General features: G+C 42.3%; 4 protein-coding genes across 6 annotated transcripts; 3 read left to right on the top strand and 1 right to left on the bottom strand.

Annotated features, from left to right (window-relative positions):
- Positions 1-22,479: 22,479 nt before the first annotated feature.
- On the bottom strand, positions 22,480-27,723 carry B3GALT6 (beta-1,3-galactosyltransferase 6). Its single transcript, XM_068414673.1, has one exon. It carries the CDS (start codon positions 27,447-27,449, stop codon positions 26,403-26,405), a length of 1,047 nt encoding a protein of 348 aa, XP_068270774.1. The 5' UTR covers positions 27,450-27,723; the 3' UTR covers positions 22,480-26,402.
- Positions 27,724-27,891: 168 nt separating this feature from the next.
- Positions 27,892-41,822, top strand: SDF4 (stromal cell derived factor 4). Of its 2 annotated transcripts, none has more exons than XM_068414939.1 (7): positions 27,892-28,245; positions 29,205-29,570; positions 33,387-33,523; positions 34,016-34,129; positions 37,420-37,578; positions 38,695-38,870; positions 40,457-41,822. In XM_068414939.1, the coding sequence occupies exons 2-7, from the start codon at positions 29,263-29,265 to the stop codon at positions 40,631-40,633; spliced, it is 1,071 nt and encodes a 356-aa protein (XP_068271040.1). In that variant the 5' UTR covers positions 27,892-28,245; positions 29,205-29,262; the 3' UTR covers positions 40,634-41,822. The 2 variants fall into 2 exon arrangements, with proteins under 2 accessions (XP_068271040.1, XP_068271039.1); XM_068414938.1 differs by lacking the exon at positions 27,892-28,245 and adding an exon at positions 28,461-28,623.
- A 72-nt stretch (positions 41,823-41,894) lies between these two features.
- Positions 41,895-50,437, top strand: TNFRSF4 (TNF receptor superfamily member 4). 2 transcript variants are annotated; one of them, XM_068414942.1, is made up of 8 exons: positions 42,678-42,800; positions 44,377-44,437; positions 45,236-45,358; positions 45,694-45,795; positions 46,228-46,294; positions 46,822-47,051; positions 47,370-47,495; positions 48,390-50,437. In XM_068414942.1, the coding sequence occupies exons 1-8, from the start codon at positions 42,756-42,758 to the stop codon at positions 48,458-48,460; spliced, it is 825 nt and encodes a 274-aa protein (XP_068271043.1). In that variant the 5' UTR covers positions 42,678-42,755; the 3' UTR covers positions 48,461-50,437. The 2 variants fall into 2 exon arrangements, with proteins under 2 accessions (XP_068271042.1, XP_068271043.1); XM_068414941.1 differs by lacking the exon at positions 44,377-44,437 and having other exon boundaries at positions 41,895-42,800.
- An 8,181-nt stretch (positions 50,438-58,618) lies between these two features.
- Positions 58,619-64,099, top strand: TNFRSF18 (TNF receptor superfamily member 18). The gene is made up of 6 exons (XM_068415098.1): positions 58,619-58,793; positions 61,001-61,135; positions 61,856-61,943; positions 62,445-62,533; positions 63,526-63,666; positions 63,948-64,099. The coding sequence occupies exons 1-6, from the start codon at positions 58,619-58,621 to the stop codon at positions 64,097-64,099; spliced, it is 780 nt and encodes a 259-aa protein (XP_068271199.1).
- The last annotated feature ends 5,978 nt before the right edge of the window (positions 64,100-70,077 follow it).

Raw genomic sequence — 70,077 nt, 5'->3', positions numbered from 1 at the left:
ACCATCCAGCAGACAGGATTAGTTGCCAGGGCAAGTGCTGGCATTACCACAGACAACTGCTCTGCAGGTCTCACCAGCCGGGGAGCTGGACCTTCCAAAGCTAGTATTGCCTCCTGCAAATTTAACCACTGGCACAAAGAAATACGCTGGCAGTAACAGAAACGAGAGGCTGCGCAGCTGTCCCTTCAGGAGAGAGGCCCTGCTGCTGTTCTGTGTGAAGTATTTCCCTTGCCCACACAAATACACTAATGACATTACCACCAGGTATTAGCAGTGCCTTAAAACGGTTGGGAAGAGACTAGGGATTGGAAAGCCCAGGCTGGGGTGTTTCTCCAGAGACCACACACGTGCTGTATTTATGAACCAAAGAAACAAAAACTAAGTTGTCTCCCTTTTATAAAAAAAAAACACCTGAATAACAGAACTGTGTGGTCTGGCAGTGCCTCCCTGTCCTTTGCTTAACTTACTGGAGAAACAAACACAACCTTCTGTAATTTTTATCACTTTGCTCACATTTCTCTCCTGTTTAAGAAATCCTTGGAGGAAGCCTTCAAAAGCAGCACTGCCTTGTGAGTAGTGATTGCAATAGTCCAGGTTCAGCTAGGACTGATAAAGGACAGTACGTGGTTTCAATGCTTCACACGTGGCACTTGGCTTCTGAAGAACTTAGGTTAGCTTCGTGTGGTTTATCCTGCCCTGGTGACGTGTTGAAATAGATAACCCCTCACAGTTGCTTCTTACCTAACTTGCTATGAGCCTGAGAAACCCTTTTGAATAGGACTTGTGTGTTTCTACAGGCCAGACAGTCTGAAGGAATTCTTCTGAGAGTGACTTGAATTCCTCCAACATGTCTTTCACCTCCCTAGGGCATTAACTTGCAGGGTGCTTGATTGCTGCATTAACTAACTTCCTTTTGGCAATCTTTAACAGGAAATATCATATGGTTCTACAAGGTCAACAGGCAGAGGAGTTAGGGTATTCACCAGCCTTTATCAAAGTTTTGTGGTACAAATCAGCCCTAAGCAGGGCAATGAAAAATTGGCTTTTCTACCTCATTCCTACAGCCTTGACATTTCAGTGGTTTGGGGAGTCTGAAGCTGAGGAAAGAAAGGTTCAGGACTTCATGATGGTTTTGGTTCTGGTTCTCTGTGGGTCAGCCTCTGGGGTATCTACTCTAGCTTTTCATCTGGGGAAAACAGGTGTCCATACCTGCTCCTTTTCATTTTTAATCTTGCATTAGGATCCTCAGATGAGGCCGTTAGGATAGACAGGTACTTCCTTGAAAATCTCCTAGTACTAAGAGAGAAACCGAGAGGTGAGTGACAATTGCAGGTTTTGTCCTCGCTCAATTATGTATCGATCTCTTAACTAGTCCCATTCAGAATACGTTAAGAAAACAGAGCCTGCCCGCCCAGCCTTTTGGCATGATCATGCCTGACTAGTGGTAAGCCCCATAATATTGGGTGCCTGCCAAGCAGAGCACTAGCAAGCCACAGCTGGCAGCCTTGCTAAGGGTTCTTTAAACAGCTTGTGCTCTGTTGTTGCACGTGCTTTTCTTCTCGGTTTGTTTCAGCAGACAGGGTGCATCCTTGCGAATCAGGTGGGTGATCTACCCGGCTTTGCCCTGGGGAGGAAAGCCAAACTTCAGGTCATCTCAAAGTGCCTGGTATACCTCCTGCCACATTGTCCTTTCTCAGTGCACGGGGAGTACTAAAGCAGCTTCCCCAGCTCCCAGCACAGCACTGGGTACTGGGAGGATTCATCCAGGCTCTGTCAGAGCTCCCGAGGGACAATCATTAATATATATATATATATATATATACACATATTTTTTTTAATTGGCCTTGGTCAGATTTTGCAAGGGTAGTTTTAATGAGCCCTGCTCAGCTATTAAGCACCTGTCCAAAGCCTGTCTGGCTGTGGGAACCCGAGTTAAATAATTTGGGAGGGTTTGTGCAGTGCCAGCCAACTCCCTGCTCATGAAATGAGCTGCTTAGGCCAGCACTGGCGCTTCTATAAAGGAAAGCTGGTCCCTTTGAGGTCCAGGACTATCTGCTTTTATCACTCTGCAAACTCTTGGGTCTAACTCCCTGGCATTTACTTACAGCTGTTGGATACTTCCCCAAACAAATGATTTGAGCTCAAGAGAAGGGCAGTTCTTTTCTCAGACCATTTGCAGCTACACAGGAAGACTGCAATGTGTTTGGAGCTTGGGGTTTGGAGAAGCTCCCCAAAATCTGGAGGCTTTTCTGACCTGAGCTGTATCTGTCTGCAAAAGCAAGCCAGAAAGCTTGTGGCAGCTAGAAGGCTTCCCGCAACATATCCAGTATTTCTCCTTTCATTCCATCTGTAAAATACCTTAGGAAGAACATTTCCAGAGCTCAGGCCTCCGGTATGAAGGTCTTAAGAAAAATTAGAACAAAAAACTGTGTCTGAAAGTACGTCACTTCAGAGAGGTTCTAAAAATGTCCAAAGATAAAAGACTACTAGAGAAAAAAAATCTCTGAAATTCATTGTCACTCCCAGAAAGTGTCCCAGTGAGGCTCATCTTATTCCTTCTTGCTCTGTTTTAAATCTTTCATGTCTGGTTGGCTTCTGACGGTTATGCTGAGAACAACTCTTCTGAATTTATCAGGCTGAAGTCAGCATAAACAAAAGTGAAATTAAATCCATCACATGCAAATCCCAGTCCAGTGCAAAGCTAAGATGTACTCCAAAAGACCTCTGTCGTGCAGGCATGTGTAAATTAGTAAAGTGAATCCACACAAAAATCTGTGTGCAAATTCAGACCAATAGTACCTGTGTGTGCAAAGCTGAGATGAAAAGTTTGCCTGGGATGTCAGATACCTTTGGGGTGACATGAGAAAACAGAGAGAGAGTTGATTCCTTGGAGACTGCCTGGGGCCAGCCGCGATTCCCAGTGAAATAAGATTAAGAGTGCACAGAGATACTGTCATGTTTGGCCTGTGGCTTGTGATTCCACTAGTGCTGAAGTCAAACTGCCAGAAATCTGATAGTCTGGAATGTGCACTAAAATAAATATTTCCTCACAGGTATTTCTTTTGTCTGGGGGTTACTAGTCAGGTTGACAGGCCTACAAACCAGCTCCCTGCTTCGGGTTTATCCAGGTTCTGACTGCCAGTCTTCCACAATGGATTTTGTGGTCTCTCATTCCTTGCCTAGTGAGAAAGGATGAGTGATGGAACTTGTGCTGGTCATGGCACATTGTAGACTGTTGTCTCCAACAGACAGGACTGCTGTAGAATCACAGGATGATACAGGTTGGAAGGAACTCCAGAGTTTGTCGGTCCAGCCCGCACATAAAGCAGGGCCGACTTCTCCTATACAGAACTCAGCTCAACATGAGTCTGGTCTTCTGTCCTGTCCTCTTTTTGCAGCAAGCAGTAAAAGTGAGAGCTAAGTAGCTTTTCACATTTTTGATTTGAAAACAATTTCTTACAGCTTGTAGTTCCTTTTTGGTGGGAAGAATATAGCACTGTGACCTGTGGCAGGGGCTAGTCTTCCTTTGCAAGCTGATGCACCAGCAATATGGCTTTTAAAGCTGTGAGTGTCTTTTCTGTAGAAATGGTTTCATATCATGGACAAGAAGGGAGATGCAGCAGATGAACTGATCCCAGTCATTAAGAAGGAGGTAAAGATTTGGGCTGTTATTTTTCCAGCTCTAATATTAACCACAGACTGGCTCCATTTCTTCTTGGTGCTTTGTGTAGCTGTGCCAGACTTCTCACTGATCCTGAGACCCTGAGACCTGTACAGGCTCCTTTCCTCCTGAGATTTCTGTGAGGTCTTAGTACAAGCTGATGTCTTGAAAAGAGCAGAGAAGGTCTTCATCAGATTTTGAGATGCTTGCAGCTAAATTCCAGACAAACAGATAATTTCTTCTTCATAAACACCAGTGGGATGCTTTTATTTGGTGTTTGTTTTTTTTTTCCCCAGTCATGAAAGAAAAATGAGTGATGCATGTTATTCCTAGCTCACAGTCCCATCTATAAAAGTGTCTTCAGGGAAGCAGCTGAGCCTTTGTGAATGGTATCTGGATCTAATTTATACAGGACTAAGAAAGGCTAATCATGAGGAAAGAAAAGATGTGTCTGTAGCAGCTCTTTATAAATCGTATAGCTCTATTAGTGACAGTCCTTTGCTAGCCTACAGGTGCTTTCAGCTTTGCAAACAGACCAGATGGAACATGACCAAATTTTGAACAAACTTGTGGTTTTATACAAGTTTTCTTTGGCAGACCTTTTGCAGAAAGTAAATAGTTGATATTCACGTTAGATTGTTACCGCTCCTTGAAACAGGCAGGTTAGGAAGCAATGCTTGTTAAGTTTTGAGATATGAATGCAACCAACTTCCGCCAGTCCATCATCTGAACCATGTGAAGTATGTGAATCTTCAGTGGAACAGCAGATAACTCCTCCTCCTGGTTCCAGATCTGGTTTGCATTAAGAGCCTTTACCGCAGGCTTGTATTTCATTTGGGAGGTGAATTTAGAGATGGGGCTGGTGGTGCGGCCTTTGGTGACAGTTCGAGATGTATAAACACATTCTCTGAGGATACATCTCAGATTGCCAACGTGAGATAAGAACAGACAAACTTGCTGCAGCACAGGCTGGCTGATTTTGAAGGCAGGGATGCAGCACCAACCACAGCAGTAAGGCAAAGAGTATAAAAATGAAATAATCCTTCCATCTTTGTAGAAGCTTGCTGGAGGAGGCACTGTGCTTGAGGGCTTAGCGTTCTGGTCTAGGAGCATAACAGACACGGCTTCCATCCTTCCACTGTCTTAAGTGGTCAAGTCACATAATTTCCTTGCACTTGGTTTTCTGAATTCTGAGACATGAATAACCCTCACTTCATGATGTGCTTTGACATCCTGGGGAAAAAAAGGTACCGTAGAAGTAGCTGCAGTTCTTATAAAGTAAAGATGAAGTATATAGCTAACCAACTGCTAGAAGGGATAACTCTTCCTACTGTTCTTCTGGTAGTAATTTCCAGCTTTCATGAGCTCAATCTGATTTGGATTTAGGGCTAACGCAGCTGAGGCAGGAGTCAAACCAGGTCAGAGCCAAAACTACAAGCCAGCAAATACTGTTTGGGAGCTTGTGTGCTGAAGTGAGCTTGTGCCTTTGCCCATGAGGCTGCACGCTGCCTGTGTGGTTCTGTGGTGGCCTGAGTTATGACTTCAGAAAGGACAGAGAATAAGTAGCTGAGAATGAATAGTGTTATTTTTCCACAGCTCATTAAGTCTCTAATAAGTGACTTGCTGTGTTGCTTTTGGGAGTGTGTTCTGCGGTCGCTGAGGAGAAGATGGCTAATGTGTTTATTTGTATGTTGCAGTTTGGAAAATTCCTGAAGCTGTATTTCTTTCTGTCTCAGTCGGGGCCTCAGTCGGAGCTGACGCTGTAGAGGTTGCCAAAGCTGGTGAAAGGGAAGGCAGGCAGCAGGGGGGAAAGGGCTTTCCCCTCTCTGTTATCACGGGTACAATCCCTGCCTCACCTTGCACGCTATTCGTTATGCTTCACACACCAGAGGCTTCATCCTTGTCTTCTGACGGGAGATATGTAGGAAACAGCCTGGCTGGGTTGAAGCCTCCAGAAACACACACAAAACGAGGCAGTGTCTGCTTCTGTGACACTTTCCTCTTCCAAAATATTCTGCAGTTGTTAATTGTTACCCCATTACAGAGAAGCTGGTCGCCCCATTTTGCAGAGACTGGAGCTAAGCTATTGAGTGGGTCAAATGACGGCTGCCAGTAGAGCTGCTGTCTTCTCATCCTTAGCCTTTCTGTATCCCGTGTTGGAGCAGATGCACAAGCCAACTTCTTGGCAACGTGAGGCAATGTATGAAATCAGCCTTTTACTGTCAAATTCGCCAATATTTCATAACATAATGAAGTTAATTGACACAGTAGACCTGCAATTTCACACATAACAACTCACATGTTACTAAGCAAACAACAGTAATTCAGGAGCTGCAGCTCTTACAAAATGAGATCATGTCCATTCCATTTCTAATACAGAATTTCTGTTCTGTGTTGGCCTCACACATAGGTGAAAACAGTCTACGTGTTTTACGCCATTTTAGTAAAGAGCTGGGAATAACCAGTGCTGAGTTTGCAAGTGAAATGTTTCTAAGAACAGACAAAGACAAGGGCTTTAGTCCTAAAACTTAAACCAAAAACCTGTGCAGCAAACTTAGAATTGTCCACAATAAACTAAGATTGTGCACAATGTGTGGAGAGAGTCCAGTAAAGGGCCACAAAGATGATAAAGGGAGTGAAGCATCTCTCTTATGAGGAAAGGTTGAGAGAGCTGAGAATGTTTAGCCTGGAGAAGAGAAAGCTGGGTCTTATTAATGTATGTAAATACCTGAAGGGAGACTGCAAAGAGGACCAAGCCAGGCTTTCTTCAGTGATGCCTAGTGACAGGACCAGAGGCAATGGGCACAAACTGAAATGCAGGAGGATCTGTCTGAACATCAGGAAACACTTTTTTACTGTGAGGGTGGCTATTACATGTTGGACAGGGAGGTTGTGGAGTCTCCATCCTTGCAGATATTCAGAAACTGTCTGGACACAGTCTCGGGCAGCCGGCTCCAGGTAGCCCTGCTTGAGCAGGAGGGTTGTACCAGATGACCTCCAGAACTCCCTTCCAACCTCAGCCATTCTCTGATTCTGTGATCTGTTTGTGGAGCAGACCAGCCTAGGTCCTGGAGAACATCCACCATCAGCCACTGCAGCACAGAAGAGGAATGGTATCTCATTCCACAGAAATGCAACCATCAACTAGCTGACCATAGCCTGAACATCCAGGTAAACCAGTTACGTGCTAACAACACAGCTACCTGAGTTCACATACCCGAGCTAACAAATTGTCATAGTAGACTTCATGTAGACGTAGAGAGAGTAGACAGAGTATGACCTCTGAGGCCACATCCTAGAAAAACTTTCTCTGTTCATCTGTGACGTGGCACCTTTCTTCTGTCTTATTATTCAGGGCATGGTCCAAATCTCTTTCTGACAGGACAATGGAAATTGGGTGATAAAACAAAAAACTGCAAGTTTGTCTGGAGAATGAAGTTTTCCAGCACATGAGGGAATGTGATGGTGTTTACCATCAAGAGACGATTGGAGGCCAGTTGGACACAGAGTTCGGTGTCAAAAGATGATGGAGAACTGAGCACCATTTATGGAGGCTTTGAAAGGAATAAACAGGAAAGCAAACGTCAGAGAGGGAAGGAATTTGTCTCCAAAACGGACAGCCTCCAAAGCCATCTGCTCGCAGTCTAACCATGATAATGATTTATTGTCTCCTTTGGGCTGACTTGAACCTCCCTTGGCTGCCAAATGCAGAGTATAGGCCTGCCTTGCCCCAGGGAACATGCAGTACAAAATACAGACTCAGAGGGGAGATGACAACCAGGGAACAAGCATAGGAAAGGAGCTGATTTTGCCAGGTACAGAGCTTTGTCTGCCCTGGGAGGAATCTTCCCCACTTCAATCCAAAGTGGCTTGTAAACTTGGTGGCCTTCAGCAAGTTATGAGCAAATTGCTCTCAAAACGGAGTGTGTGATCATGCAAAAGGCTGCATCCCTCCATCACTGGGAACTTAAAACCACATTTAGACAGAAGTATAGAACCGTATTGTATAAAGAGAGGTTAAATAGAGTATGACTGTTCTGCTTGGAAAAAAAGATCAATGAAAGGAGACAACAAAAGTCTATAAAATCACATAAAGCAGAGAAGAGCAATAAGGTAGACACAATTTCTTGGAGTCTGTGGCAAAGGAGTACACAGACCCAGTACCAGACTATTTCCCTGCATTGTCATGTGTTGACAAGACTTCAGAAATGCAGCCAACACCCTCAGAGAACAGAGTGGGAGAAGCACGTAAGCCTGGCTTTGCCCAAAGTGAGTCAAGATGATATTCATTCCAGGAAATTTGTTTTCATTCACTGGAGAATTTAATTAGCCATGGAAGGAACTCTAATTACGCTTAAGAAAAAAGTCTTGGGATACATGTGACTGAGAGCCAGTCATTTTTTATTGTTTCGAAAGTAAACACTGGAGGCCTAGGCAATTTTTAGGTCATCTGAGTTACAGCAAAAAATAACAAAGCTGGATAAAGTTGATTCAAACTTTTAAAAAAGGCAACAAAGTATTTCCCATGAGCACGGTGCCTGCATCTCCTGGCAAGTACACACTTGCTAGCCAGGCTGCAACTTCACCGTGTTTGAAAGAAACTGTGATCGGATTGTACGCCAGTGATTTCTGTGGGACAACCCCTCAGGAGGGTGGGTCAAACTTGAATCTCTCTTTATCTGAAAGCAGGTATTCCTTGGCTAGCAAATGGGCAAGACACAGAAAACAGGCAGGCAGTGGGGATTTGAGGATGCTGGAGAGAGCGCGCAGGTTGCTACACATTAAAACGTTTATTTCAAGTCTTTATAATAAGATTAGAATTAATTTACTTTAAATAGAAAAATCAAAGTCTAGGTTCCTCATTTCTTTTCCTGGCCTTACAATGGACTTGCCTCGTTGCGTACTATAACCCCTCAGAAATTAAGACTTGAGACCCCCCAAAGAATGACATTGCATTAACAATATATCACAACACTCAAGGTAATACCAGATGGCTCAACAACCCTGCCCAGGGCAAGTCGGTTTGCTTTCCAATGCCTCAGTGGTTTCTTCTATAACTGGGGCAGAAGGAATCCTGACTTGCCTTACAGATGTGCACGTGAGGCTTAATGACACTTGTTTAATGTTATCAAAGCGTTTTGAGATCTTTGATAGGATAAGCAGCTTCCCAAATGCCAAGCAGTGCTTAGTTAGACCTAACTCCAGATGAGTTAGGTCTAACTCAGTCCCTGCGAGAGCACACAAATGGGATTTCCCTCGATAATATTGTTGAATTTTGGCTAGGAGGAGAGATCTTTGGTTCTTGGCTACAGAATTGTGTAAGACAAACATCCTGAGGCTGGTGACCATCTGGAAGACTCTGATTAGTGGTAACATCTGCCTTTGGTCTCTGGACACCAGATGGCATAAAACAACTTAGTACATTGTCCAGGAAGGATTCTGGGGTTTTGGCTAACCCAGATGACCTGTTCTTCTGCTAGTAGTTAAAGCAACGTTTTTAAGTATATTGCTGTGTGGTATATGCTAGAGGTCTTGCGAATGGCTGTGATATCATCCAAGGTGAATAGACTTACTACCTGAGAGATGGAAATGAACCTAAGGGAAACATCACATAATCTAGAGGATAGTCCAGCACCCTCAGTTATTCTCTATAATGTCTGTATCATCATCTTTGCACTCAGAGTAGTATGGTACAGTGCAAAGAGAAGGTACACAGGACAATGGATAGCAGAGAAACATGTTTATGGCACGTGCAAACGCTGCAGGAGACAAGCATCTATTCAAACATCTTTTTCCCTTCAGTTTTCTGAGTTTCCAGTTGGAGTGATGAATGCAAGAGAACATTTGAGAAGCTCTGATGAGTTAAGAGCAAAGAACATTGCTTAACAAATTTGGTGGCTTTTTTGAACAGATAAAAAAATAGATGGGAGTGGCTGGGGAAAGTCAAGGTTCAGGCAGAAAGCAAAGGTGCTGAGGAGTCATGCAAGGAGATAAATTATGTAGAACTCAGGTGTTAGTTTTTGTATCCTGGCTACATTATGGTTTATTTTACATTCTATATTCCCTTTGGATGAACCTTTTTTTTTTTTTTTTTAATCCAAATGGCTGAATGCCTGTAGGAGGTAAAGCAATTTCTCTCTTAGGCTTGGATTTACCAGGCAATGTGTTATTTAAAGCCTCCTAAATGACTGGTTTTAGAATGCAGGTAGTTTTATATTGTACTGTGGTATGTCGGTAGTGCTGAAATTGTTTTTGAGAGACCTATTACCAACAGCCAGAGAGCAGAGTTTGGCTTCTGCGACTGAACCCCAGAGCAGCTCAGGTAGGTGCGCACGGGGCAGCGTGTTCTTCATACACGGTGACTGTGCTGGCTCCTGCCCTGCCTGTCTGGTACCTCTTAAGAGCATTTCAAAATCAAATCCAACCTTTCCTGTTTATGGATTCTCACACTGAACAGATGCCTCTTTTGGGGGGGGGTAGATTTCTTCCGAGCTTGATGTGACTTGTTATGAATTTCTGGGCTGTTGTTTTTGAAGTGGCCTGAAGGTTTACTCATTTGTTTGAAATCTGCGCAGGCTGAAGAGCTCAATTGCTGCTGAAGAAAGGAAAGCTTTGCTGACTTCTTCAGATTCTCCATTAAAGCCCTGCTTAGCAGGGACGCTTAAATCTTAGCTGCAGTTTAGGGACACGGTGTGCTGAGATCACTTCTTGGCATGCTGACCAAAACCATTGTATTGTTTGATTAGTTTTCCTTTTCTATATCTGTGTGTTACTTTTATCTTACCTTAGCTTGCAGATTTTGGGTGGGAAGAGACTATTTTTTTTCCTCTGGATCTGTTCAGCACCTAACACACCAGTGGCCATAGTAATAACAGACAGTACTAAAAGAAAGGCAGAGTGAACAAGTGAAAGGAATTCTATTAAAATTGTGAGGTGAAATGTAGCTATTTACAGTCTATCTTCATACAGCCCTTTCTTCTGCATCAGCTCTGAGACCAATCCTAAGCTGTGTTCATCAGGTGCCACCTTCCATGAATGGGCTTTGGATCAATTAATGAATGGTCGGTTTCATTAATTATTGATTCCATTGGATCAGGCCTTTCAGAAGCAGGTGGCAAGAAATGCAAAGAGAAATCCTTCGTGTCTATTCAGAGCAGGAATGTGGGGTGGCAGCTATGCATTAGCTGCGTAGTTAGCAGTTCTCAGAGCAGGCCAACATGGCTGGAGTTTTTCCAGGCCCAGAAAAATGATGCTTTATAGCAGATTGGATGGGAGCTGACCACCCACTCTCGCTATGCTTTATTTACACAGGAACAGTAATCCGGATTGCCTCAGCAAGGATATGTGGAGAGATACATACATTGGCCTCTGTCTGTGCTTAGTTAACCTCTTCATGGCCATCGCTGGGACTAGTCCTGCAGTTTAGCATTGGAAACCCAGGGAAATAACTCTGCTACAGCAACGCTGAGAGCGGGGAGAAATGCAGCAGATCTGGAGGTTTCATTCTATGGGATGTGGGCAGCCAGACCTGGGGATACGGGGACATTCTGCACAGCCTGGTTTTAGGCCATTCAGTATGGCAGAAGTGTCACTATCTCAGAACACTATTCAAAATTTTCCTTCAATATGAGGCCTGTAAGATTTCAGTACCACTGGACTTGGGCTCTGAACCAGATTTGAATACAACCCCAAACCCTGAAACCAACCTCAGAACCTGTATGGCTCTCAGTCAAGAGGACCATGTTTTTTGGCCAATTTCTGCTTAGTACAGTGACCTACATTGAGTTCTCAACAACTTGGTGTGACTTCTGAAATAACACCACTGACTTTGCAAGGTTGACTCCAGGTATACATGGCAGAGACTGAAATCAGAATCTGATTTAGCTCCTCCTTGGTGTTTAATCACAATCCTTCCTTTTTGAAAAGCCCTTCTGCCATACCTAGTGGGGGCTCATTAAGGGATGTCTTTGCAAACAGAATTTTTGTACCGTGGCCAGATTTAAAGCTCTGTATTTTTTATTTCCTTGCATCTGCTTATGAGCTGGAACTGAGAGTAAACCTGTTCCCAATTAAAAACACACTAGTGCCCTCGTACGTGAGAAGTGTGCACTACTGGCTGCACAGGGGAACCTCCTGCAAGATTTTATGGGGTCCTCTTTCTCAGCATGGTTGTTCAGGCTTCTTGTTCAGTGCTCAAATTCCTGTCCCTTAGATTCCTCTCTCTCTTATATTTGGAAATGAGAAGTTTATTTCTGTGCTCACTGCAGAGATGAATTCTAGCAAAAAGGAGCTGAATGCTTTATGGTTTAACTTTGGGAAACTCCCCATCCACAGCCATGGGCTTCCACTGCTTTGCTGTGGTTGGGCAGATGGTATCTTGTCCCCTCTTTGATTATAATTCTTGCAACTGCAACAACATAGAAAAAGTGGTTGTTCTTGAGCTGTGTGTTTTGTTGTGGTTTGGTTTTTTTTTTTTGCGGGCTCATAAAAAACAGCTTGCACACGTCAGTGTTATTCCATCCTTCCTCTGCAAGCCTGTGTCCCTGTGCAGAGCAGGCTGCTACAGAGCTGGGGACTCAAAACCACAGATGAGAGTAGGAAATGAATGTATAAATCAGAGTATTACCATGGCGCCCGCTCGCAGTGCCATACCAGACAGAGGACACTGCCTGTCATTGTCTCACCCATAAGCCCCACTGGAAGGGGTTTGGTTTACTGCTGGAAGGTTCTCCAGCTTGGCCTCAGAATCCACCTCTGCAGAAGGTTTGGCTGAGTGGCATTGTAGAATCTGAGAGGGAAAAAGTGTACTAGGTTTGATGACTGCAAGATGATACTCTTCCATGCTCTCTGTTGTTTTATGGCTCTTGTAAGTAAGTACACAGGAGAAAAAAAAATCAATTGGTTTCATTTAATATAGTGGAGTTTCTCAAAAAATCAGTCAGACTGCAAAGTGGATCAATCACTTCTGTTTCTTGGCAGAGAAAATACTAAATCACATACTGATCTATTCCCTCAGCACCCAAACCCCTTTTGTTAACAAATTATTTCTTATCAAAGATAAGCACACACATGCTTGCAAAATCAATTTTTGTCCAGCATCTGTAGTGACAAAATTTCTCTTCTTTTACTCCTGATTACAAAATTTCATGCATCTTCAGTAGGCTTTGGCTCAGTTAAGAAAGCCCCATGTGTGAGCTGGAGTGGAGTGAGCATGACATGAGTTTAATTAAATGGCTTTGATTAAACACAATCTAGTGGACCACAAAGCCTCTTCTACCAGTAAGTTGTGAGTTCAGATCCATGCTGGGCCAGTACAGGAGTACTGGACAGCCATTGGGAAAGGAGTGAGTAGGTTGAGTCCAGCCAGCAAAGAGCAAATATTTTTTGCTTGCTGGTGGCCTTGGCAAAGCTGCCCTGTTTTGACCAGGCTCTAAGCAGCGGATTATGTCAGCATTCTTGCAAGGGGCCCCTTTCAGCCCTACATGGAGAACAGGGCACATAGAAAGAGCTCTGTTAAAGGGTGCCATGTCTCAGCACGTTGCTGGGGAAAAGGAACAGAGGAGAGAAAGCAAAGGGCATCTGCTCCCTTGCTCACCTGAGCCAGCGGGACACAAGCCTCTCAGTCCCCTGAGAAGGAGAGCGATGGGTCAGTGTACCAGCGGTGGTCAGCAAGGGCTAAGCCATGTTATTGTGATGTGGGGGGTCACGGTGCCTGGGGGGGGCTCAGTCCTGCAGGGAGCTGGGCGAGACCCTAAGCACCACCATGTCCACTGAAGCCTTTAGGCCTTGGAGGGTGCTCAGCCCGTTGCAGGATTAGGCCTAGCACGCACCATCAAGACTGACCTAGGGTGCAGTTCCCTGCTCGGTGATGAATGTCCCAGCCCTCTGTGGGTTGGGCTCAGATTGAACATTGCTGTAACGTTGTCTTTGTTGGTTTAATTTTCTAATAACATATTTCACCGAGCAATGCAGCCAGACTGGAGCCATAACCCAGCACAGCAGTTGGCATGAAAAACTCTACTGTGTTTCTGACACTAGGGTCTTTTATAGCCAGGGTATGAAAGTTTCAGCACCAGGGCAATTGCAACCAAGTATTAAATATCCCAATTAGTGCAATTCACAGTTATTGACAACACTGTTTTCTTTCCAACATTCCCCAAGGACAAGAAAATGTTCTGTGTGAATCTGAAAGCTTCAGAAAGAGGAGGTGTTCATCAGTAGTGTTTAACATATGGATCTCCAGAGCTAATTGGGGGCTGAGCAGAGGCAACACATGAGCTTTCTTAGGCATACAAGGCAAAATAGACTCAAAAGCCCTAATCCACCATGTAAGAGGGGCATTTGTGTAGCAACAGGCATTGTAGCAAATGGCATTTGTTGGGCCCTTGCTTGCAAACAGCAGAGCTGAGGAATGAGAAGGCAGCAGCCTGAACTAGGATGCATTTGCCCAGCAGAATTCTGTATCGCTTCAGCATCTGCACAAGCCTCCAAACACAGGCGTTTATTTTGCATTTCCACCTGCTTTGTGGAAATAAGAGGAGGAAAGCTCTGAAAGATAATCTTTGCAGTCACAAAATGTTCCAGGGAAAAGCACAATAATATAAAAACAGTTTCTCCAGTTTAGACTGTAAATCCAGGTGCATTTCTGGCTGTGCTTGTGCAGGCTCTAGTCCCTGCCAAACCTGTGCTACCATCGTCAGGTTGTGATTGTTACCCAATGCAGCTGCATTAAAATGCTGTTTGCCCAAGCTCATTTCACTAGTTTGTTCTAAATTTGCCTAGAGAAAAAAAAAAAGGGAGGAAAAAAAAATTCCTCACATTTCCTTCCCTCTAACCTGGCTACCTAATGTCATCCACAGGTAAGGGCACGATCCTCCAAACACAGGTCTGGGCACTCGTTATTAAGGACACGTTGCCAGTGAAATGCAGGATTGACTCCCAAGGATCAATGATTACTAAATCATCATTTTATCCCAATTTCCATCTTTAATTTTTTTTGTTTTCTCCACCTTCAGTTTCTTGCTCTGTAAAGCCAGAGAGGGAAACAACACAGCTGCAGAAAGATGCTGGATTTCAAGAGTTAAAAAATTACAGTTTAAAAAAAAATCATAACTGCCTTTTAAACAAACATCAGCGTTACTGATCTGGTTGTTTATGACTCTCTATTCCAGCCCATTGCACTGAGAAAAGCCAAGTGAAATTAGCATTTGATGCCTGAAAAGAGATGGAAAGCTGTAGGCCTCACATGAAAGGGGAAGCAGTGACATAAACAAACTCTGATTACATGGAAGTGGTTGCGTGTTTGCTTAGGAAGAAATCAGTGAATCCCAGGTTGTTTTCAGTCAGGAGAAGAAAGAACACATTCTGAATAATTCAAGGAATGAGGATGCTGAGACACTTTGAGACCTTGGTGCTGCTGCTGCGCAGCCGAAGGAGAGATGCCACAGAAGCCTGGGGGCCCGAGAAGGATGGTGAAAACATGGGTTGCTTCTTCGATTTTGTTCCTGATTGGCAATGTTGGCAAGTTCCTCGTGGTCTGTTAACTTTTATTGAGTTAATAATAAAATCTGGGAGTCTGAGCTGATTAGCTTGAGTTCATGTCTTGATGATTAGCTTGAGTTATAATGCCTGCCTGAGACAGCTGGCTTGGGTCAAGCTTGTAGAGCAGGAGACTGGGCTTGGATCTGAGGGATGATGCATAGTTGTCATCTGGGTCTCCCTGTCCCTCAGCTCCCCTCTGAAATTACTCCATAGCACTAACCTTTTTTAGCAGAGATGCTGTGAGGATAGGTCGAACCTATGAAGCTCTCTGGTAGTGGGAGCCACATTTAGTATCTGACCTAAATGGAAGTAGCTCCCTTCAGCTCCTAGTCTTCACAGAAGAATGAATCCTGTCTGCAAGGACAGGACTTTCCAGCTAGCTTCATATCTGTTTAGTAGTATCTCTGAAACTGTCTTTTTTCTTGACTCTGAATAATCCTACTCCCAACTGCTGCTAACTCAGCCTCTTACACTCCCCAATCAAGGAATCTGCAGCCACCTCCAACCTGCTCCTGGCTTGTGCCTGTTCTTTTGCTAGGGGTTCTTCAAAATGGCGCTTCCCGTGCCATGAAGAAATCCCTGGTCAATATGAACCCTAGCCTGAACGTGGAAGGAGAATGCAGTGGGAGGAAAGGAAATTAGGGCCTTTGATCTCTTACTTCATCTGGAAGGCATTGAGAGCCAAATGCTTTTGAATAAACAAGCTGTCAGAGGTAGGGAGTGAACAGATCCACATGGGTTGGGTGGGGTGCTCTCTGCACGAGCCGACGTGGAACTGATGTAAAGCAAGTGATGGGATGTTTCCCAAGCATTCCCCTGCCTGGTGATGTAATCTCTCATCTGTCATGTGCCCTGGCTAAGGCTGATCTCTACACATGCCAAGGATGAGTGGAGGCAGACTTGCTGTCAATCCTAGGGTAATTAACATTGGAAGAGACCTCTGGAGGTCTCTAGTCCAACCTACTGCTCAAAGTGGGGTCAGCTTTGGGGGCAGACCAGGTTACTCAGGGCTTTATTCAGTTGGGTTTTGAAAACCTCCATAGTTGGAGACTGCACAACCTCTCTGGGCAAGCTGTTCCAATAAATGACTGTTCATATGATGAAAACAATTTCTTTTAGTCCAGGTTGAAGCTCTCTTATTTCAACGTGCCCATTGTTTCTTCTCCTCGTGCCATACATGACTGTGAAGAGTCTGGATCTGTCTTCTTGCTAACTTCTCACAGGTACTGTAAGCTTGCTATTAGCCCCCCACAGCTTTTCTTCTCCAGGGTAAACAAGCGTGGCTCCCCAGGCCCTTGAGCAAGTTGCTTCTCAGTAGCTTGGGTATGGAAAGAGGCAGCTGAAGGCACACTCTGCTTCCTTGGTAGTGCAGGGAGTGTGTTCTGGGGTCCTCGGACAAGGATTTACAGACCTTGGGCCCCACTCACAATCCCACCATCTCTCTGCTACAATCATGCAAACTTTATCCCTACTAGGCTCACTAGTCTTCACCCTGGTGATCTCATTTGGAACCACTGCCTGGTGACCAGGTCCCCAGCTGGGAGACACTGACTTCACTCAGGCATTGCCCGCTTCTACAGGCTCCTACCCATCACCTCGGAGCAACTCCCTGGGCTAAACGTGGCTCTGGGTCTTTTGTGGTCGTGCACTGCTCTTTTCCAAAAGCAAATGGAGCAGAGAGCTTTGCTGGTGCACTGCAATGAGGACAAAGTTCCTCTTGTCACAGCTGGAATTAAAATCAAGGTCATCTCACCCCTTCAAGTTCCTCCTTTTCATCTCAGTCCTTCCCCAAACAGGCATCTGTCTCTTCTTTAGTGACCCCAGCATTTAGGACAACTGGGGCAGGACATCCCTGCCTAGTGGCTGATTCCACCCCATTGCAATATTTATGTATTTCTTGCTGTCTCTCGCTCTTTGGGACCCTGCAGTTTCCTGATAGCTGCATCTCATTTGTCTCAGGTTTTAGAATTTATTTCGGTGACTCCAGTCCTGATGTCTGAGACTGGCTGAAAATAGTAACACAGTCTGATCTTATCTGCAGCTATTAGAGACTTCAATTATATCCTCCCGGGACTATCTGTTACTCCTAAGAAATTAGATCTTGGTTATTGTTTTCTTACCCTTCTGCCTGTCCTCATAAACCTTCCAGCTATGGGTTTTGCTTTGATGAAGCTTTTCAGGAGCCAGATTGGACTTTTACAAAGTGTAAGATAATCAGGCACTTCCCTAAGTCCAGCCATGCCTGGATCCCAAAGGCCTTTGACAGCTTTGCTTCACAATGCCTTGAGAAGAGGTAATGTTGTTATCAACTTACTGAGGGAGAAACTGAGGCACGAAGTAGTTACTATTTTCATTTTAAGAACTATTTCCACTAGATTCTGATGGAATAATGGGTACACAGCATATTAAGAAATCCAGGCATTGCAGACCATGGCTTGGCAGGCCTGCCCATGGCTACAGACTCATCTGATGGTAGGCTCCAGGAGTCCCAACTACAATTAATTGGTCAGTTCTTCCTTTATAACGAAAAAGTGACCAGCCTTGCAGGCTGCATTAAACAACATTCAGCACCAATATCTTACTGCTCCAGCACTCGAGTAGATGTTACTTTGCACTTCCAGGAGGGAGAGGGTTCCAGGAGTAACTGCATCTTCCAGTACCTGGTGAAGGAGCTGGCTAACCTGACTCTTTAAATCTGAAGGTGTGGGGAGCAGGCTGTCCTCTCTGTTCACAGTGTGTTGCCAGTAGCTCTTCTCCCTTTTGCCAGTGCCACTTGCTAGGGCACCCTTTTGCCACTCAGTCATGTCTCCTTGAGGGAATCTCTCGTCTCTGTCTCTCCACAGCCTTCCAACCATGGTGAGCCATCCATTGCTCTCTGCTATAGGGCAAGGAGAAGCAGTTGAGTGACCCACCACCCTGAAAAACTTTGCAGACTAGTACACTAGAAGACAAGTTGGAGAAGAAACATCTCCACCAAACATCTTACTAGCCAGGAGTCCCTATGAAATCAGGGATTAGGAATGGTAAAGAAAGTCAGAATAGCTACAACTTCTTTAACTTGTTGTGCACAGCATCTCATATTTGGGAAAATCCCTGTATGGCTGAAGATTCCCGTAATGCTCATTGCAGCCAAAGTCAGCAAGACTTGTTTTTAGGAAGGGACACAGTGTAGCATCCACAGAGAAGCCACTTGCTAGGGACTATGAGAGACTAGCTGCAAATTAGGGCAGAGACAGCTGAGAAAATTGCACACGCAAGTGTGCAGTGTGTAAACATCTAAGGAACTACAAAAGATACCGAAATTAATCTAAGTCTGGGTTAGCTCCTGGCCTCCCTGATCTCAGCAGAGCCATAGATTCAGGCCTGGAGCTCAGCACGGCACATTTATAGGGGTGGTTTTCCAGCGTGTAGAACGCTTGTTTTATTGAGGTCAAGGCATGGAAAGAAAGACAAATATATTAGACAAGATAAAATCAGAAAGATTAGACCCAAAACTCCAGTTCTTAGCACCTCCATTGCTGGTATGTTTGCAATCAAGATCTACTATCTCTGGCTTGAGTCCTTCCCTAAAGTAAATATATAAAGTAAATATTTGTAACTCTTGTGGCTAGGATCTGTTCTGGATAAATGTTTTTGCAGTGTCTTGTGCTACGATGCTTCAAAGCCAACTGGAGCCATTTGACACTATCCCAAATCAATTGATCACTGGCAACAACAGCCACCTCTTCCTTTATTTAAAAAAGACAGCGTTATTAATCCTCCGGTCCCCTCTGCTGCTTACGTACGGTGCACTTTGCGCTAGAGGCTCTTTGTGTGCAACTTCTCTGCTTGTCCAACACTTTACATGTCAATAGCCTGCTGCCTGGAAAATAAACAGATGCTGTGACAGGACTCTCATTCCCTGAATCTTGGCTGTCAAGCAAAGCAGGGAATGACATGGACCACCAGAAGATGGGGTTTGTGGCCTTAAATGACTAGACAGTCTTTAGCCTCCCTGCCAACTTGCTAAAGCGTGTTGCCGTGCCGGGCAGAGGCGATGGCCTTGGTGTCTCCAGAAATCAGGGCCAGAGTGATCATCAAATAGTGGGCAGCAGCAGGTGGACGTGCGGGCTTGTGGCTTTTTGTGTTTTCATCAAAACATGAATCAGTGTCTGGGTTTTTTCACATTTTTTTTCCATGTTTTATTTGAAACTGATAATAAAAAAAAAAAAAGAGAGGAGAGGATGTGGAAAGTATTGCTGAAGTTTGGATTTTATGCAATGTTTGTGACCTGGGTATAAAAGCATAAGGCTATGACAGCTTGGCAACAGTGGTGGAGCGAGGCCAGAGCTGTACCACTCCATACCCACTGAGGCATAAATAAGTGTTCCCGCGTTACGGCCTGCATGGACAGAAACCTGAACACTCCCTAAATTTCAGCATCAAACACCAGGTAAATGTTTTCATTAAAGATAATGAGTAATTAGTTCCCTATCCCAGAAAAGACCCACCTGAGAAGCTCCTAGACTTGACCAGTGTGTCAATAATTTTTAATAGGTTTCTTTTCTACATATTCTTTAATCAACCTGAAAGTTCAAGGAGCCATACATAGACATTTTTTGGAACAGAATTCTTTGAATATTTTGGGGGAGAGATTCCCTTAAGAAAACTAAATTTGACAGCTCAAATTAATTGTATTTTCAGCTGATGAAACCACAGAAAAACTTCATTGGAAGAGGAGGGGGGGCACGGGGACTGGGGGTTTTGGTTTGTTTTGACTTGTGCTATAAAAAATGTCCACTTCACTGTAAAGCTATTTCTCTTCCACCTGCCAACCCTCCCCCCAACAACAACAAAGTCTTTTGATGTAAAATTTTTGGCCAGTTTAACCACAAACATACATAGACAAGAAAAAGTCATCCAAAGATGTTTTTCCATAACAGGCACAGTTAGTTATCTTTCCATAATCCCAAGTTATTGTAGCTCCCAAATGGTGTCTAAACTTCACTACTGTACTGACAAAAATGTGGCTCATCATGTTTAGTTAATTTGCTTCCTTCATTTTTGGGGGCTTTGTGGTCTTCTACAAAGGTTTGTCTTTAAAATCTGGGTGTGCATGATCAGTCATTAATTACATGGAAGAATATGTTGGCTCCATCCTCAATAATTCCTTCAGAATTCCATTTCTGAACTGGAAAACTTTTTTCCTGTTCTCCTCCATCATCCATTTGAGTTCGTGTGAAGCAGCAGACACTTTATTAGAGAATGTAGCAAGATTTTAGTCATAAGCAACTGTCTTTCGACATTGCTTAGGTTCCTGCGGAGTCTTTTTTTTTTTTAAACCAAGGACCAGATCCCGTTATGTGCTTTTAAAGGCACACGGTGACATCTAGTGACTGACTTGTATAGGGCAAGTGAACAGGAAAACTCTGGAGAGCTCCAAATAGGTTACCTCGCTTCAGAGGTCTGGGTCAGTAACAAATTTGAAAGTTATTTTGAATTATTTATGGAAAAAAATGGAAGAAAAGTTTTATTTTAAAACTTGGTAGCAAAGATGCAAAAAGAAGTGAGTTCGTGATATGTACGTGAAAGATTTTAATTTGGATGAAAACACATTTTAAAAAATTGGAATAGACATTTTAATTGTGTCAGGGAAAAGAGATAGACAATACCCACTTGGGGATGTCCCTTTAAAATAGTCGGCCTAATCCTCACCTGTAGCTGATTTGTTGCTTCCCAGCTGATTCCCTGAGGTCAGTAATAAGGTGAGGACCAACCGGTCTTCATAAAAGCAGCAAGAAGAGCTCTTGGGGGGTTTTTTGGTGTGGAGTGTTTGGGGTGTGATGATGGACTTCATCCTGTGGAAGCCACGTTGGGTAAGTGCCTTTTATTTACAATCTTCCTGGAAAGAAGGTGAGGTAGATGCGTTGAAAGGCTTGTTTGACAGACGGTCTTTGACTGGTGCTCCTCTAACAACAGTTGGGCTGTTGCAAAAGAGGGTGGGTTTGGGTATAGAGGAGAAGTAACGTATTGCTTGTCTATTCTGGAGTCCTGTGTTATGGGGAACAAAAAAAGCTTTCACACTTCTCTGAAAACTTGTATTGAGTATCTGGTGGTGTGCATTAACTGCAAACCTTCAGCTCATGTGACCAATTTAGCCCTGCCTTGCTTGCTTCTCTTTTGCTATGTAAGAACTTGTTTGGGGTTAATAACCCCAGCACTTGATGAAAAGCCATCTGAAGGGCTAATCTTTTCAGACTTAAAGGCTGACAGTTACCATTGTAACTTATTGACAATCTGCTAAGAGTGCCTAGATATCCATGACTTGGGGAAGTTACGGATGGAAACCAACCAGACTGCTAAAACAGGTGGCAGTTGGATGGCTTAGTTCTGTTGTCACAAACAGGATGAAACTCTGTTGGATTTGTATGGTTCTGGCATGTTCCTTTTGAAAGGAAGAACTTATGATCAGCTTGTGTGTAGGATCGGGACTGCTATCATCAGCTTTCTCCTTCAGAAGAGGAGAGCATTAACCTAACACCACCAATGACATGTTTCTTGCTTCTGATCTGTTGCCAGCTTCCTACACGATCTTGGACAAGTCACTTCGCCTCTGAACTGACTTGTTTTCACTGTAAACCTGAAACGCTGTGTGCCTTTGGACACTGATTGTCTCTATATTTTTCTATAATCCATGAACTCTATTTTTAGGGAACTTTCTTGGTTACTGGCAGAAGCAGCAGCAAGAACACGCTCATTGTAAAGAGAAGGGGCTAGCTACTTCATCAGCAGAAAGTTGGTGCTATTTAAACTGCTTGAAGCGTTGAAATGATTTTAAGAGATGTTATATTGAAAATGTTTTCAATTCTTTGTCAGGTTGTTGCTAGTATTTTGTTTTTTTAACGTAAAACAGGCCAATGGTGTTTATTGATGTCTAACTGCTTAAAGTACTACTCAGCTAAGACCAGAATCAATATACTTTTTAGCCAGAGAAGCCCTTTTTCTGACTCCATTCCAGTTTAAGCCGTGCCCCTATATTGCTACCAATGTAAAAACAGGATGAACAGGTACATGTATTTATGTATACGTGTGTGACCCAGTGGCATTCCTTTTAGGCCACTAGCTACTTCAGGGTTCCAGCATTCATTATCGCTCTGATAGGCATTATTACTGATGTTAACTGAAACATTTTTGTGCAATTGCTTAAGACTGAGCCAATCCTCTGGGCGTCTTGCACAGTGGCATAATAAAATAACCCACACTTCTATCTTTTCTTACATAGAACAAGCAATCACCCGTACAGCAAAAATCTTTTATTAAAAACCACAGCACACGGATCCTTTGGCCAATAAAGGCATACATGAAAGGACATAAATACATATACAACACGCTTACGGAATTACCAAGAGTTTTCATCATCACAGATAGCTTCGGGTTTCTAGCAGTTTATTTATTTCCTATATAAATGCTGAGCACATAAACTGTGTGCCACACCCCAGCCCTGAATGGTAAAGTTATGTGGCTGCAAAAAATGTGCAATTTCATTCAGTTGTTTAAAAGATACTCAGCACAGTCCCCCACACTAATTCTGTTTCATAAAGGCACGCTTATTATGTAGCATCCTTCAGCTCCAGGCAGGCTATAAGTAACAGACTGATCCATTTCCAAGTTTTACTAGACATTACCTAAATAGTCTGTATTAGAAAGTAATAACTGGCATATTATGTTGGCATAAAGTAGTTCCAGTTCCAAGGTAAAAGCATATCTTACACAGGCACATGTAGCAACAGATTTGAGTCTTGCAGGCAGTGTGTTCTAAATAAAATATATAGTAGTGTAGGTGTTGACAGTCTGTCAAGCATACAGCAATACCAAAACCATATTTCAACCCTGATGCTGGAGCTGAACAGAAACGAATAGAAATGCAGCTCTTAATCACCTTCCCATGCTGCTGGGCTTTAAATTAAATCTGCAAAGCTAACACCTTGGCCCCCAAAACATCAGTGTTAACAGACATGAAATACAAATTTAAATGCTCAAAAATGAGGCATTTCAACTAGAGAAAAAGTAACATTTGTCAAAAGTATGACACGTAGAAGCTGTATTGGAGCAAACTCCACGTGAACAAGGCTAGACATTCAGGAAAGAAAGTATTCAGTTACAGGAGTAGTAATTTCTAGGTTGGGTTTGGTTTTTTAAAAATCTTGAACTGACTATAGGAATTCTTGGAAGCTTGAGGTTTTTTTTTAAGTGGAACTATTTATTTAGTATGGCAATTAATGTTTTAGCTACTTATTTTTATGCACTAAAGTAATTAAGTCACATTATACATAACTTAAATCACTGGAAAATAAAATCAACTTTCTAGTTGAGTTTATGCTATTGTCAGCTTTAAATATTTCAGTATCAAGTGCTGGATATGATCATGGAGAGGGCACGTCATCAACAATTAATTTCTCTACTGTATCTATTAGCACCATGGTTTCTGAGCTTCACCTCACAAGGGTGCAGGCAGCACACCTCGGGCTGAGCCGCTGTCAGGAGATCCATCACGCTGGGTGCTTCAGGGTGCACGCTGTGTTCCTGCCACTTGCGTAAGGAAGTCTTCAGGAGAATTTATTAAGTGTTTGTAGGCATAATGTCTTCCATGGGGTCAAATCTCAGATGGAGATCTAGCATTTCTCTGCCACTAATTTTGCCAGCAATGAAAAACGTTTTGTTTTTGTTGTTTTTTTTTGGAGGGGTGGGGATGGGGGTTATGTGCAGGGAGAGTCAGGGTCAACAACGTAAACCACCTCCATGAACACAGTTACTGGTAGAAATGGATAAACAGTACATTCTTACTCGCTTGAGAGACATGCAGCAGGCTTGTGATCTGCAGTTCACATCGCAGTACTTTAAATAATGGCTTGTACACCAACAAATTCAAGCACTGCTTGATATGTAATTCTCATGGACGTTACAGTACCTCCTTAAACAAATTTAAAATGACATTGAACTACCTTATTTTTCCTATACATAATAGGTTTTCAATAATTATAAATAAATACTCACATTACAAGCATTTAATCACATATATATACACACACAATACTAGTGAACCCCAAATGGCAAATAGATAATTTTTAAAATGCTAAAACCAATTTAAATTTATTGTAATCTTGTTAAATTCTTCTTTTGGAAATAGTACACCTTGCTGAAAAACACACCTGCCTATCTGTCAACACATAAGCATGCATTAGAATGGACACATGCTAAAATAACTTTTTTTTTTTTCAGTATCTTAATTCAACTTTGTTTTAGAAGGAACTCAATGATTTGTTCAAATTTTCGAAACAGAGAATTATCAGCCTCCGAAGAAGACTTCTTAATCCTCAATAATTTAATGAAAACAAGAGAAGAATAACAAAAAACCCATACTTGATTCCTTTGGTATAAATTGCTAACTTGCTAATTTAAGAAGCAAAAGTACAGAGATATTGGCAACCCCCCCTTTTTTTTTTTCTTTTCAGTTTGTCTCTTTGTGCAGGTGGGAACAGACACTGATGGAGGGAGAGGAGGAAATGAGATTGTATGAAAGTGCAGTGTGCAACAAACAGTAATAACTGATAATTAAGAATGCCCTTCAGGCATAAAAGTAACAACTCTGCTTATACTGAAAGATCTGTAGCTGACAAAGGTTACTGGAAGTCAGTAGCTCCGTACTAGCACTGGAAAAAAAGTATTTCTGTGTATGAGAGCACCTGCCATTCAAAAATGTTTGAATTACAGGCTTACCTAAAGGTTTGAAGACAGCTAACATGGTGAAATTGTGCAAGTGATCTGTTCTACAGCCAAGAATGTCCTGTCTGCCTTTACTGTTCAGTACTGCATCTGATGCTGACAAGCTCTGTCAGTACTAGAATTATTCGTAGTGTAGACAGGACTAAGGGATGTAATCCCATTCACTGACATATCACTTGAGCAATTAACTCAGTCCTCCTGTAAAATATTTTTAGTTCCTCTGTAAGGTGCTACTGGAGAGAAGGAGGGAATCCACCCAGTCTCGCTTCAGGCATCTAAATGTGACTGTTGGGGCATTAGTCTCAGATTGTAATGTAGCTACTGAAAAGAGAGACAAGGTTCTCCTCAAACAGGAGTTTGGGGGATGGTGGGGTGGGAGAATCTGTTTCTCTTGGCTACATACAGATATTACTTTCTGAGCTGAGGTACCCACGTTAGAGCAATCTTGTTTGAACCCCGAATAGCTTCCACTGATCTAATCCTGCTAATTTACATTTTACAGAAGAAACCCAGAACAATCTAAATCTGAAGCCTACAACGTCTGACCTTGTAGTAGTCAGCTTACTTACTGTTGGGAGGGGAAATGTTTCTTCATACACAGTGTGTTTGGAGGATAAGCTAAGAGCACCACTTATGCCTAACAACCGAAGGCTAGCTTTGTAGCGCAACTATTTGCCCCCAAAATAAGAGAATATATTCTATATCTACCAAATACCATAATTCATCCACCTTTTTAAATATAAACTTACTCTGTAGCTGCCAGATAATTTATGTAACATGATGTCTTAAACAACAAAAAGCTTAGAGACAAGTTACACAGAAGGTCTAATAATTCCATTCTTGTAAATGGGAGCACTTGCCAAAGAACAGGTTCTCTCCCTCCCCTGACACGAATGTCCCAGGTAAAACTGTTCCCTTTACTTGACTGCGTGTGTCAATAACCAGCCACCTGTTCCCACTGGTGATAGCAACTGATTTGTGGCCCCATAAGAATCTTCAAACCCTGCCAAACTGACACTTGTTCCTTGTGCAGAAACAAACAGCCGATGCTAGTTTCACAATCTTATAGATAGCATAAAGGCCTGTTGTGATCTTTAGCAAATAAATCTTAGGGTCTGTTAAAAATCTTCCAGCAACTTTTCATCCAAGTTATCTCCCCCAAATTTTCTGTACTACCCATATTTTGCAACCTATTATTTGCCTTCAATCCTGTCATATGAGTCTTTCCATGCTTTTTGTTATCTATTTTTTTTTTTAAACATCTCTACATCATGCCACATCAGTAGCTCTTAGGAGTTTCAGGGTTTAATTGATCATGACATAATCGTGCAAAATCTTTTGAGTAATTTTTAAGCCCTAGTTATTGGGATTCTCCCCAGGTAACAGTAACCAAGCTCAGAGAGTCCATCAACATTCTGTTTTTTCCTTCCTCAGACTTTCACGGGACGCCATCCTTCCTTTGGCAACACTGTGAAGGAGGCACTCCCCAATCGTACATGTAGGAAAGCCTGAGCTTAACCTCCTCCTTACAGAGCTTTCCTTCTTTAGCCAGGGTCTGGTGCTTTTCCAGCATGTCCTCGATGCTTTGCTTATGAGTTACTATGTACTTATTGTTGCAACCTCGTGACTTATACTCAGTGTCAAAGCGAGGGTCGTGCACTCTCTTCACATCAATGGGAGCCAGCCACACCCCCAGGGAGACATCTTCACTCTGCCACATGTTCAGGTAGTCTCTGCTAAGACGCAAATAGTGCACCAGGTCTGCAGAAATAACATAACCACCACCCAGAGCATATGGTAGATAGTAGTCACAGAGCACCCAGGCGCTCTCTTTCCATTTGCCACCAGATTTGACTCGACCGCGGCCAGAAAAGAAGCCCCAATAAAGGCGACGCGGCTCCTTGGCTCTCAGCTCTTCCACCAGCACATCCAAGCGTACAAAGGTATCGTCGTCAGCCTTCAGGGCAAACTGGAAGTCCACGTGCAGATCCAGCCAGACGTACGTGGCCAGGACTTTGGCGGTCAGGTTCTCGTAGGAATCCCGCAGCTCTGGCAGAAGGAGGAGGTCTTTGTGCCGGCTCTGCTCTACCTCCAGGCTACGAAGCTCCTCTGCCCCCAGCCCCGCTGTGCCGATCACGAAGCGGCTCCAGATGTCATTGTGAGGGGGGCGGCCGGCGGCCGAGAGCCACGTGCTGCGGATGATGCTGCGGCGCTCGCTGTACTTGGGGCCGCTGGTGATGAGCACGGCCAGGAAGGCGGTCTCCTCCGGGGAGGGCGGCGGTGGGGCTGCCGGGGGGTGTGCCCCCCTGGCACCCCGCGGCGGCAGGGCCGCAGGCTGGTTGTGGGGGAGCCCGCGGGGGGCTGGCAGAGGCCGGAGGCCCTCGGAGGTGCACTTGGCCAGGTAAAGCAGGACCACGGCGAAGAGCGACAGGCCACCCAGGCCCAGGGCCGTCTTGTGGCGGCACAGCAGGCGCAGCAGCTTCATGGCCGCGGGGCCTCGACCGGGCACGGGCCGGAGCCGAGGATTTAGGCGGGAACGGCAGGAGTCCCGCCCCCGGGGGCTGGAACGGCTTACGGCCGCCGAGAGGAGACACGATGCCTGTGGGAGCCCTCACCGCGCTTCGCCGTCCCTCAAAGGTGGTTTCATGTCTCCTTCCTGCCTTTTCCCCTTCTCCTCGGGGAAGCGCGGGCTCAGGCCGGGCGGAGGAGCGGCTCCGGCCCTGCCTCCCCCGCGGCCCCGGTGTGCGCGGCGGCCGCCGCTCCGCCCGCCGCCAGCCTTGCGGGGGAAGGGGCGGGAGGAGGGGCCGCGCCCTGCACCACCTGACCGCGCGCGGCGGCGCCTCGCGGCCGCCATCTTGCAACAGGGCACGCGAGGCCGAGGCGGCGCCATGTTGGGTCCGGGCGCGCCGCTGTGTTGTGAGGGCAAGGGGAAGCCGCGGGAAGTGCGGGTTGAGGCGGGGCTGGCCGTGCTCCCGGCCCCGGTGGAAGCTTTGGGCATGGCGGTGCTGCCCCGCTGTGGCACGGGAGAGCACGTAGTCCCGTGAAAGTAGTCGTGTGTGAGCTAGCTGTTGTTCTGGTTTCATAGGGATCGCTAGCGGCGCGTTACGTACAAAAGGCGATATTTTAAGGGGTCTGAAGCAAAACACATGAACAAGCACAAAACTGGAGATGTACGTATAGCCAAAAAAAGGGACCCGACAGGGAATCTGCTTCATGCTACCCGACAGGGAATCTGCTTCATGCTACCCGACAGGAGAAGGTCTGCTTTATTATTGACTGAGGTAAGGAAGAGCACATGAGCAAATACGTTCAGATTTTTAGCACCCGGAGGTTTGCGTTCCCCCTATAGCGGGTCGCGGCAGCCGCAAGGCCCTGACAGCCGCGCCCCGCTGGGAGGAAAATGGCTGCCGCAGGCGGTGCCGGGCGCCTTCCTGCCCTACTCCAAGATGGCGGCTCCGCGCCCCGCACGCACGCGCCGCGTTCTGACGGTGTCCGCACGCAGCGCCCGCCCTGCTCCCTCCGCCCCTGGCGCCGGGCGGGAGTGGGCCTGGGGTCTGCCGTGAGGGGCAGCGAGGCGCGGGCTGGCCTCCCCGCGGCCTGGCACGGCTCTCGGAGCCTGCGTCCCCCTCCTGCAGGGAAGGGGCACCCCGGAGCTCTCGGTGAGTGCGTGTGGCCCTTCGTGGAGCGGGGTCGGGACCGCCGCTGCCCTTGGAGTGGGCGTTTGTAATCGTATTTCCCTCAGGCGTCTCCTTCCGAAAAAAGACCTTTAGGTCTTTCAGCCTTTCTAAAGAGCTGGTCTGTTGAGATCTCTGGTAAAGCTGTTGTGCTGTCGTGGCTGTTTCTGCAGGTTGCTGGGCAGCGCGGTGCTGGTGTTGGGGGCATTGCTGGGGCTGGCGTTCGGACAGCGAGTGCTTCGTGCGCTGGGTTGGCTTCTCAGTAAACGCTCGGGTTTCAGTTGTCAGGTTAGCTCATGCCGTAGCACCTGAAGACGGTTTTCAGAGCAGAACTAGGCCATTTAAAGGATCTTGTCTTCCAGAGTCCTCTGACAGAGGTTACAATTGTGCAGGGTGAAAACTGACACAGTTTAATTTATTACTGTGTATTTATTATTTAACAGGCTTTTTTATTCTTTCACTGCAAATACTTGTGTGTGTGTGTAGGTTCTTCTGAATTTTAGGAGGTGTTTTATTAGTGACATCATGTTCTAGAGTTTAATTTGCCTGTGTTTTTTCCTTTTTAGATCATTTAATCCATTTACAGTAATTTAATCAGCCGATACTTTGAATAAAAAGGAAAAAATGATGTCAAGACAGGCCGTTCTCTGCAGCTTGGGATCTCTATATTTGTCCCTTTTGTTTGTATTTCTTCTAATGGATGTCTATGCAAGGCCTGCAAATAATTCTGTCCTCAAAGAAAAGCCAGCTGACACTAAAGATGAGAATGAGATCTTGCCCCCAGATCACTTGAACGGGGTCAAAATGGAGATGGATGGACATCTTAACAAAGAATTTCATCAAGAAGTCTTTCTAGGAAAAGAGATGGAAGAGTTTGAGGAAGATTCAGAACCAAGAAAAAACAGGAAGAAGCTCATGGTCATCTTTTCAAAGTAAGTTATGTACATTGCCAAGAGCAGTGCAGCCTCTTTTTCTGATCTTCAGAGTAAAATTTGCAAATTTTTCTGTAATATTTATAAATTGTAATGGTGAGGGGGGAAGCATCATACTATAAGCACTGTGTTCATGTTACTAAGGTATTAAACATACCTGTATAAACTGTTCCCAGGAGTGAGAATGCATGTGTTGAGATCAGTATACAGGATTGGTGCTGTGGTCTAGTAAAATTTATGACAAAACATACTGTTTCTATGTGAAATAACCTATGTAGCTTCTCAAGGTACAAAAACTAATACTACTTCTTGCTGGTTTCCTGGCTCAGTGAATAATCAGTCACATTTGTATTTTAGATCAAGGAATTGGTAAGGAAGGGCTTCCTTAGGGGTAGGATGCTGATGCAATAAATTGGGAGGGTATGAGTTTGTTCCAGTTTGTTCTGGCAGTAGTATGCTCCAGTGCTTTGCTGTAAGTTTGGTTTCAGTTGGCAATCTAAGTTTCTTTCTTATTGTTTGGTCTTATATTCCATATGGATTTTGGTTTTGTTTCTGTTGTGACCTCTGCAAATAGCTGCAGAGGAAAAACACTGAAAAGACAATAGTAAAGCCAGAAGGGAAGAAAAGGGACAGACAAACAATGGAGTAAGATTGTGGTAAACAAGCTAACAGTTCCTTTCTGTTCATAAAACTGTGTAGTAGATGCTAAGTGTCCAAAATTGGAGTGTTTCAAATGAAATACAGGAAGGTTAAAAATAATTATGTATAGCTGCACATACCAAGAGTTCAGCACTTGACAAGACAGCTTTTTTCATTAAATTAGCAGTGGTGTTAACAAAACGTTTATCTCTTCAGTATTTAGAAAAAGAAAAGAGAATGAGAATGAAACATAAGAATAGAAAGATTAAATTTTTCTTTTGTAGCCTTTTTGTAAACTTTATCTGGCTCTTGGTGTAAAACTATTAACTTTACTTTTAGACATTAGAGCATTTTGCCTTTTATAAAGCACTTCTTGTGCTAGATAAGGTTTGTGTTGGCTAATAAATTGTCATGTTTGGAGGTCAGTTAACACAATGGAAGTGGCACTCCAAGTCGGTGCATACTTTAGACACGAGGTGGCAGGATTGGCTTTACTTGCATTTTTGCAATGGAGGATTAATTTTATGTCAGGATGTGCATATACTTGAGATAAAATGAGAAGGCTTAACAAAGCTTTTTTTCTGCAAACTTTTAACAGGGAGAAAAAAAATCAAGAATAACATTGGATATTTTTTTTCTGATGTTCTCTTGAGTAAAGGCAGCTAAAGTAAATAGGCAAACCAGAGTGCCTTTTTCATTTAGAGTAGAATCCTTTATTACCATGTCTGCTGTTCAGACCACTTACTTCATTGGTAGGATATATACAAATATTAACATTGTGGTTAGAAGCTTTCATTTTCTTTATTGCTCTGTGTTTATTGGAAACATTCAACTGGTGGTTAGTAAATTGTCATACACAAATTGCAAACTCCATTCATTTCTGCCAGTTTGTTATGAAAGAGGTGGTTTTAGGAAGCTTAAAGCAATTGGATTCAAGATCAGCCTCGCTCAGATACTTGCTTAAAATTACATTTGTCAGATGATCAGATTAGAAATGTGGAAAAGCATTTTGAGGAATTTGGTTGCTTTCTGGACATACTCTTAAAGGCTGAGTGAAAAGAGAAATACTGTGAACTTCTGTGAAAAGCTAGTAAGTCACAGGCTTCCAGATGCTTTAGAAATATTTTCTTTGGAGACAAAAAACACACAATGTGTTTTTAATTAATACCTCAGGCGGCATGGTGCAGAAAATCCTGGGTGCAAAGCATGGACAGTCGTCTTTTTTTTTATTGCCTTAGATGGTAACCTCACAGCAGGACCATATCTTATATTTCATACAGTTGTAAATATTCCTGTCAAAAGCAGAAGTGCTGTTTAGGGACACTGAAAGGATTTCAGCTCCCCTTGTACAGTGGGTGCCTGCTAGTTCATGAGAATGGGAGTCATTGGAGGCTTCCTGTGACCTGTGGTAGCAGGACAAAGGTGTACTTTCATGAGCTAGAAGAGCAATAAATGGGATGTCTGTTAACCTTTCTCCCTTGTTACATGTGATTTAGATGGAAAGTACAGCTTGGAAGTAGTAAGTTTGATAGCTTTGATGTAAGAAAATTAGAATGTTAAACGTTGAGGGGAAAATGCTTTGTTTTTCCCTTCTCATTTTTGATATTACCTGTTCCATATCAAACCCCACGTTTGTTCACCTGGTAAGTGCAAGGTGGCACGAGTGGGACATGGCCATTTTACTGCTCTTGCAATTGATACTGAAAAGTTGCTAATACTGTGCATATATCCGTGGAAAGATGATAACAATATTTAAAACCACTAACACTGCATTTATTAATACAGATGAGTGTTGTAGAACATTAGGTGCTAAGGTTGTTGTTTGGCTTAAGCTTTTAACATTTAGTTGACATTTAAAGGCAAATCACATATTTAATAACTTGAGTTTCAGTGATAACACTTCAGTACTTTTAAGACAGTGATACAAACAGATAAAAAAAGCCAAACTGTTTTTTTTTTGTTGTGTTTTTCTTTGTGGTTTTTTTTTAATTGAACAAGAATGGTTTTGTTATTCTTTAAATAGAATCTTGCCTCCTAAATGTTAGTGATGTCTTTTCAGTTTTAGGTATTGTTATATCTTTTTTGAATAAATACTTAATGGTACGCTCAAAAAAGCCTTAAAGAAGTGGCATGTTATGGTTTTGTATTTGTTCTTCAACTGTAATTTTTATGTTAACTTCTTTTTAATGAAATAAGCATTAATGGAGTTGATAGTAGGGCAGTGCATCTTAATAAAATAAAGCAGTATTGGTAGTACGTTAAGGAGAGCAGTGGATTGTCAGATTGGACATTTACTGATAATTTTAGCCAGGTAGAAAACGTTTTGTTCTGTAGCTCAGTAGCACTGAGTACAAGCATATCCTTTGGCAAAGCAAAGTGAGCCTGCTGATTTGAAACCTAATGGAGAGCAAATGTATGTACAGAACTTTTAAATGTGTTAAGAATTAAAAACTATCCGCTGTAATGTGTTACCAGAGATCAAGGTATAATAGAGGAAACTTGGTTTGTTTGGTTTTTTTCCACTTACAAGTGCTACAGTCAAAGTATTAAATAGTTTGAAAGTCCTTGCACCAAAGTTATTCACATTACATTTTAATTGTTTTTAATGGTCATGACAGTTGTGATGTGATCTAGGCAGACACAGGGGAGGCAACTCATCAGTAAACTTCAGAGATCTTGGAAGATCAAGGTAAAAAGGACTTGGAAAGATAAATTGAGCAGGAGTTAATGATTTGAGATAATGTTAGAGAAGAAATTTTCCAAAGTAGTGAAAGTCTGCAGCAGCTGGCAGTTGACAATTCTGAACCAATAGGAAGTGAGTTAATGTGCCATGAGTGATGTATTTGTGGTTTCCTCTGCTTTAAAAATTTACTCAAAAACATGATATTGAAATGAGTTAACTTACAGAAGAGTAAAGTATGGCTGAATGTTTTTCACTGAGTAGTAACCTAGATTTTGTAGTTAGTTAAATTTAATGATGAAATAAATTACTAACTTGCTAGTTCTGTACTCTAGTTCAAAGAATGTACAACTTCCCGGAGAGGGTTACAGATATACTCTTTTCTGTAGCAACCTATGTTTGTTATTGTTGAGTAAAGTAATTAATTTAGAATGTAAAAATATATCACACCTCCCCCCCAACCCCAAACCTAAATCTTGTTTGCTATTCATCCATAGGGTGGATATAAATAATGATAAAAAGATAAGTGCGAAAGAGATGCAGCGCTGGATCATGGAAAAGACAGATGAACATTTCCAGGAAGCTGTGGAAGAGAATAAAATGCACTTCCGAGCTGTGGACCCTGATGGTGATGGTAAGATGAACGATTCCTCCATCTCCTGGTGACATCTTAAGTCAGTTGCTACTAGCCAAATCTACTGGCTGCTTTTCACAAGTGCTGGGACAAAATCCAGGTTCCTTTGGACTGCATGTAAACACAACAGTTTTGATCCATACAGAAGACAATAGAGCAAAGAAGTCATGTGCTCCAGTCAGTGTTGTAGTTCTGTGTTGACTGCTGTGTTATTTCACTTGTGGTCATAGGAAATTGTAACCAGCTAAGTGGCTCTGCCAGGGATGGGGTGAGGATGATGGCATAAAGAGGTTATTTTCACAAGGCCTGTCTGGTCTAAGAAACATAAAAGTGAATCAGGTGATAGCTTTTGATTTGCCATTCATAAAGCTTGGTGTGATGGCTATAGCGCTGAAGCAAAAGATTTTAGCACGTACCATTTTAAGTAATGAGACCAAAAGTTCGTCATTTAAGCATGCTGTGTCATGTCTGAGATGTGGCTCTCTCTTACAGGCCATGTGTCCTGGGATGAATATAAAATTAAATTTTTGGCAAGTAAGGGCTTTAATGAAAAAGAGATTGCAGAGAAGATCAAAAACAATGAAGAGCTGAAAATAGATGAAGAAAGTAAGTGCAGACCATTGGGGTGTGTCGGTTTTTCTTTTACTTTCCTAAAACCTGAATGTCAAAACTGTTCTTGATATGAGATGAATGCTTTGGTTATTCTTCTGCTTCTACACTAATGTAGAATGTGTAAGTCGTAAGACAAATACTAGATTTCTTTCCAGCTCAAATGTGCCTTCCCAAAACTCTTGACGTAAACATTTAACACTGAAAACATTTGGTTGCTTGTTTGTTACTGCCTATTTGAATAGTTTTCGGTTATTTATGTTTCAGTCTGCTAAAATTTCAGACCTGTGTTGTCTGTGGACCATTGTTTTGTCAATGTGGGAACCAGGTCCCCTGTTGCTTCAAATGAAAGGGAGCTGCTATACACGATTCCTGCTCTAAAATTGAGGAGGGGTTTATGTGCTACCAAACAGTGTTAGTTTGAATAGGCGTGTGCTTAGGCACTGCAAAGCATACTAGTAGTTAATAGCAGAAGGTTGCCTAACAATTGTTTCATGTTTCATCCAAGTTCTCTATAATTGGTGCTTTAGGTTAGAGAGATTTATCATTTCTTCCTTATTACTTTTGAAACTTTCATTTGAGTCTGGCTTGGTATAAATGTGGCAACTCTTAACAGAGTAATCTCCCTGCTCCCCCCCATCTAAAAGGGTTTAAATTTACTCTTAAGTAAAACACGAAGCCTTAGCCTTTCCTTGCAGGAATTAGTCATTTAAAATTGGGTTATGTTATATTTTCCATTTATCAAAAAGCAACTAAAATGCAAATGGGCCTTTGAATTTTATGGCAGGGAAAACACCTGCGCGGCGTGTTCAATGGCAGTGTGGTTAACTACAGTTTACAGGAATGCTCATCAGATAAAAGATTGCTGAATAAGGGAAGTGTGTACATAATCATTTTTCTACCTAGGTAGCAAGCCTTGTTTGGGAAAATCAAATTAGTTATCTACCGCTTCCTGAGGGTGATAGGCAAAGCTTATTTTCATACTCTAGTGCAGTGTAAAAGTATGCTTTTTTGATCTGTATAGTAAAAACTAACTGAATGTGTGGATCTTACGGCATGTTCCGAGTCTTGCGCAGAAGCACACTACAGTTTGGATGCAAGGCCAAAACTAGGGACGCAAATTTTTTTAATTTATGCAGATGATGACAGTTTCAACTGATGACTGACAGTTGAGATTCATTTAAGACTGAGTAAGAAAGGTAGGCAAAGGGAGATTGACTTGTGACTTCTGATGTTCGGGGTTGGCCACAGTGGAAAACCATAAGCAAGTGATTTGATTATTCTGTGTTTACTTGTGTCCTTTTTATAACTAAAACTTGCCATTTACAAACTTGCCCTGAGATTCATATTAAGACTGAAGGATTTCTTTACTCTTCACAAAAAAACATTCACTGGAGACCTAACTCTTAATTGTAACTAGCAGTTCGAAAATGTAGATGTGTCCATTGTTTTTTTTTCGCCTTTTGTAACTCAGCAACCAAAAGCATGCAGAAGCTATTTAAGACAGTTTATTATATTTAAAAAAAAAAAATATTATCTGAAGACTGTAGCCTTTCAGAGTATTTTTAAAACTTGTGAAAAGAAAATGGTTCAGATTTGTATTTGTTAGTGTATTTTGCACATAGTGGGGAGTGCTACGGACAGTATTTTTTCCAGTGTGTCATTTAGAAAATGCCTACACCAGAAAAAGAATACTCTATACAGGTGTTTTTTTCCTGTTTGGTTATGTTCAGGACCACTAGGTGCACATCATATGCACGTTGTGTGTTGGCAGGGTGGTTTTTTCTTCAAATCAGATGCATGGTTTTAGCGGAAACTCACGTACAAATTATGATTCTTGGTTGAGTTTGGGAAAGAATGGCTTAAAAAGTGCTTGTCTGCATGGTGTAAGATGAAAGAAGTGGAAATGTAAAGTGATTTTGATGGTGATGTATCTATACACGTGCACTTCAACTTGCATTTGCTCCTTGCAGCAAAAATATTTCTCTTTGTTAAATTATATTGATAACTAAACCATATGCAGGGTTTAGGTCTGAAGTCAGAATGCTTTCTCATATAGAATAGATAAGGTAGCTAAAAGGAGTAATAAGTACTTGTATCCTTAAGTAACTGAAAACTAAATGCATTTCTTGCTGCTTGACTTAGCAGCTGTTCTTGAGTTTCCAAACTTTTTTTTTGTAGAGCTACCCTCTTAAATCTCTCATAGTTCCAACAAATCACATTTTTAGGCTGAAATACTGGATGATGTATCTGAGTCTAAGGATAGAAGTTCTCTGGGTAGGTGATTCTTTTAAATTCTGAGCCTTTGACAGGGTAAAGGAAGAAGAGAGGAGCAGAGGCAGGGCTGAAGTCTCTTCAGAGCTTTCCTAGTCCTCTCTTTATGGCTTTGCTTATATTACTGTAACATTGGAGTAATAAAATATGTCCCTTTGATCATGCTTGGAACTGCTGTGTTGTCAAAGAATATTTTCTTACCTGTGGGAGACTTAACAAGTGCTGTAGAGTAGAATAAACCAATGTAATGCTGTTAGCCAAAGCAGTAGTACAGTGGTGCTTCACAGATCAGAAGCATCTTTCTAGATTTAATGATAGTCGTGTTATTTGGTCTTAGAAGAAAATATGCTAAATGTTAAAGGGTTTGTTGTTCTATGGTTATTGTTTGGGTAGGAAAAGAATTGACTGGCATCTTCCTTTCTTGTAGATATTAACTAGGGGTGTGATGTGACAATTACAATACATGGAGATAGTGAATCTGAAGAATATTTTGAATTTGAAGAATGTTTTGGTTATTTAAATGCACAGGACTGGTTTGAAGTAGAAACAAAAATGATTCATTCAGAAGAAAGGTACTACTGGTGTCAGGCAGGTGAAAGATTTCTGTTGGTAGTGGGCTTCAAAATAGGAAAATCAGAAAGGAGAGCAACAAGTACTGAACAAAGCTGGATTATTCATACCTTCTACCAGAATCAGCTAAGAATACCGGTAGGACAATACATTTTACTTGATATGTTGAAGTTCTGATACAGGTGGAGCTAAATCTTTGTTTTCATCTCCTAATTTCAGTTCAGTTGTTTGGTTAAAGGATCTTTCCTAGTGTTTTGGCACAAACTAGATGGAACTAATTGCACTGTTTCCCCTCAGCACCTACTTTCCTTGGGAGTTGAACTGTAAAATAACTGGTTCATAGGTCATCCTTGTTTAAACAATTGAGTAACAGGGGAAGATATATTTTAAGAATTTTAAATAGATTGAACATGATAGCTTAAATTTTTTTCTTAAATTTCTAGCACAGGAAGTTTTAGATAACCTGAAGGATCGGTGGTACCAAGCTGACAACCCACCTCCTGATCTTTTGTTGAATGAAGAAGAATTCTTGTCCTTTCTTCATCCAGAGCATAGCAGGGGAATGCTGAAGTTCATGGTGAAAGAAATCATCCGAGATTTGGGTATGCCATGTTAAAACATGTTTCTGGGGAGTTGTTTACTTGCAAACCATTTTCTTGGGTAGATGTTGTTAGGTCATTGCACTGTTGTAGGTCAATCTGAAATTGTGGCGCATCTTGTTTGCTCTGTTCTATACATCTTCTAATGTGATGAGTAAGAAAAACTGTTAGCACAAATGCTGGTATCTCTGGAGTTGTCTGTGCATCTCTCTAGACTAAGTTTAGTCTCTGGTTGTTAAAGAACAGCACAAATTATATGTTAGATATTCTGAGTACTTCATACAAAGAAGATCAGCTGACACTACTTCACACTGAAGTGCTGCTGCATTGTAGGGTCACTGTAGCAATAGTAGAAAAGGTTTGATGAATAGTAAAATATTATAAAATATATTGATGTGAATGTCCCATGAGGAGGGCATTAATTGCTTTGTACTTCCCCAGTACAGCAACCATGTAAGAATTGTGATGTACAGTCATGAAAGTGGAAAGAAATGGTTGAGGTTTCTAAGAAAATATTTTTTTTTGAATTCATAAGTATTGGCACACGTGTTTTTTTTCTATTGAGTCAATAGTGATGCATATTTAAAACTGCTAGAACACCTGGATTAAAAAAAAAAAGAAGAGAACTGTGACTTTGCTGGTTGTTTGCTTAAGAAATATGAAGAGTTTCCAGTGATACTTGAGTGTGTAACACGCACAGACAGAACAACTCCAGTACACAGTCTTTTATGAGCATTTACCTGATACAAGGGGAGACTGGATACAGCTGTAAGAAAAATTCTGTTGCATTGGATTGTTGAAAAAATAAACAACAACAATTAAAAAAAAAAGCCCAGTTTGCCACCTGGTCTATTTTTCAGGACCAGTAAAATTCTTTTTGTTTAGTATATTGATGAGTAAGTTTTTTAGCCTTCTAAAACATCGTGTGTGTACCGTAATACAGAGAGTTTTCAGCTGACCAGAGATATAAGTGGTAACTCTTCTTCTTTGCTAGAGTCAGGATTGTGGACTGCTGAAACGAGACAGACTGTACCAATGGCATCTCTGGCATGAAGGAATTTCTCACTTTTAACGGGCATTAAGCAAATACTTTTCAGGTACTATGTACTTCTGTTGTAGATCAAGATGGAGATAAGAAACTTACCCTTTCAGAGTTCATTTCGTTACCTGTTGGTACTGTAGAGAACCAGCAAGCTCAAGATATTGATGATGACTGGGTGAAAGACAGAAGGAAGGAATTTGAGGAGGTCATTGATGCTAACCATGATGGGATTGTCACAATGGAAGAGCTGGAGGTAAGTCTTCCTCAAATAGTTAGTTCTAGTGATTTTAAAACCAATAGTTGGTTTTTAAATACAGGGTTGCTGTAGAGAATATGAAGTACAAAAATATTTGAATTAACAGTACAGGGGGTGTGTGTCTACTTTGCAAAACTTTGGGTTATAGTATTGTTCTGTAGTGCTTGCACATCGTGTTACGCTTTTTATTAAAGAGGAGGGGGACTTTTCCCAGCCTAACTATTATTCACAGGTATGCTTTTAGGGTTTTTTTTGTCACATAGACACCGCTATGGATTTGGAGTGCATGAAATCAAGTCAGACTTCATTAGGTGCACTGGTTAATGGGACAATGAGTCATACTTTCAGTTACAAAAGGAGTAGCTGGCAACCTATATATTCATTAAAAAAATCCAAACAAAACCAAAACAAACCCCAACGACCAACGAATCCTGAGGCCCCGGTAGCTTAGAAAATAGCAGAGATCTCTTGTCTTTCACAGTGTTTTTCTTTTTTAAAAACCCCAAATTATTATTTTCAAGTGTGGATTCTAGTTTGTGGCCTTTTTAGACTTTGGTTTGCAGAAGTAAGGCTTTCTTCTAATAATTATGTCTACAGAAGAGTCTGCCAAACAACATTAAATATTTGGCACCCTATAGTTGTGGCAGTTTTGTGGCCAACGGAAGAGGCTTGTGGCTCATTTCTGTCTTTTTTTTCCTTTCTGGATATAAGAACGTACTTTGACTAGCAGAATTCAAACTGCAGCATAGGCAGTGTGAGAGGAGAACCTCTAAAATGTTGGTCTTCTCCCCAAGACAGGATGAATGTTACGAGTTCCTAACCCTCTCAGTATGCAAATATGTGGGTGTGAACGATAGTGATAGTATGGATAACAGTTATATTGTGACATAGACAATATCAATAGCCTTTATATTGAGAATTTTATTTTTATAATAGCCATCTTATCTGCGAAATCTTTGTGTATGTATGCACACATAGACGCATGCACGTATGTCACATCTTCTGGGAAGAAGCTGAAGATAATCTTGAGTCTTCTAGATCATGAACTGAAGTGCGCTGCTTGAAAACTTTATTTCGTGTTAGGTGAAGGATCAAAATGCTTTGTTTCTGAGACTTCTGACCTCTGTAATGTCTGCCTGGTGGTTTGAAATGGAACAAGAAAGTTCTAAATTGAACATGTTCTAAAAATATTATCTCCAGAAACAAGAAAATTTGTCATACAGATTGTGTGCCACTTTTTAATTTTGAATTGGTATTTCTTCACAAAAAACACCAGATTTGATAGTAAGTTTAGTTTGCAACCAAAATGTCAAAAATATTTTTACGTAGACATTGGCATAAGCTGAGAAAATCTGGGTTTCTATTAGAACAGCCAAGGAAGCAGTGAATGGAAAAATAGCCAGGAGATAGATGGAAGCCTATTAAACAGAGGTGCTAACACCTTTTTCCATGACTTGTGTTCACTTTGGGATGGCTTTTGTTGGTCTCATAATTGCTGACACTTGCGTAGAGCTAAGGTTCATAATTCTGATGTGTGGAAATGTGTGCTTAGTGACTGAAAATTCTTTTCTCACTTGTTTTAGGAATATATGGATCCTATGAATGAATACAATGCCCTAAATGAAGCGAAGCAAATGATAGCAGTAGCAGATGAAAATCAAAACCATCACTTAGAGCTGGAGGAGATCTTGAAATATAGTGAATACTTCACAGGCAGCAAGCTTATGGACTATGCACGTAACGTCCACGAGGAGTTCTGATCCTGCTCACTTTTCCAGAGCTCTGAAGCACTTTCTTGCTTTAAAAAAAAAAAAAAGAAAAGAAAAAAAATCCAACCCCAAAACAGACAGAAGGTTACTTTGCTGCTATCTGTGTTATATGCCTACAGTGTGTTGTCCTAGACTTAAAAAAAAAAACAAACAACCAAACTTCCGTCCATAGATAAGATCTACAGCTCTCTTGCCTTCAGTGTGAGGGGAAAGAAAGGTCCATAAGTAATGGGGCGGATACTGGACTACATCAGTTTGCCCTGGTTTGTGCAGTTAATCAGGCTGAAGTTTCAGCTGCTTTTGGCTAATCATATTTGGTGGAGGCTTCTTAAATATTTAACTCTTCTTGTTGCCCTCATAGCTGCTGATCCATGGAAATCACAAATAACACTGAAGGATGTTGGCTTTTGTAAAGGGGATTGTGGTTCAAATACATGTTTTCTGACCTTACGAGAATATCCATACATAGACTGATTGGCTAATCTTCCAGTGTTTTTCTCAAGGCATCTCAACCTACTTATGTATTGTTGAGAATTTAATACAAGTTCTCCCTCCATCGCTGAGCGATCTTGAGGAGCTGTGGGGAAGAACTTATATTAAATGTTACAGAGAAACTCTTCTGCATCTACTTTAAAAAGAAAACTGGTTATAGTGTGACAGATCTTGTGTTTGCAGCTGCACTGGGAATGTGGGAGACTTGAGACTGCTAATGTCTTTAAAAAAACAAATTTAATTCTAAAATGAAACAATGGGGAAGGTTTCTTTGTGGACTTAAAGATGTTGGACAGAGCAATGGGATTCACCTACATGTATGATTACGACTTAACTAAAATTCATTGTTAAAACTAGTATAATTACCTGCTTCTGTGCAAATTAATGATGCTGATGTACTCATGAATGATGGAGCTGGGGGAAATACAGGCTTTGCTTTTGAACTGCTTTTGCCAGAGCAATGTACAGTCAGCACTTGGGAAGCTTTTTAATCAGTCTGGTTTTGGGTAATCTCTGAAAGCATCTTGCTACATAAGGGTCATATCCACTACTGTCTAAAATAGAAAATTTATTTTTACTCTGGTTCCATCTTTACTGTAAAAACCCCTCTTTCTGAAGGGTTGCCTGAAAATCCAAGTGAGATGTTATATTTGATTAAATTTATTCTCTTAATATAATGTAAATATAAGTATTGCTGTCTGTTTCTGTTTCGGTATTCCCTCTTTCCCTCTCTTTTTTTTTTGTTTTTTTTTTTTTGTTTTGTTAAATGGCTTGTATCAGAGTCTTTTTATATACATATATCTTTTTTCATTAAATATTTTTCTCCGTGCTTTGGAAACGTTGCTGGTTTTAGGTTTGTCAGTGAGTGGAAAAAATTGAAACTCTTCAGAGGATTTTAAGAGTCGAAATGGAGACTGCAAATGCTCCTGAGGGCAATATCGAGATGACTGATGATTTGTAATTCCGTGCTCTCCCTGAGAAATGTATTAACATCATCGTTTTTTATGCAGCAGTAAGAGTCACGGGTCTGCCGTTACCGTGAGACCTAGGGGAGAGAATCTGTCTGCACTTTGCCTTTTAAGGAGCCAAGCATATGTGGGCTATGTTTCATTTTACCTTTGGCTCTCATCTGTAAATGTTTTCAGGCGTTACCTCTGTATTGCTTTAATACTCCTCTTTACAATAACAAGGATCATCTCTTCTAGTTCTCCTGGCATCCAAGGCGTGTACTTTAATACTATGTAGAGAGGTATGTACCTGGCTGGAGGCGCTCTGTTTTAAGGCTATGAGTAGAAATCTTTTCATAACGCTATGCAGCATGCTGTCTTTCTGCCTACGAATATTTTAGTTGTGAACTGTAAAAAATAGATCATGGGGTGTGGGAAGAAGGATGGGGGCGTGGAGCACACGCTGGGAATTTCCCAGCAACTGACATATGAATTTGTTCTGGTCACCAGCAGTTTAGAATCACTTCTCCAAGAGTTTGCTGCTATCAGAATTTCGCTGGGATAGTAGGGCTGCATTATGGTAGTGGTAGGTTTTTACTCGCATTTTTCTGCTGGTTTTTTCTTGCTGCTGGCAGTCGCTATTAGCCATTGCTTGGGACTGAAATGCCAAGAACATGAACATCCTTTCCGTGGAAAATGCTGCAAGGACTGTGCCCCTGGTAAGTAATTTTCACTGGATGTTGGTTGTACTTGCTTGATCTAATATCTATTAGTTAGTAACCCAGAGGTGGTAGAAACCAGCTTGATGGAAATATCATTCAAATGTAGGAAGCATAACACGGAGAAAAAGCATTTGATGAGCAGACTTTCATATCAGTCTAGACTGACAAAGATTATAAGATACTAAATTTAGGAATCCTCCTCTTTGAAAGAGCTACATGTTCCTTAACTTCTTTTGCATGGCTCAGCTTCCTTAATGTGTCAGTCTGGTGCATTTTCATTGTGGGAGTATTAGCTGAGAAAAGACGGTAGCATTTATGTTACTGCCCTTTACCTGTTCACATAAAGAAACTCAGAAATCTTGCATAATAACGCAAAACTTTAGGTAATTAATTCTGTTGCTAAAGATGTTTTTTAAGCTCCCTTTTGTAGCAAGGTTTATACTACTTAAGACTTGGTGTTTTTTTAAGGAAAAAGATACACTTGATTCATAGACAGGGATTAGCAAAGTGTAACTTGGCAGGAAATGTATTTTTTCCTCCTTTCTTGTTGTAGAAACTAAATGAGTCTGAATTCTGGGTGTTGCATGCATACATGTTGTTTCTTCCACTATCTGAGTATCTCTGAACGCAGTGCAGCGTTGAGAAGTACAAATGCAAAATATCAAACCTCAAATACTTTAATAGTTGGGACTATATAGAAATGACTTAGTGATGAAGAGTAACAACAATTAACAGGTAATATTGCTGTTCAAGGGGCAGTCCCCTTAGCAGAAGGGGCTATTTTTAGTACAGTCAATACCGACTGTACTAAAAGAAGGGTACATGTACGGGCCTAGAGGGAGTGTAGATCATGTCTGTAAAGGCAGTTGGAACTTAAAATCTTGCGTATGGTTTTATGTGCATCTTTGAGAATAGTTACTTTCTCTTTTCATAATTAAGTCTACCACACAAAATGGATATGGTATGAACTGATGGAGTAGTATTATCTTCAAAGATGCTGATTGGAGTAAAATCAACCTTTAATCTAAGACTTGAGGCAGTTTATTGCATTATTCTCAAAACTATTTAAATCTGAGGTTTCTGAACTCAGTTTAAAGAAAAGCATACTTGTATGCAGACACACATAATTCTTTCTCTCTAAATTTTTTTGTTCCTCCTTATGCTGAAAGAACTATCAGGTTCTTTTGCATTGTTAGCAAATCTGTTGTTGGGGAAACGTTTCTTCATAGTTTCTCCCTGATTGTGTAGAGAGTAAAAAGTGTATTGCATATATTCTGGTCACTAAAAATCTCCTGTATTTTGCCACTGATAGCACTCAATAAAACGCAGAGAAAAATTAGAGTGAGCAGGAGACTTGGTGCTCATTGTTCACTTACAGAATGGGAAAATCAAGAACCCAACTGAAAGAAACAGTCTGTGAGGATAAGGACATATTTAAGCTCAACTGTAGAAACCCTACTGATTAAAGCTGTCTATAGTTCCTGCAGCCTGTGCTGTATGGAGAGGAGCTAGTGAGATAGAAGGAACATAGCTGACTCCTTTTCCAAAGTCCACTGTTAACTTGCTGTTTCAGTTTGGGCAAGTCACTTTCCTCACAAACCTTGTCATCTTAGTGCATCAATCTGGACTTCTGTGTAAGTACTGTGTATCGTACAGGTTGGAATTTGTGGGTGCAAGCATTCAGAGCTTGTTTCTAAATGCAATGTGTAATACACACGTACTGTTTGGAATAGTAACAAACGCCTGCCTTGTGTCTTGCGCTGTGTTTCACTGTTTTTGACATTGAGCTAGTAACATCTTTGATGTTGTTGGGTGCCAATACAGATGCATATCAAAACACAACTGCATTCTTTCATGCCTAATTGGCTTTCAGAATGCCAGCAGAAAGATCCTACAAACATTTATTCTTGACTGCTTCACTAATGAATTTTCTGCAAACCTGAGCAGTTCGTTGCCATCTTTTGTACCTGTTTGGGATTACTTTGGGTTGAATTGCATGATCTATCTCATAAGGGAAGGCACGATCTGTCATAAAGCCATTGTATTACACTGGAGATCAGACCTATTGCTATGCTAAAAACCTGCTTTTTTTCCTACTAACATTGCCTGCAAACTGTGATGTCTAAACCATATGAAAAGGTGGTCTGGAGAAGTGATATTCGGAATTCACTGGGAGAATCACTTGGGGCATTGCCTCAACTCTCAGCAAGCCATTAGGCCCCTGCTAGCCCATTTTATCTGCTTAATTTACAGTGATGCTATGGGTCAAAACTTTTAGGGATTCTGGCATGTCTAAATCTGCTGAATGTTTTCAGCCAGAGTTGTAAGCGGAACTGTCACTTTCTGGGCACTCTTTGTTTTAATGCATGACAATGAAGAGGGTTTCCATCTGATAACAACCAGCTTCTCCTTCTCCATACTCTTTGTTTTAGGTGAAAGAATGAAAATGCGCTGCACTGCAACAACAGACACAGTCTGTGTCCCCTGCCAAGACGAATACTTCAGTACTGAGCACAACCACAACTTCTGCAAGAGTTGTACAATCTGCGACACTAGTAAGTCAGCTGTATAGCGGTCATTCCTTGATACAAATTTGGGAGGCAATCAGTCTTCATGTGGTTTCTTATCTTTGCGTGCTCGTCAAAGGCTGATATCGTAAAGCCTGTCACTTGAGACGACCAAGTCCAAAGACTGGGTTATCATTTCAACAGCTGATATCTCCTGGTTGGTACTGGTGGTAGAGCCTTCAAAGGGGATCGGACTTGTACTGCCTGAAAACTGGTGTCTTCAGAATTGTTAATAAGCTGTTCCCTGCAGTTATTTCTACACAGTAATTAATTGTCTCTCTTTCTTATTTCTTGTCTCTCACCCCTTATTCTATTGTCTCTAGGGAAGGGAAGCGTGGAAGTGAAGAAGTGTGAGAAGACCTCTGACAGAATTTGCACGTGTGTGGCAGGTTACATGCCAGATGTCAGATACACACTGGGAAGCGGTAAGTTAGTGATGAGTCAGACTCTCCAAACTCTTGCCTCCACTTCAGATGAGATGGTTGTTATTTCTAGTGTAAAAGCTGTTGTCATTGGTCTCATTGATATCTCCACACAAGTGTTACAGCAGGGTAGTTGTGCAAACTGTTGCTCTGTGATTCCTGAGCTGTCAGATATCTTAACGCTCTCCTTGTTAATATCTATAATTAGCCGGTAGAGAAAATGGGAAACCTCGCCAGTTGTGGACTAAAATGAACGACTCAACACTTTGTGTTACTTCTGACCCAATAACTATGGTTTTTAGAGGCTATGTGTGTTTTGTTGGTCTGTTGCATAAGCTAGAATACTAGTATAAGCTATCAGTGTAATTACTCTGTAGCTGTCATACAGTTACGTTGCTAACTGAACTCAAATTCTGCCTCTTTCTTTTTTTCCAGTATGCTCACTGTGTCCTGAAGGGTCTTATTCCAAAGGGGGAAATGAAAACTGTCAGCCTTGGACTAAGTATGTATCACGGATCTGGACATGTTCAGAGCAGCCTTTTTGGTTTAGTTCTGTAGCAGTTGGTGCCCAAATTATAGTGTGTAGAGTAAACCTGGAGTAGGTGCAATGAAACCATGTTCCTCATGACTCTCAGGAGCCTTGAGCAGTCTGTGTACTGGTTTGAAGTATCTGTCTGCCTTCTGCCCTTTCTCTCTTCACCTATGGCAACAACAGTATTCTCAGCCTTTGTTTTAAAGGTCTGGATGTTTTGATTCTGTAGCAAAAGGTTCCCTTGCCAAATTCAGCTGTGCTTCAAGGCTGTTACGTGTACAGATGCTAAGAAAAACAGAATGTCATTTTTTTCTGGTAATAACTTTAATTAGCTTAGTTGTTCTTCACATGTCTGTAGAACCTAGGAAAGGTGAAGCCTGAGTTTGTATTGTGAAAACAAGGATTGTAATGTTCACTCACTTGCTCCATGGAGATCACTGATGGAGTCATTGCTGCAACTGTTTCAAAAACTACACTAATTTATTTTATGTCTCTAGCTGCAGCATTCTTGGGAAAAAGACTCTTAGACCAGGGACAAAAACAGATGATGCTGTTTGCAGCGACGATGTCACACAGCCAGCTGCCTCTCAGAGTGCAACACCTGCTTTGAATCTTTCAACCGCTGACCACAAGAATAATGTGTCAACTGCAGTGTTCTCACCGTCCAGACCCAGTGTGATTCCTTTTATCTGCCCGGATACGAACAGCCCCACAGAGACTAACTGGGGTAAGGAGAGGGAATGACCAAGTCTAGTCTCTCTGTTTACTAGAGCTGGGTAGCAATGTTCACCTGAAACTGATTTAATTTCCAATGAAGTCACACTCTTTTCTCAGAAGCCATCCTGTATTTTACACAGTCTTTCAGTGAGACACGCACAGGATTCCAGATTTCTTGCTAGTCAGCTTGGCAGCTGGGACTTTTAGGCTTTGTGGTTCAGGGGTACTTGTGGAGTTCTAGGTTCCTTTTTTTTGAAGCTGGAAAGCCATGGAAATTCCAGCTAGAACCATGAATATTTCTTAGTGTATTCTTCTGTTTTTCTTCCAGGGTCTTTATCACTTATCCTTATTTGTCTGATACTGCTTATAGTGAGCGGAATGTCCATCCTCCTGTTGATTATCCAAGCAGTCAAAAAGGAGACCAAGAGGAGGCCTTTTAGAAACAACCATCAGAGTGAGTTTCTTTTTTACGGGAGAAAATGTATAGGAAAGAGAATAATCAGGGCCCCCTACTTGAACTTTGATAATTGTTTCAATCATAAGGAAGTCTACCTGGCTAAGTAGCACAGTGTCATCTGAAGTTAATACCAGTGGTTGATATTCTGTTTAGTCCTGATGCACTGGAGGTCATAGTGTCTCAATTTTGCATTCTCCTAGAGCATAGATTCTCCTGTTTGTTGCCATGCAGAAGGATTCTCTCCCTCTCCCTCCCTCTCCCTCCCTCTCCCTCCCTCTCCCTCCCTCTCCCTCCCTCTCCCTCCCTCTCCCTCCCTCTCCCTCCCTCTCCCTCCCTCTCCCTCCCTCTCCCTCCCTCTCCCTCCCTCTCCCTCCCTCTCCCTCCCTCTCCCTCCCTCTCCCTCCCTCTCCCTCCCTCTCCCTCTCGATTTTAACTCCTAACTTTTCCCACCACTTAGTCCCTGCAAAAATGGTGTAATGATTTTGTGCAGGGAATTCTATTCAGTACAGAGAGGATCCAGAATCAACAGTCTTTTAAAGAGTACATTGTGAACTTTTTTGCCTACGTAGAAGTGAACTGTATTGAAGTGTCTCCTGCAAACACAGGACAGGTTTGACTGAGGAGAGGTGAACTCTATATTCAGAATTAAGTGGCAGCCTGGCTCTTGAGTCAGTCCACAGCTGCCTCATGTTCCATTCATAGAGCAATAGTAAAGTGTATTTTCACTGTTCCCTACACTTGGTGTTTCCTAGCAGTGGCTGGAAAGACAAGCACTGACCCAAATGTCACTCATAGGTGCCTAGTCATCCATGAAACTAGAGAAGTCCCTGGCTTCCCTTTTCCTGCCCCTTCTACTCTGTACAGTATTTTTTTTTATTGTCTGTCTTTCAGAAGAAAGGAGCGTTGGAATTCCTGTCCAGGAAGAACAAATTGACTCCAATTCTAGTCTCATCAAAAACTGACTCCACATTACATTACTGTTTCCTGCATTTCTGAGCCGATTGATTGTAACAAGTAATGTGACAGAGCATTCTGTGGCTATATGTGTGGGTGGGTGTAACTGTTTAATTGCATTTCGGTTCCTCTGGGTCTCGCTGAGCAGCCCCTTTGGCACTAGGACACATGGGAGTAGCTGTTCTCGGTGGAATCACGTGGTTCGTTCTCTTAGGCAGATCCTGTGCACAGCATCCCTGGTGCCAGGACTGAGTTGATAAAGTCCTCTGTGTGTTTCTAGCCAATTCTGTATGTAGTGATAGGCAATTTTCTTTGGACTGAAGAAAGTGTTTATGAAGCTGTAAGAGCTGATCATTGAGCAGACAGAAAACCAGGGCAATCAAAAGACCTGCTTTATGACCGAGTTTATATCTTGTCTTACAATTCTGAGATGGTAAAACAGAATTCTCTTTTCTCAGTGCAGGTATCTCCAGCGTTTCAGTCTAGTTCCCAAATGAACTCTCCTCAGTCTAGGTGGAGAATCTCCCCTGATGAGCCTAGCCAGCTTCCTTTGTGCTTCCATTTTTTCAGTTATTTCTTCTCTCGGTCAAGTTCAGTGGGATGTCAGCTGTGCCTCCATTGTTGTTGTCATTGCTGGCAACTCATGCCGGCTGTGCACCAGAACAGCACCAGAATTCCGGTGCTAGCTGTTAAGTGGCTGTTGAGAGATGGCTGTTCAATGCCACTTCTCTCTTTTCTGCATTTCTTCAAACATACCCATTGAGAAAATGTCACGTTAACGTATTGAGCAGTATCCCTATTGTCAGGCAAACAAATGGAATTACTCATGATCACCAGGCAGCTCCATATCTCCAAGTGTTTGGAAACTGTAGTTCAAAGTAGGGGAAAGGGTAGAGTACCACTTGTCTGCGCTGTGAACGTTAGAAGTTGCTGAGTATAACTAATGTTTTATCTGTCACTGACATGCTGTGTGCTTCCTCTTGGTGGACATCCTGTCGTGCAGAATTACCCCAGTGCGTCTGTCATCAGCAAGGCTGCTTCAGTCAAGCTTGGACGTCTCCACAGTAAAATTGTTTATCTTAAACCACTTTTGTGGGACTTGACTGGTTGCTGTGGATGTAGGGAGAAACCCACAAGCAAGTTTGGTTCCACATAGTGCTCTGGATTTGGAGGAAGTCTGTTTTTTCTTAGGTTTAGGAGCATGTACATGGACATTTAGAGTTTTTCTGCTGATGAATGATAATTTTGTGATGGTTTAGAAAAGATCAACTCCTTAGATGTTCTCTGTTGGTAAGAGGCAAGAGCTGAACTCTTAACACAGTGCTGACTATCTGGGCCTCCAAGGATTGCATTTGAGCAGAGGCGTGCAAAGATCGTTAACAGTGGATAGATGCCTAAACTCTGCTCTGACTGTTCATCTGGATGATCACCTTGTGCATGCTGTCAATGGAACCTGCAATCAGAAGTGAAGAAGTGTTCTTGATTTGGTCTCTGTGCAGTTAAAACCCCTGGTTGGTTGCTGGTACACTTTATGAAGTGAATTTTACTTCTGTAATGTTTATCCACAAGTTAATTGGTCTGTAGTTTTGGAAAGCATTCAAATTTTAGATAGCAAGTTCAAAACCTAAAGTGTCTGAGGGACACCTGAAGTGTTGTTGTGAATAGCTTTTGATGTAATTTAAATACCTCAGTGTAAAAGTTCAAGAAGTAAACTTGAAAGTTATAGAATTCAGAAGTGTTTTTCACTTCAAATATAACTCCTCAGTAGATAACTCATTAGAGGTAGGTATTTTATATACACAGTACCAAAGCATATGCCAAAATATGCAGCAGCAAATGTATTCAAGAATACAATTGGTGTCTAGAAACATGTTTTTAAACATATGTTTTCTTATATGTTATACATATGGTGTACTTAGCAGTGATTTCCTATTTTGAAGTGCATATACAATGTATATAAACACTTGTATTATATATGAAGTGTGATAGTGACTTTTTGAAATAAATTGTGGTCGCAGCTAGATGCACGTGTATGATGCGTATGATTGGAGCGTACAAATGAGCAAAAAGTTATTCCAGTCTGTGCAATTCTCACAGAAAGCAGGATCACCAAATGGTCAATCCTGTGGCTTCGCAGGCTTTGAGTTCACGTGCTGCCTTGCCCCTGGTTTTCTGTGCAACTTGAGAAAGCTGCGTGTAGTGTTTTTCTCTGTAAATCTGGCCTGGCAGCAGCTCTGACCTCAGAGTTCCTGGGACGTTGGAGATGATGAGGCTCAGCCCCTTCGAGAACACGGAGCCCTGTTGTGAATGTGGAGGTCTTTGTGCTGTGGCCTAGATGCTGTCATCTTGCGGGGAATTGGATGGCGAAGTGCAATGGAGGAATCTGAGCTGCATTCCCGGGAACACCCAACAAGTTCTCGGAAACGATGCTTATCGAGTTTGTAGGCTGCACTTCAGAGGCAATAAAGCAAGTACCATGTTTCCATGTAACTGAGCAAGGTGCAGATAACTAATGAGCTATCTGAGGTTGTGGGTTATATGATGAGAACACAGCCCACAGGAACAGATGAGCTGTTGGCTTGACAGAAGTGCTGCTGTGGCAGCAGAGCATCTCTGTGGTGAGGGCTCATCAGCTGTTTCCACGAACCTTACTTGTTTTCTGCCCTCTGGCTCAGCTGCGCAGGAAGATGCCTGAGTGCACTGTGTTCTCGTGCCTTCCTACAGCCTCCCGATCAGATCTGCACACTTAGGGCATGGATTACCTCTGGCTGAAGAAGGAACTGATCCTGGCCCTGGAGGTGCGCAGCAGAGGTAGGGTAGCTGAGGCTAAGTTGCATTTGCTCATCAACGTTTGGAAAACTGAAGACGGACGATTCAGTGTGCTGTGTGGCTGAAGGCCTGTACTAGCAAGCCCTCAGGGGCTGTGGGTGCTGGCTTTTGTGCTAATGCAGACCTGTGAGCCAGCCTGTGCTGGTTGTGCTGCTGCAGAGCTGTATCCAGTCACTGTGCTGAGACGTATAATCCTATCAGAAGAGTTAAACCATAATAACATTTTATAGGATTGGAGGCATTTGTGATTTGGTGTTTTTGAGGCTTTGGGTGTTGGTAGATTGCCAGTTTAAATAAACTAATGTAGATATTTCACTCTAAATAAAGAAATAATGGGGGTTTTTTTAATTGCTGTGTTCAGTCTTGTCACTCTTCTGTGAAAAACTTGCTTGGATTTTTTGTTCCAATCCTCCCTAAAATGGCAGAAAGTAGTTAAAAATAGGCAGAGAATCTTGAACAAATTGGTGCTGCCTTCTGCCCACGCTTGTCTTCCTACGACCCAGAAATGAAACTTTCCCTTCTCAAAGGTATGGGCCTGTATCGCAAAGTAAGTTCCTGTTTTTCAACCATTCAGATTTCCCCTTTTTCAGGCACTTGAGAGAGACATGGTCTTACGTTGTGCAGCTTCATCTAAGCTGATAAAGACAGGGCTGTACTGGAAATTTTTTCCAGTGTAATGCAGTAAGCTGAGGTATCAGTTCTTTTATTCTGCAAACCAATGTGAACTCTGGTTTTAGTGTGAACTGTATTGGCAGTTCGAGTACTTGGGAAACCTATATGACTTGTAAATTAAATGCATCTTGGTTGTTGTAGAGCCCTGATTCAGGAAGTCACTTAAACACATGCAAAACTGCGTGCATGTTGTCACTAAAATTAGGCTTGTTGATTTTTTTAAGAACCATCTGTAAAACTGACTAATAATTCCTATAATTTTGTATTTGTGTGAGAGTAATGCCATTTTTTCATGAATAATCTAGCTTATTTTCAACTGCAGTAGCCATGAGTTACAGGCCACATGGACAGCCCCTTACATTGTTTGTAATTAGCTACAGACAGAGGTTAGGTCAGATTGCTACAAAAAACCAGGAGGGAAACCAAACAAAAAACCAGCCCCTCTTGTCTTCGGGATTTCTATCTACAATATTTTTTCTCTTACATGTGAGGCTATCACATATGGCTGCCTGGAGTTCTAACAAGGCTATTTGTTTAAAATCGAGGTATGTTTTGCTTATTGCATTGCTGCATTCAGTTTTGAGGAAGCATTAGGACAAGAACAGATGGTATTTGAGAGCCACGTTTGAAAAAAAATATATGAATGAGCTGGGTTTTGCAGTTCTTGAACGCTCCTTTCAGATTTTGCAGTTTCAACACTCCTTTCAGACTGCAGATTCGGCAGTTGACATATGTATTTCATGTTTCAGTAGTTACAGACCTGTGGGTTTTTTTTTTTTAATAAGTTTATGCTTTTTATGTTCACTTCCTCCTTTGTCTTTTTTTTTGGTTTTCCCCTACAAACATATGACAACTTTTTGCTACTGTGGCTACCCCAGATCCTTTATCTCCTGCGTTTTCTCTTCACGTTCTCCTGTGACTTAGAAGTGCATCAAAGTGACTCAGGTTTGCCATAAGAGACTTAAGAAAGGTCACATCCGCTGGTAGACGCCACGCTTGGTGCTAAGCTGGAAAGGAAGTACACAGCTTGGTAACGTCAGGGACTTGGGGGTTTTGCCTCTGTCTGGATGGTTTCCCTCTATGAAATGTCAGTTACGTTACTGCCTGGGCTCTGCTCCCTTGGGATTGTCTGCAAGGAGTCACCACTTCTGGTGGCCAGGCTGTGCAAACAACCCAGAGAGGTGACTGTGAGACTCATTCCGTGGGCTAAGGCAGAGCTCCGATGAGTGCATGCTGCAGGGTCCTTAGGGCTGCTTGAAGGAAGGATCCAGGGATCTTTGCAAAGTCCTAATTGTTTCAGGGTGAGAATGTAACTTGCCTCGGGAACCCACATGTGTCACTACATGAATCACGTGTGCTTCTGTCACATTGACTCCTGTGCCCCCGGCCTGACCTGGGACAGGTTTGCAGGGCAGTAATTCTACTTGTGTGCCAAAACAGGGCAGCCATCAGACAGGTACTGCAAATACCAAGGTCTGAAAACCCCAGGGTAGCCAGTCCTAGTCACGGCAGAATCTCAAGCCTGGCCTAAAGGTCAGCAGAGCTGAAAGGAACACAATAGTTTTGTCTTCTAGTTTCAGGCTGCAGAGAAATTATTTGTCCGTAAGCTTTTTTTTACCCCAGTCTTTGGACAGTACTATGTGAGCTGTCACTACTCATATGGTACCCTTCTGGGGAGCTGATGCCCAGGTGGCCCCTCTGATGCCAGCCTCCCCACGTGCTTGCTGCAGTACTGACCTGCACCCCATGCCCTGACTGTTCCTCTGCGCTTTCTGCAGCCCATCAGAACTGCTTCTCTACCACGGGTTCCCTGGTGTGGCAAGTCACTTCACCTTGTGTAACATCTCTCACATCTGTCACAACATAGTAAAGGGCTTTTTAAGTAAAGTCTGAGTGACAATTGTTTTCCAAGAACATAGACAAGCTCTGTATAACAGAATGTGAATCCTGTAGCTAGCAATGGAGTATTTTACAGTGGGATGAAAACAGCTTATAAGATGGAGCTTACAAGGCAATTTATACATTGGTCTAACAAATGTCATTAGTCATTCCGAAATTACGTAGATTTCATGTGAACATTTGTAGGAGAACTGCATGGCTGCTTTGGTCACCAATTATGGGTAATCAGCACAATCTCAATGTCAGGAAACCAAATACTCTCCCTGATAGCAATACTATCTCACTGGTGACATTAAGTCCAAGGAGTGTCAGTAAAGCCACTGGACTTGTAAGTACTAGTCAGGTGTTTGAGAAGTGGTTATGCTCTTTTTTTGTTTTAATTTTTCTTTTTTTTTTGTTCTTTCCAAAAGGTTAGTAATTTGGACAGTTCAGCGAACTGGTGGCTCCAGTGGCCCCAAGCAAAAAGGAAACTAAAATGAGGCTCCTGGCCATGTGTATGATGTTCAGCTCATGGCTGGATATATCCTTAAGGTGGGCAAAAGTAGAATTCACAGCCAGTTCTGTACATACCCTTAGGAATGTGTGCCCTGAAGAGAGAGGTACAAGTTGCCAACACTTAGAACTGAGGTTCATTTCTTGGAGACAGTCATAAAAGGTTAAGACTTCTTCATCCAAGACTGAGGAAGTAGAGCCTGGCATGCAGGAGATGCTTCGGTTCAAACTCCAGCACAAGCCCTTACAGAAGTCTCTCTTCAAAGGGACAGTAGCAGCAGCATTTGGATGCTTCTTTTTTGTGGCATCTGGGAACTCCAAACCCTTTGACCTTTCTGAACATCTCGGCCCCTAGCTTCTCTTTGCCTGTTTGAGACTGTGTGATGTCTTCCCATTTCATGCAAAGGAGAAGGCACTGCATGATACACATGCTCACACAACCCTGAAGACCACATTGCTTCCAATGGCCTTTTAACCCTTGGGATTATAATTTTGAACACAGGTCACACGGATTGAAAGACACTCTGCAGGCCACAGAACCTCTGCTTGTGTGTGAAGGTAAAGACTGTAAGGTTTCCTAATTTCTGAAAATTCTCAGTCAAATATTGTCTAGTTAATCCTGGAGCTACTGCTGAATAAAACCACCAAAAAGGTGATGATAAGTGAAAGCTACTGCTTATTGATGAGTGAAATAGGCTTTTGTTCTATCAACAGGTGCAGAGAGAGCTGGAAACCCTGCTGGATCAGGCAGCAGCACGGAACCTAGCAGCATTGACGTACATCGTATACAGCACTGAGCAAGAAGGGGTTTGACAGATGAAATGTCAACTACCTTACATCAGAGACAGGTAAGGTTAGCTTTAGAAAACCCCGAAGATTTTAAAGCCAGATAGTCAAATTGTCTCTGAAAGGTCATTGCTGACTCTAGAGATTTTGACTTGGCATGTACAACTATTGTCTGTGATCTGACTGTAAATTTTCCATCACCTGGCAGTATTTGTGCACAACTGTAGTGCTTGAACAAGAATGAAAACATGTAGAGACCAATTCAGAAAAAGTCAACATTCAAAAAAGATAGAGGGAAATAAATTATTAGTTCCTATTCTGATAAACACCAGGTATCAGATACCACGTACACTAACTGCCTGCCTGCAACCTTTGCCAGGCTTAGGGTTCCCTTGTGTACCACCTGCCAGTTGCCTTGGTAGGACCTTTGGAGGTCCCTTCTCTATTGCTGTGTTTGTGATGCTGAGCAAAAGTCTGCTTAATGTTCGTATTTGGGCAGTGCTAGTTATTAACGTCCATCTCTGAGCTGCAGCAGAATGGCCAGTTCCTCCATCTGGAACCACTACACTGTCCTTGTCCCTTCTGATAGACAGGGTCTAGCCTATTGCTGCTGCTCTACTTCTAAAGATGCAGAAAGTAAGGCATCAGGAGACTAAGTGTGGTGCCTAACTTAGAGACCTGGTCTTCTGCCACTCAGGTCTTTCTGTTAGTTATAAAATTGCCCATCCCAGCTGTTGCTGGAAGTAACAGTTCTTCCTGTTGGTTATTCAGCAGTATTAGTTACCAGTGACTGGTGTGCCAGATATTCTGGGGTATGGCCTTGAGGTGTAACTTTTAGAAAGTGAGGCTAAATGGCTCTCAGTTCCTCAGGACCTCAGCTTTGGCATCAGAACAACTGTCAGGGTCCTAACAAGGTCTGTCTCCTCCACATCAGTATTGACAGTGGGACTCCACCCAGGGTACAAGTACACATACCAAAGCCTCAGGTTGTTTCTGGGGAGCCTGGGCTGCACCCCTGGGCAAGTCTCTCGGCAACACACAGAGCTGATCCCATCTCTTTCTATTCCTGAGTTACATTTTAATCTGTGCACCTAATGAATAAAGGAGTTGTTAGGGTTACTCCTAAGACCATTTGTAACATGCCTCACAATTCCTGTCAGTGTTGCCAGCTACTGTAAGAGGGTTTGCAGCCCTTTTATGTTTGTAGGGAACCTACACACTATCTTTTAGTGAAACTGGAAGTGCCTGACCTCAAAGGCAAGTGCTGCTGGAACGATGAAGAAATCTTTATTTCAAGAAATTTGGCTTTCTGTCATGAGTCTTTTGTTCTTGCTTTCTTCATGCAGATGAGACTAAATACCTCTTTTATGAACTCTGAGAAAGACTTGCAGAGCCAGGAAAGTGTTGGGCTGAATGGGAACGTGTATCCCCTCCTGTCCACCATCCCCTTTGCACATGGTGAGGAGCTTCTAACAGTTGCTGGTGCCACATTTCCTCACTGTAGCAGCCTGTGCTGGGGAAGGGGCAAAGGGTGGGAGACAGAAATGGTCATAACTGGTCTCTGGAGTATATTACTGCAGTGCCCGAGTGCTTTGCCTAATAACTTGTCTTCATCATAAGACTCTGCAGAGTTCTGAAGAGGGTGAGGTGAAGTTTTGCATGCTGCTGAGTGCACCGTGTTGTCTGTACAAGGGCAGCACCCTGACCAGTACCTGTAAACCTTCCCTGTCATGCCCGAGCGTTGCGGTTACGCTGTTAGGAAGAGCTAGTGAAAGGAATCCTGACGTGGGGACTGAACCCCAGACCTGTGGTGTCCAGGGCTGTCTGTGACCAGCTGGGCAGTGCTACAGCAGGCAGCGTGTCTGTGTTTCCAGTGCAGCGTGAGTGGTACAGGCTGTGACGGGTGTGAGGAGCAGTGCTGTGTGGGAAGCGGAGGGGATCTCCTGTGAGGCAGAAGTACAGAGTAGGAGGCTTTTAGTTTCTGGAACAGAACAGTTGGCCTTCTAGGGGCATTATGTGGGAAAAACTGACGGCAGAGGCCTGTGTGCTTTGCCTGCTTGCAGCTAGTTTAGATGTCATCTTTTCATAGCAAGGTTTCACCTAGTACATTTAAGAGTACAAGCAGCTTTGCACATACATTTTTAAAACTAGAAGGGTCTACTATTGCATACCAAACCTATCTGATTGTTTCCAGCCCATGAAGGAACACAGACAGATCCCTGAATAGACCAAAGACTGAGTGAAGAGTGTGTGGACTGACTTACTCTTTGAGATCCATAGATAAATCTTCAGGAAGAAAGTGTAGAACACACTGAAGGAAGAGCGATGGTGTCTGTGTGGGAAGTTTATTCAGGCTTCATTGGCTGCGTATTAAACTAAGGAAATAACAGGGCAAATGTCAAATGCTGTAGGCATGGCATTTTCCAGAGGCACTCATCTCTTCACAGGTCTGACTCTCCCTTGCTCTGACCTATTTGTCATCACATGCAGTGTGGAAAAGAATCCGTTAAAAACTGCTTCTGTATCAGAAGTCATCTGTTAGTTGAGAATGAGGTTGGATTTGAGATACTGTCTTCACTGTGCACACATAAAAGCAACCACAAGCTCCAGGGACAGACGCAAAGCCGAGGGTACAGTGGAAATAGAAGGCCGGGGGGAACCAAGCAAGCTGTCTACACGTAAAGCAGAGATGGAAGTTTGCATATGCATTTGTGTAAGGCAAGACATTTTGGAGTTCAAACTCAGCAGCAGGTGATGATTACAGGCACCATGTCTGTGTCTATGTACAATTTTGCTGAGCAGTTGTCTTTTGTTACCTAAATCTCAGGGGCCTGGGGGTCAGAGGAGCTGTATGTGTCTCTAAAGAGCTTGTTGCAGCCGTTTTCAGTTTTGGTACTGGGGCTGATCTTGCAGCCTGAGGGGATGACAGTGTTCTTTCTCTTGGTTTCATGGTATCCATATAGAGTTACAGTGGCTCTGGAAAATAATTCAAGAGTCTTCTGATCCAGAGTGAAGGATGTTGAAAACAATTAACAGAAACAGAATCAGAAAATCTGAGTGGATGGATGGACTCGCTACACATTGCAATCTGATAGTTAAATCCTTGAAGGTTTCTAAATTCATTAGAACTCTAAGTCAGAATGAAATAGTCTGAGAGCACTGAAGTTCACACAGTAATTTAAATTGCATTATTTTTCAGTTTTATATCAACTTGCAAAATCGTTTGAAAATCAAATTACGTGATGCTACATCTTGCTTCTAACCTGCTGCTCCCTTCGTGGAGTCACTGGAGCATGGTTGCTTAGCTGTGCTTTTTTAAGAATTTGATGACGTAAAATAGACTCTTTTCCCCGCCCCTAAAGAAACAGGAAGAGTGCAGCCACAAAAAGCACAGTGCCTTCCCACAGTGTCAGGGGGAAGAGGACTTTTGTGGGGAGGTTCTGATACAAGCCCACCCTAGTGTGCTTTAGGGTTGTATAGCTCAAGACATGACTGAACAGACAAGTGAGGTCGGTCACCTCAAGTCTCGAGCTTGCTTGCTGCTGGTGGTATGTCTGTGGCAGTGGACACAGCAAACTCTGGCAACACCATGCCAGGATGGTGAGCTGAGAATAATCAGTAAAGATGAAAAGAAATGCTGCCCCAAATGCAGCTCAGACACAGGTAAGGGAAAGATGTGTCTGTCTTCTTTCTGTTTGTCAGTATTGTTTTATGTCAACCAGGGTAATCAAGTGTGGGGAACAGGCATGTGCGTGTATGTGTGTAAATGTATCTTGAGTAACTGTGTATGCAGAACAAAATGGTAAGGACTTCCTTCCTGCCCACTAAATTCATAATGTGCCTTAGCTATAGACTTCAGAGCAGAGTCATGTTTCAGATTTGTTAGGTGCTTATACTTGTTATTCTGTAGTGGGAAAGGGAAAGCTAAGTTTCTGTGGGTTGGGCTTGCTCACAAGGAAAGTGTTCGCTTCACACCGATTCTCAGCACTTGCTGCATTCAAACATGGTTTCAGAGTTTGTCTGTGCCATTCAGACTTGAGAAGGAAGACAGGGAGTGGTGCTCTCTGTAAGGCTGTCCTTTGCAGTTTGTGGTCCTGAAGAGTAGGAAGCATCGCACTTCAATCCCTCCATTCCACTGACCTGTGCTTGCCCCAGGAGTAAATGGACAGACAAGGTCTCAGGTGATCATGTTCTAGGCTGTGTCCTTGCCTGGTCTTAGGATGGTGGGGAGGTGGTAATGGATTCTCCCTTGCCTGTAACTTTAAGTCAAATTAAGACGCTAGAGGTGGAACAGGCTAGCTGTAGGTCTTCCTGGGTGATGTTTCTGTGCCTGTTAGGCTGAAGGACAGAACGGGTGATTCTAATGGCCTCGTCCATGGTCCCAGGAACAACCATACTATTCTTCCTAATTTAGTGCTCTCCATAACAGTAGCCAGAGCTGAGCAGTAGGGAACATGCAGCTTGTTTGTATGACCTACAGCGAGGAATGCACCTTCCTTTTTTTGTTTGTCCTGAAACAGGGTTGCTGGAAGCCTTGTCTAGCTAGTATGGTGGTGTGTTGTCCTGCGGGTTAGCAACAGGACTAACCAAGAAGTTACATCTTTCATTGGTGCCTGGATACGAGTCAGCCTCCCACCTGTTAGTAGCTTGAATATATCTGCCTCAAACGACAACAAGGACACTGAGTTCCCTGTGGAAGGAGTGGGTGGACACATGGGATTAGTGGGAATGAGCAATAAATACGTGAAGAGCTGTAGAGTCCTCAGTAGTGTGCAGACCCCAGGGTATTTTCCTTCCCACTGAGATAACCTCATTCAGCATGAGGTAGGAGAGGCATTGCTTGGTGGGATCAACTCCAGAATCACCTGCTAGTAATACACAGAAAAAAAGCTTCCCCAAACTGTTTCTTTTTTGGTGCCAGACTTCATTAAATTTTGAAGACCAGTAAGAGGAGGCCAATGGGCAGTTCCCTGGTGGCCCTGTGCATCACCAACCTCACGAAATAATCTTTGCTTGATCTTTGCTACTCACTGTGAGTTTTTAAGCATGCCATTGAACTAGGGAGCATTTCCCTCTGTATTTTTTTTCTTCAAGGTTGTACAGCTTCCTGGTTGAACAGCACTTTTCCTCTAACTGGTCTCCAGCTGCCTGAAGGACTGCTTGATACTGTTTACTGATGGGATCAGTATATATGATCAATCCTTTGCTTTCATGAACCCAGGAGCCTCTTAGAATTATAGGCGATATTTTTGGAGTGCAAGCAAAGTTCACAACAGAATTCTTCTAGAAATAGAAGGACAGAGGGTAGGAAGGGTGCTGGTTTTATGGCTTGGCTTTAGACCCGCTTCTGCCAACAGAGTGTAGGAAGCAGCTGCTGTTGTTAGGAAAGGCATGGAAAAGGAGCGCTAGCTTCACTGGCCAAGGATCTTTTGGGCATCCCTCCTCTAACACGGCTGAGCCTGAGAAGAGCTCTGGCAGGGTCCTGAGACCTGACTGGATGGCTAGGTAATGTGTGGTGTTTCTTTGGGGCACTGTCAGTTTCCTCCTTACCCCACAGTGTCTTAAGTTTGCACCACGTTGTAAAGCTGCCTTACTTCTGTCTGCCATGACCTACACTGGTATTCCAGGTGAGAGAGAAGTGTTACAGTGGTAAGTCATGCAGTGCTCAGGTAACCATGGTATAAAAACATGAGTGGTGCTGAATTTGAGGACTCTAGGCTTTACCCAGTATGGGAGTGATATCTTTCTGGTATCCATTTTTTCCACCACAGCACAGTCAGGAACTATTTCACCTGTGTCAGCCAGTAAGTCTAATGGTTAATTCCTGGCCTCTCTGACAAAGGCAAGTCTAACTTCTTTTTTTTTGACAGGAGACAACAGCGCATGTCAAACTATTGATGACAACGACTGCAAATGTCCTCAGGGATATAGCTGTATTGATCGTTCATGTCTCTACTGCGAAAAACTGCCTGAATGTGCCGAGGGCGAGGAGCTGGTTAAGCTTGGTAACTAAAGAAACACAAATTACTCTAAAAGAAAGAGTTCAATATGTGTCTGGCTGAGCAGCAGACAGTTTCCTTCACTTGTTCTAACCTGCTTTCGGGAAGGCTCGTGATGCAGAGAGAAATGACATTTATACTGTGGCCTCTGTGACTAAACCCCTGCCTCCCTGTTCTATGACTCTTCCCTCCCTAAATTTGAGACTTTCACTTTCATGCTCAGGCTTGCAGTATTACTTTTCTTCCAAGATGCTAGCACTGTCAGTAGAAGACTCTCTTACTCTGTGGTGCCTCTTCACTTTACACCCTCTGCTGTCACAGACTCACAGAATGTTAGGGATTGGAAGGGACCTCGAAAGATCATCTAGTCCAATCCCCCTGCAGGAGCAGGATTGCCTAGACCATATCACACAGGAACGCGTCCAGGCGGGTTTTGAATGTCTCCAGAGAAGGAGACTCCACAACCTCTCTGGGCAGCCTGTTCCAGTGTTCGGTCACCCTCACCATAAAGAAGTCAGCCCAGACTATTCTGTACCTCTTCTGTAAGGGGCCGCCCATACATTTCCCCAAATGCAAAGGTGGCAAGAACTGCTTAGGTGTTTCTCCAGGGGGTGATTCATAATGCAGGAAGGATGTGGAGGGAATGCATTGTGCTCTAATCTGTTGTATCCCCATCTTTCACTTAAGGCACTGACCACTAATAATTCATGTTCTCTTTTCTTGTAGGCATTTTAGACTTCACATTCAAATGTAAACCATGTGAGATAGGAACCTATTCTAACGTTAAGAATGGCTGGTGCCGTAACTGGACTGAGTATGTATTTATTGATGCTTTCCTTCTTTGGAAATATGTATGATAAAATTCTCAAATGATTAATACTTAAATTAGAAAATAAAATTGAATCAAAGATGAGATCACCAATGAGATTAAATGATGCGTTTTTTAAATTCAGCAATACATGATATTTCTCTCCCCTTTTGTTTTATAAATAGTTGGTCAAAGCAGAACTTAAGACAAACTGCTGTGTATTCAGCCTGCTTCCAAGTCCAGCTCAAACTGATGCAAAATTATTCCAAACACGGACATCAATTGAAACAAAGAGACTAAAAAAAATGTGCATATAAACAATTGTGATGTAGTGCTTATCTTGTTGGGGAACAGCCATAATTTTACCTGCACTGCTATAAAAAGAAACAAAGGAGACAAGCTGTGGAAAGAGTGGAGGGAAGGAAGAAAGGGAGCCAAGAGAAATGCGGGAGAGGAATGAAGGGAAAGGTGGGGACATTCTAAATGTGACTCTTATTCTTCTTTTAGTTGTGAAAGTTCTGGATTTCTAACAATCAAGCAAGGCAACAGCACACATAATGCAGTATGTGGTTTCCCTGCTAAAGATTTGGAGCCAGGTACCTTCTCAAAATGATTTGTTTCTTTGTTTCTTTGAGCCTCTAACTTTTCTCTACACTTCTTCAGTCGGTGAGTCGCTGCTTAGTTATCATCCAGAGTTTGCTATCATGAAAATTTGCTTTGAAAATTACTGTTGTGTTTCTTGCAATGTTAATATAGGTAGAATTGTGACCTGGGCAAAGATTCCATTAAAGCATTGTCAGTAATAAAGGGAGAGAAAAGCCCAACAATTGTCCTTAAATAGAGCACACTTATCTGGCAAATTGTCAGAGTTTTGCATTGAACTGCTCTTGCTTCTTTCTTTGCTAGATTTTGTTAGGAAGACGATATCTTAGTTAGTCATCCAGTTCCTTTACAAGTATTGGTTGAGTCCACAACACCCAGAATTGAAATCTCATGTCTTATCATGGATCAAATGAGGTAGGAATAAGTGGGTACAGGCTTTGCAGGTACTGAGTATCTTGAAGACCACAACCTGCACTGCTCCTGCCTTTTCCCCCACCCTTGTCCCTACAATGAATCAGTGCCGTTCAGGTCTGGGCCCTTCATTCAGAGATATCGTTAGTTCCGCTGAGACAAATTGCAAAAAGGTGCTACTTCTAACTTCCGTGAGGCTGACACAAGTGTGAAAATTTGGCTTGCTGCAGTGCTATTCAGGAAAACATCGAAGCCAAATCCCCCCAAAAAGCAAAAACCAAAAGAGAGTAGAAAGAACATGTGATAGCTGCGGGAGAGACATTGAGCAATGAGGAGATCAGGCATGTGTTTTTTTTGCATGAATGCTGCTTACCACAGACAGTGATCTATTGCACCCTTGACCTGGAGCATCTCAGTTTTATTGCTAGTACCCGCACTGGTCTTTTTCCTTGGAAAACTGTTTTCTGCAGAAAGAGAAAATTAATCTCTACATTTCCTTGGAAGAACTGCCTTTCCTGTAACAACAGTCTGGGCATGTGATTTATTAATCTTTAATAAATATATTTAATTGCAGCTCCTATTACAAATGACTCTCTATATACCACCATCCTGGCCATCCTTACTGCAGTGGCTGTATTTGTTCTCATCTTGCTGACCTTCTTCTTGCATTTCTGCATATGGTCACTGAAGAAAGAAAAATACCACACCGCTGACGGTAAGTGCACCTTTGTGGACTTCAGTGTAGCTTTTCAGTGGAGAACAATGTGTCCGTTGATCCAGAGTCAGAATGGAATAAATTAAGGTGAATAAATAGAGTAAATACAGATTTACTCTGTCATTTTGGGTGGGTTACTTAGTTTCACTAAGATGCAGTGCATCAGCTGTGTCTTTGTCCTTTCCTCAGAGAGAGGCTGTATTGGTAAAGGTGATGGGCAGCTAACTGACATGTATGAAGATCTCTTGTGTGTGCAGTGCTTTTGCTTATTCTCACTGCAGATCTGGAACATAACTTCCCTAGGCTGCCGGTGGCTTCACAACCGTCACACCACAGAGAAGAGACTTACAGCTGCCAGTTTCCAGAAGAAGAACACGGAGACAAAACACCAGAAGAAAAACCTTGCTATTTCTCCCCTCCGAGTCTACAGTGAAAACACATAAATTGCAGTGCACTGTGAGGATGGGGAGCTGAGCTCAGCTCTTCAAAAAAAAAGAAAAAAAAAGGAAGGGGCTGGGTGTGTAAAGCATCGTTATACACATAGCAATAAGGAACGGGTTTGGGGGAGTTTCGCTTTGTTTCTTCTCAGCACACCTAGCATTTACAAACAGAAAATCTGCTGAGTCAGGCTGGCCTTCAGCTGCATTGCATCATTGCAAGTTTCCTGCATTGTTGGGATTTTTTTTGCATTGGTCTTTTCAACTTTGTTGGGGACCAGGGACCCTTCTTGTCCTTATTCCCTGTGCATCTTCCGCATGTGTCTCTGTGTTGCTCCCACAGATTGATACAGGAAGGCCAGCGTCATGCCCTCAATCCCTTCAGTGCTACAGGAAATCCAATAGTACCTACAGGGCACTCTCAGGGCTTTTCCCAGTATTTCCAAGGTGTGTCCTGGTGCTCATATTAAGGGAATAAGGCATTGTGCCTAGCAGCCGTATCTGCGACTCTTTAAGCAGACAGTGCTTTTCCCTCCTGTCAAATTGCCCTCTTTGTTATGCAGCAAAGGGCCATTACTCTTAATCCATTAAATCCTCTCCAATCCCAACAGAAGGTGTTGGTTAGGCCAGTCTCTGTGCACAGAGGTGCCAATGTGAGACTGCCGTGGCCACATCATTTGTGCTTGCAGTGGTTTTTCTCTGCAAGTTCTGTGATCCCCTCATCCCCTCCAGGGAAACGAAGGGAAGAAGGGAGTAACATTTGTCTTCCTTCTCTTCTATAGCTCAGCAGTCCTGGGTACCTGGAATACTGAATTACAAAAAGACACTTCTGAAAGGCTCAGATGGGGATCACGCTGTCTATAGAAAGACTTTCAGTTTAATGCTGTCTTCTCATCTAGTTTATAGAGTAGGAAAAAACAGGGGAACACACAGAAAAGCCCAGCATTTCTTGATGCTTTTTTTTCCCCCATACCAGAAGAGAAAGAACCAGAGTGTCTGCTGGTATATACCAGCATAGCTCCAGTGACTTGATCATCAGCTGAAAGATGTTCCCATTACTGAAAATTGTACCACGGAGGACTTTTTTTAATATGTTAATTAGTGCTTCTTCAGTTTCATAGGGCTCTGACATGGCTAGAATTAATTGTTTTGCCTGAATTTAAAGGGGCAGGTTTTCAGCTGGAGTTGTTGCTTTCTGTGAATTGACACTGATTTCAAACAAGAAGCCTGTGGCTTCAACTAGTTGAAACACGCATGTCTTTTTTATATAATTATTTTTGTGTAATGTGACTGCAATAATAGATTCAAAGCTCTGGATGCCTTCTGCTTTGGACCTCTGGTGAAAGCTGCTTGGAGTAGACTCTTTCATGACCAAATCAGCTCCCGGGGAAAAATGAGTTTTGACTGAGCCTTCACATGAGAGGTTATAAATACCTCACAGTACAGCCATTACATCAGCTTCCTCACGATTTCTTGCAGATAAGGTGAACAGTGCAGGGCTTCTAAATTAAATCCTAACAGAATAATGAAATTTCTGTTAATCACCTTACTAAATACTCAGAGGGGATTATTCCAAGTCTGAATGACATGCTGTTTGGAGTAGGGCTCAGTGAAATTACAATAGCTGCGGAGCAGAAGTTATTGCCTCCACAGACGTGTGTTGCAAAAGCACTTGAGCAGAGAATCCTAAGAAGTGGGTCAGGTTATTACCTTGGTCAGCTGGTCACACAGCCTCTGTGCTCCGAGGCAGGCTTGGTGAGACCGGATAACGATCTACCCGATACACTTGCACTGAGGTGACTCCATGACCTCTCCAGGCAATGCAATCCAGTGACTGAGTGCAAGTCAGAGGAGAGACATTTTGTTAGTTAAAATTTATATTATCCACTATGTTTATGAGGAAGAATTGACTCTTCATCTTCTTAAACATCCATAAGCTGTCACCTCTCCTTGGTTTCTCTAGGCTCTTATCCTACTTCAAGATTGTGGCTTCTAGACCTCTTAGTCTCTCTCAGCTCTTTGCAGTTGGTCTTTCTTGAAGCCTTCTCTAGAGGAGGCCTTGGCAAGCTTGAATAGAGCTGAAGAATTAATTTTATGATTCATGGAAATGCTTTTATTGCAGAACATTTCTTCAGTGATTATGTCAAGAGGAGCTATCTGCTCTTTTTTACTTTTTGCCTTTTTTTTTGTGCATTATAGAATCTTGTAACTGAGTGAAATAATTGTAAGGAAAAATGAAGTGCAAAGGGTTATCCTTGTTCACTGTAATGTATTCCTCCATAGCCCTAGTTTTAGTCTTCTAGCTTCTCTGTTGTGTTTACTGCATCTGACATCCCTATACCTTAGCTTCCCCTTCACGTAGAATGGGAGCAGTGATACTTCTCAACGCTAAAAGGATGTTGTGAGACGTAATTAGTACTTTCAGTGTATTTTTCCCTTCTTTGATCCTCTTACTGTTAGTTCTTCTGTTGCTGATAATTTTTCCCATAGATATCCTGATGTGAAATTCACTTTAAAAGAGAGTGTTTTCCTCCATTGCTTTGGGAAATGTGCAGATTCTTAGTTGAGGTGAACTGGAGATTCAGCCAAGGGAAGGTGAAAACACTGGACTGGATTAAATAGGATAACTTTTTTAAAGTGTAGGACTGTCTCTGCTTTGTAAGCAGTTTTGCTGTGGGATTTAATATACTCAGAAGTCTAAACATTGGCTACTAAAGACACTTCTTACTGCTCCTTCTATGTTGGCCATGTTTATCTCGGCTCCGTATTGACTCTTCTTGTTTTTTTTAATGTTTTCAACAAGATTTCTGATTGTAACCTTTTGTAAAGGTGAAATAAACTTGAAAATTGAATGAAGTGCCTATGTGATATAGTTAAACAAATTGGAAAGGAAGGGTTTTATTCTTTAGGTTGTCCCAGTGTTCCTGAGTACACTTAGTTTTACTTTCCCCATTCACTTCCCCTCTGTTACAGAACTCTGGCTGTTTCAACAATGTACCCCCAACCAAATTCTTCTGTCAATGAATTTTAGATAGATGCACTTGCACTTTTTTCCCTTTTAGGTGGCTTAATGTTCCCTGGCTGCTGGCCAAACCAGCTTTTCAGCTACCCACTAAGTAGCAGGAAACTGTGGCTGACCATTTTTTCTGTTCCTGACAATGGCAGAGAAGCAGCAACATTTTGGGCAAAAAAAAAAAAAATATTCAACAGAGTTTACTATTTGCAGCATGAAAGATTTGAGTGTCTGGTGGAAGTCTGTGCCTGTGGCAACATGCAGCAAATCTTGGTGAGGCGTACAAGACTTTCTGGGCTGTGGGTGTCGAGTAGCCGACACTGCTGCCAGTTAATAGTGAAACATGATGAACAGAGCCATATTATTCATTGGAAATTTGCACAGTGGCCTTTTGGGTTTCTATATGCCTACCTTGAAGAACAGTTCCACTTCCTGCTTACCTAACCACCTGACCTTATTGATGGGAAAAGCAACCAATTTCCTGACTTCTTAAAGCTCCAATTCAAAGGGAAAAACCCCAAGTGTGAATCATTTAAGCCCTGGAGAATTTCAGTAAAAGAGCTGTTCTTTGCATCAAAGGAAGTGAAAGCTATTGTCTCAGAACAGTGAGCTTGTAAGAAAACACTGTATTTAAGTTTCCATTCAGAAAGAACGATAGCTTTATTTTATCAGTGTGAAATTACTGAAATATTTGAATCAGATCATGGCTGAATTATCAGCTCAAATCCCAGAGTCTGTGGGGTTTTTCAAGTTCTCCTTTGAACTTCAGGTTGATCTCTGTGTATGGACCGTAGGTTAAAAAAGGCTTTTCCCTCAAATCATTTACATCCAATGAAATGTCTATAACAATTTTTTTTTGCTTTAATCTCTTTTCAAAAGAGAAAATAAAATTCCCTGAAAAATATCCCAAAGTTTCTAGAGGCCAAGTGATCAAGCAGATTTAGAGATACAGTGTTTCATTAATGTTATTTTCATAAGTAAATAGTTAAAATATGATATATGGTAATATATTTTAAAAAAAGTTCTTTGTCAGTGCTACCACAAAGGCAAATATGCAGGCTCCAAAATGGCAACATCAAATTATGGCTTAACTGAGGACATAATAAGTTTTACACTATATGTAGGTGAAGCTTAAAAGGTATATTTCATGTTTATGGAAAAAAATGCAGTTTTGTGTGGGACAGTTGGTAGTAGCTAGCCCTTGTTTTATGAGGAGTTGCCCAGCACTTAAGCTTGTCTTTGAGTTGTCCTATGAGCTTGAGCAATCTGATTGTAAAAAAAATTCTTGAGCTGCCAGCGATGAGTAAAGACTTGCTGCCATTTAGTGGGAGTCTTTCCTAGGTGTGTATTTTGTCCCCACAAACAGTCTGGGGAGTGTTTGGATCTTCCAATGACCTAGCTCTGAAATTAGAGCCAGATTTAGCAGCTTTTCCCTGAGTAATGTATATTATTTTCCTGATGCCAGATCCAGTGTTACCCTTTAGCGTTTTGTGCTTCTGATCTGGATCTGTATTCCTGAATTTTGACTTCTAAAATGAAAAAAGATATGATGGCAAAATTTCAGGGCAGGGAAATGGCACCTAGCAGAGGAGAGGAGTTACCTTTCTATCTTTGTTTCTGTACACCCTCTCCAGAAGTTTAATTTAAAAGAATTCTTCTGGGTCTCCAGTTCTGCAGGATTTTCTCTGTGTGTAAATGTTTAAGAAAGTTCACACTGTTAAAACAAAGTTTTAAACTTCATTTAAAACAATGTTTGATACTTAGAAGTGGCTTGCTGTTCATAATCAGACCTTCCCACACAGTTTTAGGAAATGCAGGGTGGCAGTTAAGAGAACAAGGCGATACCCTTTTATATAGTCATTCACTTACATAAATAATGATGACGGGTGTTTGGGGCCCCAGTGAGCTTTGGGGATTTCTTCTCTTGTAGCTTCAAAAAAGAGTGAAAGAGTAACAGGATAAGAGAAATGCCTGAGGTATCGAAACAGCTTTTCTTGTACTAGAGGTTTTGCTCAAACAGAAGGCAACTAAGGAGTTTTTTTTATACTACCATGTCTGCTCATGTTTCCTGCAAATTATTAGTGTTCTGAAACTGAAGAAGGTAAAACAATATTTTCATGGGACTTGCTGTCCTTAATTTTTTTGTCTCCTTTCCCTAGGAAAGGGAAATTAAGCAATTGTGTGATTACACATCTGTTTTTCCAAATAACTTTTCAATTTATTGCCTTGTTTCAGCCCAACCTGGCAGAGGTGTTCAGTTCTTAAAAGCATTGGGAAAAGAGACTCATAATTTATGGTGCTCATGGACATACCTTTATTAGATATTTATTTTCTTCTAAAATGGTTGAATTTTTTTTTTCAATATATGTAGCTGTCTGTTTTCTTGATTTACCTGTGGCCAGTGTAGGCTGCATAAAGGAAAAATTGGGATAGAACAGAGACTGTGGGACCATGCAAAGTTTGTTCAGGTGATTTTGCAGCTATACCACGGATGCAACCTGGATGATTAACCTACAGGTAACTGAGAACTTCTGTTTGAAATGAAATGCTTGGTTGTTTTGGTTTGTAGAAATGCTTCCTTTTCAGTGCTACATGTATGTAGAGTGGGGAAAAAATCTGTAAGATGTTCAAAATCCAAATGAAATATTTTGAAGTAATCAAAATTAATAGAATTGATTTAATCTGGAGGTTTTTGGGTTGTTCTTCTTGGAGGGCAGAAGACACTAACGATTATTTGGGGAAACAATTTTTGGTTTGTGAAAACTTCCAGGATTAACATTTCTTCTTGATTTGGGCAGGGAGGAAAAGCTATAGGAAAAAGGGACTGTTCACCATCAAGAATTGCACTGTGCCTGCCATTTGAAAGCAAGACAATGGCTCTCCAAGCCAACAGTTACCTGAATGCTGCTTTCTACGCATGGTTTAGGTAAATTTGTTTTATTTGTAATATTTACACAGTAT

The sequence above is a fragment of the Nyctibius grandis genome, chromosome 17 (genome assembly GCF_013368605.1).
Source record: "Nyctibius grandis isolate bNycGra1 chromosome 17, bNycGra1.pri, whole genome shotgun sequence".
NCBI classification, from domain to species: domain Eukaryota; kingdom Metazoa; phylum Chordata; class Aves; order Nyctibiiformes; family Nyctibiidae; genus Nyctibius; species Nyctibius grandis.
This window is presented reverse-complemented; position numbering and strand designations above follow the sequence as displayed.

Bases quoted from the DNA above. Each gene is read 5' to 3' on its own strand.
- B3GALT6 (XM_068414673.1), bottom strand. From the start codon at position 27,449: ATGAAGCTGCTGCGCCTGCTGTGCCGCCACAAGACGGCCCTGGGCCTG.
- SDF4 (XM_068414939.1), top strand. From the start codon at position 29,263: ATGATGTCAAGACAGGCCGTTCTCTGCAGCTTGGGATCTCTATATTTG. The intron at 29,571-33,386 runs GTAAGTTATGTA...ATTCATCCATAG, and splicing joins CTCATGGTCATCTTTTCAAA to GGTGGATATAAATAATGATA. The intron at 37,579-38,694 runs GTATGCCATGTT...CTTCTGTTGTAG, and splicing joins AGAAATCATCCGAGATTTGG to ATCAAGATGGAGATAAGAAA.
- TNFRSF4 (XM_068414941.1), top strand. From the start codon at position 42,659: ATGGTAGTGGTAGGTTTTTACTCGCATTTTTCTGCTGGTTTTTTCTTG. The intron at 45,796-46,227 runs GTAAGTTAGTGA...CTTTTTTTCCAG, and splicing joins CAGATACACACTGGGAAGCG to TATGCTCACTGTGTCCTGAA. The intron at 47,052-47,369 runs GTAAGGAGAGGG...TTTTTCTTCCAG, and splicing joins CCCCACAGAGACTAACTGGG to GGTCTTTATCACTTATCCTT.
- TNFRSF18 (XM_068415098.1), top strand. From the start codon at position 58,619: ATGACTGAACAGACAAGTGAGGTCGGTCACCTCAAGTCTCGAGCTTGC. The intron at 58,794-61,000 runs GTAAGGGAAAGA...TTTTTTTGACAG, and splicing joins CAAATGCAGCTCAGACACAG to GAGACAACAGCGCATGTCAA. The intron at 63,667-63,947 runs GTAAGTGCACCT...TTCTCACTGCAG, and splicing joins AAAATACCACACCGCTGACG to ATCTGGAACATAACTTCCCT.